Source organism: Castanea sativa, chromosome 6, assembly GCF_040712315.1.
Source record: "Castanea sativa cultivar Marrone di Chiusa Pesio chromosome 6, ASM4071231v1".
Lineage (NCBI taxonomy): Eukaryota > Viridiplantae > Streptophyta > Magnoliopsida > Fagales > Fagaceae > Castanea > Castanea sativa.
The window spans coordinates 15,868,414-15,940,502 of record NC_134018.1 but is presented as its reverse complement, the minus strand read 5'-3'; the positions used below and the strand labels follow the sequence as shown (position 1 = coordinate 15,940,502).

The window sequence follows — 72,089 nt, the reverse complement described above, 5'->3', positions numbered from 1 at the left end:
TCAGCCTTGCCTCTCCAACCCTCTTTGATCTTCCCTCCCCACGCACCCCTTAGTATTCATTCTCTGTCAGGAAAACCTATTACGGATTTAAGATCCCAATCTGATCTCACTCAAGTGAGTTGTTATGGAACATTTTTTGCTTTTGAAAATTCATTATATATAGAGAGAAGTGCTACATCCACAATGTTTTCACAACAAATCTTAGATGTTAAGTTGTTATTAGTTTTAATTTAAATCCATAACTTGAATTACTTTTTTGTTTACCCGTAACAGCCAATAGCAATCTTCCACTTAAGATTTGTTGAAAAAATGTTGTGAACAACTAGTCTTAAGTAACTAAAGAAGTGAATAGTTCAACAGTGGCAAACTAAATAGATCTGATAACTGCACTAATGGCTGCCAATAGCATCCAAACTCCCATGTAAGAGAACTAATTCTCGATCAATTACTAGTACTCTACACTACAACAACAAATATATTGACAAAACATGCAGATCATTAGTTCAAATTTTCTTTGGCCGAAACAAGTAAAATGGAACATCAAAATGTTTTAAAAAATAATCCAGTATATCCTCGAATACACAGCTCTAGGCCACCTACAAACAAGAACATGCTTTGCTGTTTGCTAAGATTGAGATCACATGGTACCTATGTTATGCTGATTTGGTGTTTCCTATCCTTCCTCTGTCTCTTAACTGTTAAGCCTTTCAAAGAAATATAAATATCCCATGTCTTTGGGAGGATTAACGGAAGCCCCGACCTTGTCATCATTGAAAATAACCCATCTACCATCTTTAAAGATGTGAGCAACATAGTGACCACATTGAGTCGAGGTTCCAATGTGGCTTACTATTCCTATCAGTCTGTATCCTGCAAAAGGCAAGTCACAACAAATTAATCAATACACGTTGCAGAAGTACAAGAATAGTCATATTTATGAATCATTGTTTTAACAGTTGCCAGGCCAAAAGGAAAAAGGGAAAAAAAGGAAAGATAAGTCTTAACAGTCACTAACAAATAACAAACAGTCCTATAATTAATTGGAATCTGTACTGCAATCAAGAAAAATGTCTGGTTACTGACGATCAACCACAATAACAGCTGTAATTTTAATCAAGTCTACTTACATGTTGCTTTTATTTGGATATGTTTTGAAATAATTTATCAAAACCAAACCTATGAGCAAACATGCAGCAAATACAATTAAATCTAAGCAAATTGAAAAGCAATAATCATAAGCATTATTATATAGTACATAACAGCCTAGACCCTATGGTGAGCAGATACATATCAAGACAGAAACCAAGATAAACCATATAAGCTGATTATTTTAATTAAAACGCACTACTACACTACTTATTCAGATTAAGTTCACACTATGCTGTACGCCTGTACCACATTAAACTTTGAAAAAGGAAGCAGCCAATAGGAATGCAACAATAGTTTACAGTTAGAAGAAAAATCTCTCATAGCAGGGAAGTAAAAGCAACCACAAAAACATGCTGCAGTTGTACCACAGGAAAAGTCCAATGAGCCAGTAATGGAAAGCACAAATACGGATACAGGAACAAGATACTTGTACAGCACTATATAGACAGTGATACATCAATTCTTGAGAATTTAAGATAAGATATAAAGGCATACTTTAATTAAAATATAATTAAGAACATATAAGGTTAATATTTAATTCAAAAGATAAACGACAAATGCTAGAAGGCATAAAATATGCTAAGTAATAAAACCGAATAAAAAGCAATTACTTTGATAGAGAGAAAGTGAGTAAGAGTGCAAGACAAAAGTTAGAAAATTTAAAAAGCATCCAGCTGAGTAACCATATCGGATCCATGTCCAATAATGACACAGCTGCTAGTTTGAAGTATCCATGCCTTCTAGGCTGTAACAACTTTTAGAAACAATAAACTTATGAAGTATTAGGAACTCACTTCCTCCTCCATCAGGAAGCCCAGCATCGATAGGAGTAGGTGTAGTGTTTGATGTGGTAGCATCCATATCAGATGAAACAGAAGCTTCAGGATTGTTAAAAATCCAATCTGTTGCTTTCTCAATGTCACCACCCTAAAAAAAGTTTGGATGCAACCCCAAAATCAGATACAAAAGTTCAGTATTTGAAACCTAGTAGTTAAATGGACTCAGCCTTTTCCCTGAGAGAGAGAAAACTACAAAATACTCACCGAGGCCTTCAATGCTTTCCTAGCAATTTCTTCTTGAAAACCAAATGAAATTAAAGTATCAACTTTTGATTGGTCAACACTTGACAAAGTGTCAGCACCTTGTGCCTCTTGGGAAATTGGAACATCAATATCTGGAAAAGTTAAAAAGCACTTCAATATCATTTACTGCAGTATAATATGACTAAAACAACTAATGTCACAATTCTCCAAAGCTGGATCATGTGAAATAGCAGTGCATGTTTCCCTAGCCTTCTTTTTAAGAGTGACATTTGAAATACCTGGATCTTCCATGTGTGAAAGTAACCAATTCATTGCCTCTTCCACGCCAGCATTTGAGGTCCTTATTGCAGCTTTCTCACAATGATGATGGTTGAATCCCATTGAGACAAGCTGGGAAACAATATCTTCATTTGGCAAGGGCTTATTTGATTCTACCTCATCCCCAGGAACTGTTAATTCATTATAAATAAATAATTAAAAATAAAAGCCAAGAATAATACTTAATACAAATTGTCAGTGCAAGCAAGTCAAAGCACACCCAAAAAAAAGCCCCAAATGGAATACAAATCTCTAACACTGATGCAAGAGCAAAACCAAAATTATTTTATATTTTATATTTTCAGATTTTTGTAATTATCTTATAGGAAATTGGATAATTGTAGACTTTTATTTTGATAGGGATTAGATTTGAGATTAGATAGGGATTAGTATTTGAGCTCAATTAGGATTAGTTTTTCTTAGTTGTTATCTTTTATCTCTTTATTTCCTGGAAGATCTAGCTTTATATAAGCTCTTGGTTTATTTGTATTTTAGAATAGATGATTGATTAATAAAGAAATTCAGATTGGGGATTTTCCAATAGTTGGGTGTTGATTCTGAACACCTTAGGTGCTGATGCCTAAGTTTTGCTTGGTGCTGATTCCAAGCAACCCTAAGTGCTAATTCTTAGGTTTGTCTTTTAATTTTCTAGTTTCTTTTATTTTCTCTTGATTGTCCTGCACCAAGCACTCATCCATTTCCCTCAAAATCAAGGATTGGTCAATAATGAGTAAAGGAGCAAAGCAAATTCATGACCAATAGGTGTCAGGTTTGTATTATATTCTATATATTAAGACAATGTGATATGAATGACAAATGACAGATAAAATGGAGAAGAGCTATCTGGTTGGAAACGTTTATATTTGTCAAAAGGGGGAAGATTAACTTTACTGAAAAGTACCCTTTCAAGCCTTGCAACCTGTTTCTTATACTTGTTTACTATGCCTCAAACTGTGGCAGATAGATAAGAAAGGATCCAAAGAAATTTCCTGTGGGGGAGTTCTGAGGAAGCTTTCAAATATCTGCTAGCTGCTTGGAATAAGGTGTGTTGGCCGGTAAAGGCAGGTGGTTTGGGAATTCAAAGGATTGGGTTGTTTAACTAAGACCTGCTTGGAAAATGTTTATGACGTTTCAGGAGTGAAACCACATTTATGGGGTCAGGTTATAACTACCAAGTATGGAGAAACTAGCGGGGGCTGGTGCACTAGAGTTGGTAGAGGGTCTCATGGGTGTGGAATGTGGAAAAATATTAGGAAAGGTGTAGAGAGTTTCTTTGGACATGTGGTGTATGTGGCGGGAGAGTTTTCGTATTTGATTCTGGTATGATCTTTGGAGTGGGCACATTCCCTTAAAGGATCTTTACCCTGATCTTTTCTCTTGTGCTATGGATAAAGAAGCCCAGATTTCTGAGTTGGTTACTATTGCACCTGAAGGTGGTAGTAGGAGCTGGAATATACAAATTCCACCTGCTTTTCATGATTTGGAGTTGGAAAGAGTGTTTACTTTTTTCGAGCATATTTATTCCAAAATGCTAAGGGATGAGGGGGTTGATAAATTGCTTTGGAGGTTAACCCCGAATGGTGTTTTTGATGTGTGCTCTTTCTATAACTCCTTATCTAACCCTCCTACGATTCCTTTCCCTTGGAAGTGTATTTGGAGTGTCAAGGTACCTAAAAGAGTGTCTTTCTTTTTATGGATAGCAGCTCGGGATAGTATTCTCTTCTTTTTTTTTTGATAGGTAATCAAAGAAGTAATATTAATAGAAAAAGTAGTACAGGATGTTCATGATGATGAGCAGAAAGATACAAAGAAAGAAAAACTAAGGGAAGGAAACTCTAAGGGAAAACATAAACTCTGAAAGAGACGAAGAATCAGTAAAACCCCAACAACGAGACCACTCAAAGAGGCTACGCTGACATAACACCTTTAACTCATCCAATGTTTTCTCCATGTTCTCAAAGGAGCGACGATTCCGTTCCAACCAAACAATCCACACCCTGGAATCAAATTCCAAATATTCCAGTTATGTTTCCCTAACCACTGATGCCAACAAGATAACAACCCCGTCATTGATCTAGGCATAACCCAGTGGATACCAAAAGCCTGAAGCATAAGAGACCATAAGGTATGAGAAACAGTACAATGAAGAAGAAGGTGGTCAACTGACTCCCCATCACAACAACACATACAACACCGATTTGCCAAAGGGCGACGACCCCTAATCATGAGATTATCCAAAGTGAGAATCCGACCGTGAGCGGCTGTCCACAAGAAGAAAGCTACTCGCTTAGGAACCTTTGGTTTCCAAACACCCTTCCAAAGAAACAAAAAATTCGAGGAACCCCGAATTTCTTGGTAATAAGAGTGGATGTCAAACATACCATTGCCTTTGAGCCGCCAACAAAGAATATCCCTCCTATCCCCCCGAGGGATATGAGGTTGGATAAAATGAAGAAGAGAAAAAGAAGCAGCAAGCTCCCAATCTTCAAAGGCTCTAAAGAACCTTGAATTCCACACTCTAGTAGAACCTCCTTCCGGAAGCCACAAAACTTCAGAAATGCAAGCATCCTTGGCAACTGAACACACATAGAGCTCAGGGTAGAGATCTTTTAGGATATAATCCCCAATCCACCTATCATGCCAGAAGCGGATGCAAGTGCCTTCACCCACTACAAAAGAGAGGTGCTTAGAAAACCTTGTAAAAAGGAATCAGCCCCTGGTTAATAGGTGCAGCCTGTGCCGTTGCTATGGAGAAATAGTGGATCATCTTTTGCTGCATTGTAAGTTCTCTCATGCCCTATGGAGTGAAGTATTTGGAATTCAATGGGTGATGCCAAGGACGGTTGCTTCTCTTCTTTTTGCATGGAGGAATCATTTGGGGGTACACTCTTCTACTACTTGGAATACGGTACCAGCCTGTTTGATGTGGCTAATTTGGAGGGAACGAAATACCCGCACTTTTGAGGATGTTGAGAGATCTGTTGATCTTTTGAAGTCGCTAATTGGGACTTTATTTGAGTGGTCTCATATTTGGGGTTTTACGCAATGTGTTTCCATTTTTTTAATAAAACTTTCTATTACCTATCAAAAAAGTAAGATAGTCAGCCTCTGCAAATTGACATGAAGATCTAGCAGCCATGCTTGACACATGGTATGCTATTCATGACCATCAGTTTTTGGGCAATAAACCAATGCCCTGGAATTATGCAAAAGTCAAAGGGAGGGAAGAGAGTGTGTGAACTATGCAATATACAAATCAACACTAAGTTATGGCAGCCATTCAGAACTATGCATTTCTGGCCTGATTGCAGACTTTTTTTTAAAATATAAACTAAAGATATTTTTTTATGTAAATTTTTAAAACATATATTTCCTTCCCCAAAACAGAGAGCCATTGAAAAAAGCATATAAAAACAATTGGATGAAAGACAAAAGTGAACATAACAAAGGAAAATAACTTATCATATATTCATATGGGACCGACTTATAGTACATATCTTTTTTTTTTTATAAGTAATAAAGAAATTTATTGAAAAAAAGAGAGAGTCACCCAAGTACACAGGAAGTATACAAGGGAGAACAAATCAAAGACGAACATTACAAAAATCAAGAAAATCCAAAATAGAAAGAAAAGGAAGGCTTCTCCACACAGAGAACCAATCTAGTAAGGTTCGGAAAAAAAGAGACTTAAGATCAGGCATGGAACTCTCGATGTCTTCAAAACATCTACTATTTCTCTCCTTCCAAATACACCACAACAAGCAATGAGGAACGGCCTTCCAAATATCTCCATTACGATGGAAGTATCAATCAGGGAGGAATCATAACTTAGAGAATAGTAAAGGATACAGTAACATAAAGGGGAAAAGTTTTTTTTTTTGCTAATAATAAAGGGAGAAAATATTATCTAGAAGTAGCATAGAGACATAAATTACAAAAATACCAAAGCTGTTTTTCTCTCTCATTTATCAGATTATGTTTTGATAAAAGCAGTAAGAATTATGCATCTAGAAAATAGGGTATGAAACTTGTAATTATCTCTCTCATTGGCAAGTGTTACTTCATATGATTTGCTCCAGTGTAAAACAATAATATAAATGCTTGTTCCACAAAAATACATCAATATGTAAAGAGACCATGACATTGTGTGAGTGTGAGTGTGAGTGTGAGTGTGAGTGTGAGTGTTAGTGTGTGTGTCTGTCTGTGTGCCAGAACAAACATAAGTATGATGTGAGAGGATACATATGAACAAATTTAAACATGTAGGTATAATTTAAATAAATAAATAATTTTAGTGAAAAATTTAAAAGAAACTTGGAAATGCCAGAAAGATCTCATACCACCCTCTGGTAATAGCTCCTCCCCAGGTTGAAGACCATTGCTGCGCATGTGACTAATATCTATGATGTCAGGAACATCTATGTAGACATCTGAATGGACGGATTGCATTAACGATAATATTAGTTTAGAAAGATTTAAGAAAAACAAAAAACTTGCGTAAGAAAAGTGAGGAACAGAAAGATACCAAGCTTTTTTGGTACCCAGCCCGCTTCCATGACAAATTTACGCATGTGCAACACCAGGTAATCAGGGAACGAAGTTAGGCCTGTAGTCCTGCAGGATAAAAATGAGGGGAATGAACAGCAATAACCAGATATAAATAAAACTCTGAGCAATCTTATGGCATCAACCAGCTTTTAATACTCAGGATATGGTTATTATTAACAACACTTCCTTAACACCATGAAAAATCAGGAGTGGCTACTATTTCCTAAAAAGACTGTGACATAGATAACAAGTCACCTTCCAACTTGCCCATGTGAGCAAGCAAGAAATCCTAGCCCACTTGACTTTTTTTTATAATACACACTTTCTACAGTGAGTAGCAACACTTATGAGCCTCATTCTCCCCTCATCTCCTCAAAATTATATTAAGAAAGGTGAGAGAGAATGGCACCCAAAAATAACATACTTTCAGAATAAGAAAAATTGAAACCAGCAAAAGATAACAAAGCTCACTTGATTGCTGTTGTCTTAGCCTTCAAAGCAGTGCTGTAAAAGTCATGTATCTCCTCTGGAGCTGAAAAGTTTGCAAGGCATGCTTCTAATGGCACCCGTGGACGTACAATTTCATCACTGGATCTGCAGGAACTAGATATTCTAAGCAAGAAGTCTAAAGGGGCAAAAACAGGATGCTGAACGCATGTGCACTTACACTTCCTTCCCTTCTGAAATTTTTTCTGCTTTGAATTTGTGAAATTCTTCTAGTTCTTCTGAATTCTCAAACATTAAAATCATTAGGATATAATTTTCAGAAAGAGTGATCGAAAAGAGTAATGATTAAAGGAATTTACGTTTATTAGTTGCCTCATGCAGCGGGATATTTAAAGAAAGAATGTAGTCAAGCCTACTATTGTAAGTAACTTTTCCAGACGAACATAAGATTCGATCTTCAACACCAAACTTGAAACTCTTTGCAGGATCCAATTCAGGTTTGCCCGCATTAGCTCGTTCAACTTGGTCAAGAAAATGTAGGAAGAATTCCAGGGCATCCTAGACATAATGTAACAAGTATTCAGATAAAATATTAACTACTACAATAACAATAACATTGTAAGGGGTAAACTAATGTCTCTCAGTAAAGAGAGTTGACATCGGTTAGGCAAACAACCTGTTACCTAGTACTAAGCCTGAGGCAGGTACCAGAAGATAGGCAATCAACTAACTAACTAATACTGCCAACATTGGGTCATGGATAGGTAATGCACAAGACCACAACAGCAAAAAAATAAGCAGTCACCTAGTTGCCACATTGAAACTTAGCACTCAGACATATTGCACACTGAATAACCGAAAGCAGTATAGCATCATAACAAAAGGCAAGGTTGCGTAATATACTTAACTCATAAACCTGTTCTTGGAGACATTTCTCCAATTGAGTTTGAGCTCATAAAGAATGCACTATAATCAGATTAGTTTGCAACATCTACTTCGTTTGCCATATGGAATAATTAACAATTCAGACCATCTGAAAATTAGTTAATTGAAGGAATTAAATCTACTCTTTAACTGTTAAGGCCTAAAATTTCCAAAACTGCCAACTGCAAAGCTCTGAACTACTCTCCTTCAGATTCTTTCAAGGGGGAAAAGAAGCTTCATATGTACTTTTGATAGCACAACCATAGCATGGTTAAAGAGAACAGAAAAACAAAACAATTAGCGTTGTTTTTTATACTAGGTTGTTGGTATTTTATTTTATGTTTTATTTGATTATCCTTGAGTCAAGGGTATTTTTTGTAATATTGTAATTGTTGGTTGTGGGCCTTGTGTTTTATTTCATTAACGTTATCTTATTTATGGGTATTTATGGGTATTTATGTGTTGGCTTTGGTTCAATTCAATTAGGGTTCGGTTTACAAGTTAAAGTAGGAGTTCTAGTTCTATTTGGAACCATTAAGATATAGGATTGATATAAATGCATTACTGTACTCAAACAAGGGAGTTGATTAATAAAAATGTGTGGCCTTTAAGTGTTCTTTTTTTTTTTAATACGTCATGTGGCCTTCAACTGTTCATTTCTCCGTTTCTCCTCTCTTTCATTTCTCTTTGGGAAAATTACAATTTACCCCCGGCCCCACCCCCACCCCCACCCCCAAAACTATACCCCCTTTTACACTTACCCCCTAAACTAGAAGAATGCATGATCACCCCCCCCCCTCCCAATCTAATGCCTGTGTAAGGCTTTACACCCTACCATCTGTTTGGCAATGGGATGGAAAAAGTCAGTGAGTCGCACATGACTTGTTTTTCCATCCAACTTAACTACCAAATAGATGGTAGGGTGCAAAGTTTTACATGGGTATTAATTTGGGCAAAGTGTAATTCCCCTTTCGATGTTTTTTATTTTTTCACCATTTCAAGTGAAACACTTTAACTCACACAATTGACTAAAATAAAATTTTAGTTTTATTTTAATATTAACCTTTTTTTTTTTTTTTGATAGGTAAGAAACTTGTATATTCAAAAAACTGCTAAATGCAAAGAAGCACTAGCATATTAACCATATCATTGTTGAAATAATAATTCAAAATTAAATTCATGCCAATGAGGTCTAGATTGACTGGGATTAGGATCCTCTAAAGTTTTTAGTTAACTCCACTATGAAGTTCTTAAAATGTTATTTATCCATTTTGCAATATGTAGATTGTACTTGTTCATATCATCAAAACTTTAAATAGAAACCAAAACAATGATAGTCAAAGTTTTTTTTAAAAAATTAATGTAGTGGTAAAATCTAATCTTTTCATTTCAAAATAAATGGATAATTGAGTGTAACTTACAATAAATAAAATTTAAAAATATAAAGAAATTACACTCTACCCCTAAATTATACTCTCATTTACACTTACCTCGAATGCAGGATCACCCCCTAAACTAACACTTGTGTAATACTTTGCACCCTACCGTCTATTTGGCAATTAAGTTGGACAAAAAATGTCACCTGCGTCACGTGACTTGATCTTCCATCCAACTTAACTACCAAATAGACGGTATGGTGCAAAGTGTTATACGGACATTAGTTTAAGGGGGTAATCGTGCATTCTTGTAGTTGAATGGGGTAAGTGTAAACGGGGGTTTAGTTTAGGAAGGTAAAGTATAACTTCCCCTTCTCTTTTTGTGCTATTATTCACAAGTTTTTTTTTTTGTGCTGTTATTCACAAGTGTGTTCATATAACCCCTGAAAACTATAAAATTCTATTTTCCTTCTTTCTTACAAGGTACAACCCCAAATCAAGTACTTCCTCTTACCTATTGCAACCCTAAAACCAAACTTACTTTCTCTATCAAATAGCCATAACAAACTCATCAAACCCTAGCCAATTTTGAACCCTAACTGCACTTTCTAAAAGCTCTAAACCCTAAATCCACAAATTTTCCTAAACCTTAACCCAGCACAAGCACACATAGAGAAACTCTCAAATTTTTCCTACACTACATCAACTTTTCTTTGGTACCATGGCTCAATTTCATTTTCCCATGGCAGGTAAAAGAAAGTTAAAGATGCAATACAAGCACTCCATTGCATAAATTAAATTGATCTGTCAGCTTCATACTCCGGCAAGGGTAAGTAGATTTGTATTGTAAAAGATTTTGCAAGGAAACATGAACATACTCGTCTCCCGGGATATCTTAAAACATGTGCCATTTATCATTTTAAGGACATTCAAGTGTCTGTTTGGTGTGGCTTAAATTTTGTGGCAATTTTGTGGCTTATTTAAAGCAGGGTCTGTTTTAATAAGTGAGGTTTGAACAAGCTGTAGCTATAAGGAGGAAAAAAATGTGCTCTTTAAAAAGCTGTACCTAATATGCCAGCTTTAAGCTTAAACAAACAGCCACTTAGGGTACATTTGGTATACTGTTACGGCAATTACAAGGGCATAAGAATCACTATTACAAGTAATATGAGAAGCTGGAATGAAATAAGTATTACTGTTCATTTGTTTGGTGATAACATAGGAACAGAAAATGATAAGACAGTGGAATCAAATCATATTTAAATCAAAAAATTTAAAATGCCCTTATTTATAAAATTATATTTACATGTTAATTAACATCTTATGATATACAAATCAAACAATTTTATAATAAATATTTATGCCCTTATTCAAAAGTAATAACTCTATAAATAAAATCAGATATAATAAAAAATACATATATAGCCAAAAGAGTCATGAAACATAGATATAATCCTCATCTTTTTTGCTTATCTCAAAGCAAAGAAAGCGGTCAAAAAAGAAATAGACCATGTATTTATATGCTTTCATGTTATTGTCCGAATCATCTCAAAGCTTGGCCTTCAAAACCATATTACATGGATCACACCATCCATGGATCTAAGGGGAAGACACAGATGAGAATGCTTGTAGATTTGAGAGAGAGAGAGAGAGAGACTCCAAATCACTAATATGGTACTTAATTACACCAAATCACTAATATGGAACCATCCACTCAATCATTAAATATGGTACTCTACTTTCTACTTTACAGCCACCAAATTACTAAAATGGTACCATCCACTCTGACGCCTATACTCAATCTTCCTATATGTCTAAACTCCAAATGTTTGTTAATGACCATCTTCCACATTACAAGGCCATGTGATTATGAAAAATACAACGATTGGTATGCAAGAAAGCATAAATCCAAATTTCATTTGATTGACCTTTCAATTCTTAAATGTCTTTATGCTAATCAACATAATTCTCTTTTGTCTGAGCTAGAGCTAGAAAATTATTTTCGATGTACCAAAAAGTCAAAACAAAAATGTAAACAAAAGAACAGTTCAAATATATTAAGGATGAAAATAGCAACCTTACATCTCTCCTACATACTATATTCTTATGCTAATTAAGAAAAAAGAAAGAAAATATACCTGTTGTCTCATTGTAGAGAACTCAGGATGGCTGGCGGCAATAACTGCTTTGAACATACGAGGGGGTATCCCTTCCTGTTTCTAATATTTATAGAAGAAGGCGAAAGGAAACAGATGTAGTACAGATCAAAGCACAATCTATAAAAGAAATTAAATAAAATAAAATAAGTGAAACCATAACATAAAATAAATTTTTAAAAAAAAATCAAAAAAAGAGTATTGCTATATGAAGACAAGTCTCATTAAAACGGAAAAAGAGTGGAGAACTAAACAATACAGCACGAAAAAAAACAAGAAGGTTGAAAAAAATCAATAAAATTTGTAAATATGGGCATCAAAGTTTGAGAAAGAACAAACAACACATTGATAAGTTCTTAAATATTCAAAGCCTGTTTAAAAAATTTCAAGGTTAAGGAATTTCATCATACTATCCAACAATAATACCATTGTATAATTTAACCATTTCCAAGCACAAAACAGAGACTCGGAATGCAGGCAAAATGAGCCAGAAAGCTTACAGCTCTTGTAGTTGAGGTAGCATTTGCATTATCATCTTTCTGGATAACAAATAAGAAAATGTAAACCAAAGAGTAGCTAGAAACTATAGTCTAAAGGAGCTCATTCTGTTAGAGTTAACAAACCTCCAGATCAGGAATAGAGTATTTTCCAGATAGCAAACCATGGGCCAACTTAGTCCTGCCATTGAACAAGAAAGCATTAGAAAATATACAAATCTGCAACATAAAAGGAGGGGGACGAACAGAATAACTGCCCACAGAAGTATAACACAGAAAACAATGTGTAAAACTTAGGTATAGCACCTTATGCAGTACATTAGGTTCTCCAATTGAATTCAATGCAGCTATGTGTTTGAATTTAATTGGAGAAAAGGTACTGTACCTAAAATTTTCCCAAAACATATTTATAGACATGTTTGAATGATAAACACATAAAAAATGAATGTGTTCCATGCACACACAAAAATGGAGATCCAATTATCACCAGGATGACAGCTATAATGACCTGTGAAGCACGGGTGCGGCGTTTGGGCCGCCGCACCCGCGTCGGACGCGGCCGGACGCGGCGACGCGCAGGCGACGCCGCTGCCTGCGCGTCCGTGCCGCGTCCGGCAATAAAAAAACATTTTTTTCGGCGCGATTCGCGCCGATTCGCGCCGATACGGCGCCGATTCGGGCCGACGCGCGCGAAATCGCGCCGATTCGGCCCGAATCGGTCGGTATCGGTGAAATCGGGCCGGCCGAAATCGGCCGATACCGGCCGATACAGGCGAAATCGGCAGATATCGGCCGAAATATGCCGATACCGGCCGAAATCTGCCGATACCGGCCGAAATCTGCCGATATCGGCCGAAATCGGCCGATACCGGCCGAAATTCAAAAAAAAAAAATAACAACAACAACAACAGGTGCGTATGGCTGGAAAAAAAAAAAAAAAAAAAGGTGCAAACGCACCGTTTCGAAAAAAACCAAGACCCAACCCTCTCCCTCTTCATTTTTCTTGAGCCTCTCTCCCACTCTCTACCTTCACTCTTCAGCTAGGCTCTCTCCTATTCTCTGTATTCTAGTTATTATTTACCATTGCTCTTAAATTTGGTATATATTTATATAATGTAAAAAAAGTATGTTTAGCAATATATTAAAAATATAAATAAAAATATTTTTAATAATTTTTTAATCGCCGCACCCCGCCGCACCCGCACCCTACTTTTTCAAAAATTGCCGAGTCCCGCACCCGCTCCCGCACCCGCACCCGAATCCCGAAACGCACCCGTGCTTCATAGATAATGACTTATGATTAGCAACATGATGGAAATAAATCAGATAACAGATTGCACAAAAAGAACTAACAACACTGATGTACTAGTTACTTACAACTGCATATTGAGGTCTACAGTTGGATCAGCAGGAGCCATCTCAAAAGCCACTTTCAAACTTTGGTTTGTATGGTATCTGATAATATAATTGCACCAAAAATAAAGAAATAAGTGTAATCAACTTCAGAAATTTTAGAGGGTGATTAATATTCATGCCCCAGGGAGTGTAATCAACATTGATAAGTTCTTAATTTTAGAGGGGGTGTAAGAGAAAAATTATACTCACCGTGAATAGAAGGAATGTGTTGAAAACACAACTTGCATGGTTGCTGCCAAATAGCAGCTGCAAGAGTGAAATAAGAAAATATCAAATGAGAAACAAATTCCCAAGCAGCCCTGAATGAGGATCAACATTACCTGTTTCCAAGATTAACAAGTCCAGTATAACCTGGTCCACAAATTGGTTCCACATCCTGTCCACTTTCTTGGATACGGTTCCAATCAAAGTTTGTATTCTGGTCAAGTTCTCTCTCAGCAGTTGTCATTTCAGTCTGATATAAGAAAGTGAAATATCAAACTTTAAATTAATGTAATAATACAAAATATACTGGAGGTAAATATCCCAACCCCATTTATAGAAAAATGATTCAATGACTAAAACCTGCATAGTTGAAGTAAGTCGATTGAAGTCTGGCTATACTATAAATATAAATAATTTAATAAACATATTAAAAGAATCCTCTAGATAATATAAGAGGGATGAGATCCAAGTAAATTTGAATTATCAAAGGCACAAGATGGAACTAATCTTGCCCAAGACTAATCAACCAAAACCCCAACCCAATTATTACACCACATTATATTACTGAACACTATATCTGACATATGTTGAGATCAGAAATGCTGTGTTATTGGATACTAAGCCATAGAAATTTTCTTTGAAAAAAAAAAAGAACCTTCTGTAATGAAGAAAAAATCAACCAAAACCCCAACCCAATTATTACACCACATTATATTACTGAACACTAAATCTGACATATGTTGAGATCAGAAATGCTGTGTTATTGGATACTAAGCCATATAAATTTTCTTTGAAAAAAAAAAAGAACCTTCTGTAATGAAGAAAAATCAATGCCAAAATGTGCCAGATGCTGAGCTAATAGCGGGTCCAGAACACTTTCATCCTCCGGATAAGAGAAAACATCTGAGCTGCCACAATACGTGTTACACATCATTAGCACCCAATACATTTAAGAATGAATCCTCAGAGAAATACTAAATATCACATTGACGATTATACTGCCATGGCAGGTTTGCCTGGATCAGTTCAGGTTGTGAAAGAACTTTTCAAAGCCAATCAGAACATTTTTTAACCCATGAAAATGCAGGTTAGTAACATTTGATAGCATATTTTGTGATGTAAAGAACAGAAACGAACTTACATAGAAAAGGTCAACAAACAATATTCATAAAAATTCAAAAGAATCCCCACATATAAAAGGATAACAGCTCAACCGGAAACTAATATTCTTGCAACAATATTATTCAGCATTTCATATTCTTTTGCCTCCACTCTGCTTAAAACTCAGACCCAACTCTCAGAGGGTACAGCTTTCATGAACATCAAGCCACGGAAGCAAATCCTTTGATTCTCTAGTAGCTAAACACCGCATCAAATAAAGACAATGTCCAATCTGAAATCAACAATGTCTAAATTAATTATAGCCTGCATCCACTAAAAAGATTATCGAGCACCAAAATCTTACCTGGAGCCCTCTAACAAGTCACTAAATCCACTGGAGTCTACATAACAGTGAAGTCTTCAACTACTACTTGGCCACAGATGAACCAAAAAACTACAACAATACCTCATCCAAACAGAAAATCCCTAAACCATCATACTACCTCAACCCAAATATTATGCAGAAGCTCAGAAAGGGAGAATTCCAATTTACTTCAAAGTCTTAAGATCAATACAGCATATACAATGCTATAGAACATCAAATCATGTCTTCCCAATAGCTTATGCACCAAAAACCTTCCATCACTCCTGCTCCCGTACTAATCAAATACTTGGGCGAAATTAATGCATCCCTACTCCTATCAAAGTGGTGACTCATAACTACACCAAGTGTAATCCAAAATCTTCCCTACCTTTGCAACTGTATCAAACCCCACTCCCGACCCCCTGTTATGCCCAATCAAACTATTCTTCCAAATACAATACAGTTGTCTATATATTGCCGCAGAAGTTTGATTTGACATCCCAAATAGATGTACTCCTTTTTTAGCCAAGCACAGGTATGCTATCATGAAAATCATCTTTTGCTTCCCTAAATTTACACCAGCGCTGACTTAACACTAAATGCGATTAATGCAATCGCCTAAGGCCCCAAGTATAAAAAAGGCCCCAAATTTTAATTTAATTAAGCCCAAATATTAGCCATTGAATAAAATAATATTTTTTATCAAATGAAAAATAAGAAGAAAAAAAAAAGATAAAAATGCTATTTTCACAAAAAATTTCACAACACTTCTACAACAAATCCTAAGTAGCAGGTTGTTACAGGCTGTTATTGATAGCAAAAAAATAATTTCTCTGATTGGTTCTATTGTGAATGTAGTACTTCTCAGAAAAAAATAAATAAATAAAAAGATTCACAACATTTTTCACAATAGTTAAGTTGGCAAATTTTTACTAGTTCTCACCTAAGTCCACCACTAACATCACTCTTTTACTTACCACTATCATTCTATCACATCAATAGGTGTGAAAAACTTAGTCAAATTTTGTGTATCTATAGACTTTCTATAAAAAAATAAAAAAATAATAAAAATTACATGGTTCATCTTAATTAGGTTGTTGTGTTTGGCAACATGTAAATTATTTTCCGAGTGTAAAATATTTTCAGGTGAAAATATTTTTGGGAAAGGAAAATATTTTCTAGTGTTTGGTTGCATTCCAAAAAATGCTTTAGAAAATATTTTCTAGTGTTTGATTGTATTCTTGAAAATGCTCTAGAAAACACATTTTTATCAGGTTTCTCACATTTTTCCAAGATCCAAACAAATATTATTCTAGAAAATCTCAATATATAAACACAAAGAAACAAAAAAAAAAAAAATTTCCCTTCCTCATATGGAACACCAGTCATTAGAGAGGTGGAGAGAGATGGGTAATTGCAGTGGCAAGATCGCGAGAAACAGTATCGAGCTTGGGGCTTTGGTCGACGAGATCAGTGGTTCAATCTAGAGGCAGCAGCGACGGCGGGGGTGGGTGGTAGGTTGTAGATCGGTGACATGATTGAAGATTCAGCCTTGGTTGGTCAAAGGAAAAGAGAGAGAACAAGGGAGGAAGAGAAAAGGGACGATGGATGCAACTTGCACGGTGGACGGCGGATGGTGGACGGAGCTTGCACAACGACCAAAGCTTGCACGGCGGTCCGATTCCTCTGGTGCTCTCTCTCTCTCTCTCTTCGGGTTGTTGAGTTCTAAGTGAGGCTGGAAATTCATTGAAGGTAAAATAACTATGTAGTTGGTTTTACAGAGTTAGGGACTATTTTACGGTCAACTGAAATTTATTTTCAATTTGACCATATTTTCTTTTTTTTTTATAGATAATCAGGAAATTTTTATAAAAGGTAGAAAAAAAAGGAATACAAAAAATTCATGATGATGAACAGCAAGCTGAAAAAGGAACAAACAGTACAACAAACATAGAGAAATCAGGAAACTAAGCTAAGGGAGGACAAGAACTCAAAGAGAGAAGAGCGATCAGTGAAACCCCAACACTGAGACCACTCAAAAAGACTACGATGGCATAAAACCTTTAACTCATCCAACGTCTTTCCTTTGTCCTCAAAGGATCGACGATTTTGTTTCAACCACACAATCCACATTAAGCACCCCGGAACCAAGTTCCAAATGTCTGAGTTGTGTTTCCCAATCCACTGATGCCAGCAAGATAACAAACCCGCCACCAAACCTAACATCACCCTCAAGGGTGTAAAATATTTTCCCTATTTCAAACGCAACCTTAGTAATAATTTTGCATCTAAATAATATTTAATTATTTAAATAATTAAATAATAGAGTTTAAATAGAGTTTAAATAATATTTAATTTTTTTAAGTCATATTTAAATATATAAAAGGATTCAATTTCGTTTTTTGCCTTAGGCCCCCAAAATCAAATGTATCAAGCCACCCCTGATTTACACCACCACAAAATCCACACAAGCATCTTTAATTATGGAGAAAGATCAAAGTTCCACGTCTCCTCAACCTTATTCCCACATAAGCAATCCTAGAGAACTCAGCATATTCATAATTCCCACATTTCATTCAGTCCCATAGAAAGTCTTCAGAGACTGGACAAAGCCACGCTCTCTGACTCTTGCCTTAATTTCATCAGTTCTATAAGTATATAACCTTCAATATTCTGAAATTGGCACTCTCTTTCTCCCTTTTCTGATGAGTTAAATAAAACTGCCATATACATCATATAAAGAAACTTTAAATGACTTGGAGTGTGTAACCTGTATACAAGAAGTTAATTGTTGTTTCTTGCATTAGATTTCTGCTTCTCAAAGATCAAGTTTTGCGGAAGGGAAAAAAGGAGGGGGAGGTTGAATAGAAATAAAAGAGGAAGAAAGAAACAAAAGAACTTGCATAAATTTAAATGCAACCAAACCCTTTTGGATGATCAGACATTTATTAGAATATCTACACTTCACAATGAGAAGTTAAGAACAACATTGACTGATTTAAAAACATAAGCATATGGCATTTGACTTGTCAGAAATAAATGAATAATAATAATAATAATCAAATGGCATTTGCTTAAATATCTCTAGAATAATTTTAAGAGCCCATGAAGGAGCATCTATGGTAGTCACATATCATTAGTAATCACAAGTACTTGAGAAAACCATCGGCATTGTATAAGATGAATGAACTTTTCTGAAGAAAATATATAATAGTTTTTTTTTTCCAATCAATAGCTTCAAACTAAGTTCTTTCTTTTCTTTCTTTTTTCCATTTTAACTTTTCAGCCAACTAAATTGCCAACCCTGCTGTTCTGAACCTTGATTGGATGAGGTGGCTTTAGGGTGGAGATGAGAGTAAGGATAATTAGGATAGGTATTCAATTTGAATTTAGCCCCTTTTTTGGTAAGCAAATTTAATCTTTCCAGCCAAAAGACAAAAGAGGAAAAAAGAAAACAAATACATATTCAGCATCATGGTCAAAAAAAATCATTAATGAGAAATCAACTCATTACATTCAAGAAAAGTAATCGTGCCCTGAAAAAATCAAATTGACAATACCATCTAGCACACTTGACTACCTTTGCCACTAATGATGACCACATGGACAGCACCTCAGAACTAACAACTTACCCGGAACAAAGAATGAATATTTTCTCTGTCCTTAGCCTGAGAGAGAGAGAGCGAACCCTTTCACATATGACATTGAGTACGTAAATGCAAAACGCATGAGATTCTTAAGATCATAAGTATACAGAATCACATATTATGTTCATTTCGCCATACCACTATCTGCTGCTCCTATATCAGTTAAAACAGTAATAAAAATCTGACTGAACAAATCTTCTTTTGATAAGTGAGTTTTGGCCCCAAGGGGAAGGTGAAGGGAGATTCAAACTACTGACATTTTGCTTCATGAGAGAAAATTACAGAAAGGAAAAAAAAATTTAAAAACCATTCCCATTAATGATGCCAGGGGGACATTACCTGCTGCTTCCAGATCAGCTGTAATGGTCCCAAGCTTTACAGCAAGAGGGTAGTGTGTCTCATTATAGTGATCAATAGCATGGTTGTTGCCACCAGTTCCATCCCAATTTTTCCTCCCACAAAGGATCATGCCATCAGTAAGATTTAGCCAAAGATTGTCCGTTTTATCACACTTAATACATTTCCACCCAGATGGAGGGACAATAACACCATTGTCAATCTGTTGCAAATTCATTGCATATGCACTTGTTTGTTTCTTATCGGCTATCCAAGCTGCAACTTGCTCTTTCCGCTCAGCACCCTCAGCCATCAAGATAGCATCGACGGCCAACCTGACCTGCAGTATTTTACAGTACTGGTAAATAAATCAAACGCTGTTTAAAATGGAAATCTTTTTACCAAATAATTAGGGGGTTTGGGGAGTAACAGGCACCTTCTCCGGCAACTCCACCGAAGGAAATGGAAGAGTAACATGGTCAGGCAATATAACTATAGTGTAAGTTTCTTCATATTCAAGTTCACTGTTGTCAAATCCCCCATCAATACCTGCAAATGAAATCATATACCATAAATATTAATAAAACATATCTCCACTATGGCACAGAAAATTATTAGTACTTGTTATAATAAGATTCAGCATTTGTATGAGAAGAGCCAAGAACATCCCTCCATAAACTACAATAACAAATTTTCAGCTAAAAGGGACCAATAAAAAGTTTCTATTCTGTGGCTAGCAGAGAGATCAACTGATTATTGAAAGTACATTCATTCTAAATTGTTTTCCCTTAATCTCACTTTTCTTTTTTTCTTTTTATTTGGGGGGGGTGGGGGGTTCAACAGGTGTGGGGTTGCAGGGGAAGGAGAGGAGGGTTATCACGAATCAAGTACCTATACCCAAAAGTGTTGGTTTCTTCAAAGGCCTATCTTCAGCAACCACTTTTTTTGTTTGCTTTATATGCAAGTAAACTTTGTTCCCAGTCTTCTCATAGTTCCAAGCCACGCAGTCCTTTCCAAAAGCTAGAAATGTATTCATGTCGATAAATAACCCACCTTCTGATCTCTGACATCAAAACAACACCACAATGCATGGATGAATGTCAAAATTAATAAAGCTAATATTAGGACTAACTTTAACATCCACTTTATTTGCAACAAAACAGGAGAAAAGAAACCAAAAAAAAAAAATTCCCCGAAACTTAGATTTTCTAAATTACACATGCTCCTCAATATAATTGAAATTAGTACAATTATCAAATACGCCATTAAAACATAAAACCTCCAAAATCAGATTTTTAAAATGTATATGAACTCTTATCAGTTTCTGACCCAAAAAAAAAAACAAACAAACACAGAGAGCATAGTATTGATAATGAACACCATTTCTTCAAAGCAAGTTGGACAGGAGAGAATGCACAGTTTGTTTGGTAAAAAAACAAAAAGTATTCCGAATTTTAATTTGTATATTTCCTCAAAATCAGAAAAAGGTAATCCAAGAAAATTCAAAGAAGAAATTTGAATGGTGCAAAAAGATAAGCTTTCTTTTCCGACTACGCTTTCATTTTCTCAGCAACAAACGGAAATGAAAAGAGAAAAATCATCGAAGGGACATTTCAACAAACACATGAGCTTCAGTGCAGTAAAACTTAAGAAAACGAAAACAAGAACAGAAATGAAACAAAACTATAACATAAAGCCAGAAAGATAAGCTTTCTTTCTCGGACTACACTTTCCTCTTTGTTTGTTTGTTTGTTTTTTCTCGGGAACCAAACGGAAAACTGTGGGAAGAGAAGAGATTACCGGAGTGTCGAAAGAGAGGCAGCATTCTTGCTTGTAGATGCGATTGGTGGGCTCCGGGATCCGAACCCGGGAGAGATTGGATCGGAGCAAGTCCATCGGGTCTGACATGTTTGTCTGCAAAGAAAATCAAATGGGTTTTGAACAGAGAGAGAAAAAAGATATAAAGGGGTTTTAGAGAGCGAGAGAGAGAGAGGAGAGAATATGTGCTTTGCCGTAAGGCACTGCAATTGTCTTTTGTAAAAGGGACTGGAGTTGGCACGTTTTCTTGCGTTGTCTTTTTAAGTAAAATTGAAAGCAAAATAGCTACCAAAAATGCTAACAAAATTAATTGGTTCTTAAATTAATATGTTTTCGTAGTCTTTTTTTGTGCGGATAATGTGTTATAATTCGATTTGTCTTTTTTTTTTTTATAAATTTGATAGTGAGATAGAATTAATTAAAGATAATAATGGGAATGGACAAGCCTACGCGAAAAAGACACCATCACCAAAAGAGATGGGCATCAACACGCTCATAGACATGATACACCACAAATTATGTCATTACAGCTGAGTCGTTGAACTACCATTTAATCTCGCTTTCTTATTAATTATTTTCTTTTTTTAACTTAATCAATTATCTTATTTCTAAGGTGTAAAAAGTTTTAAAAACTTATGAATTACTCTTTATTTTCTTTATGGAAATCATATATACATGGTGTGTGTGAGAGATAACTTTGATTTTTATTCATACAAGACAAGAGTTTGTTTCAAATTATGCGTAATTTGAATGATTTGTATAGTTCTCTTCAATGACAAGGTATTTTTTTCCCCTTAAAAATATTTTTTTTTTTTTACTAAATGGAAATATTTCATTAAAATAAAAAGCCAGAACATCTCTCGACCAAGCCTCTTTCACAGGAGGGAGAGAAGAACTATTACAATAAAAGGAAAATTTTTGGTGAGCAACAAACTTGGCTAGAGCATGGGCCACCAAGTTTGCTTCCTTTTTGTCCCAAACTAACAAAACAATTATCAAAATAGTGACTAAGCAATTTTCTTCGTTACAAAGGGCGTTTATATTCCACAGCTCATTATCTGGATTCTTATTTAAAGCATTCACACAGATTTTTACATCCCCTTCTACTAGAATCCTCTACAATATTTCCATCTTAGTCAAATCTAGGGCCCAAAGAAAGGTAGCAGTTTACGCGTTCCCTAATTGGGGTTTCTTTGTCCAAGCCTTCAAGTTCAAGATCTTCCCCTTATCATCACAAGGCACAATAGCTAAAAAGGTCAAGTCTTTCAACAAGGCAGCATCAACATTTAACTTCACAACCTCATTATAAGGCTTCGTCCATATGACTTTCTCTTTGTCCTTAGGGACTTTGTTTGTGTTTAATAAAAGAATATGTTTTGATATTCTTTGTGACAGAGCTTTAATAAAGTTTAATGGTTGCTATTACATTTACTTGTGCTTCCTCATGTTCCATTCGTTTCCACAAATACCATATACATTTGAGTGTGAGAGTTACTTGTATTGTGCTCTACTCTTTAATTTATTTCAGGGTAATAGTGAACCATTTTCAAAACGTGAAAATCAATGGAAAATAATAAAATTAATGGAAAAGAAAACAATAAAATAATGTGAGTTGTAGCACGTGTGTGGCAATGAAGGTGGAGGGCAATGTTTTAAATACTGAATCAATCGGTTCAACCATGAATCAAGTCCGGTTAAATTTGAGAAAATTGGTCAAAATTGGAAAAATCCGAGAACTAGTCTCTTTTTCAGTTCTTAACCATTCCTATTTTTAAAACCATGGTGAAAAAATAAATGGAAATGAGAAGAACATTACTATTACATTATAATTATTATTTCAGTGTACCAAATGTGTCATAAGGAAATAATACTTTAATAGTTTTGAGAAAATAAAATTGAATGTCTATTGTATTTAAAGGTGAGTAGGGTAGATTGAAAAAAGAAGAAGTAACTTTGCTTGTTAAAACTTATAAGAAGACTAAAAAGTTGGCTATGCTAGTTAGATTTAGCAAAATTAGAATCGGACTTGATAACTCAACCCAACCCAAGATGTACCTAAAGTAAACAAATGGGTTGACTTGTATGAAACTCCAGACCAGGTCAAGTCAACTTATACCCTATTCAAACTCAACCCATTTTTAAGTGGTCTTTTTTTTTTTTTTTTTCACATATCAGATTCATATGGGAAATCACAATATATTTATTCATCATAGTTTCACATGTGCATTTAGTATTTATGGTGATGATATACTATCCTGAAACAAAATGAAGGTCCATAACACTTAGTATTATTTTTTTTTTATAATGATGTGATATCATTGATGAACCATGGACGTAATGACTTGAGGCATTTAGGCAAAGGACGGTGGTTAAGTTGCCATAGGCAGTAGGTGATGGTGGTGATGAGAAGTACGGTAGGTTGTGATTTGGGTGGAAGACGGTGGGTTGCTATTTAGGTGACCTCTCTCTTTGAAATAACTGAAAGGTCCAAAAATCAAGGTCATATCTGTTGGATTTTGATGGTTGATCAACCTCACCACAATTAGGTGGTTGGCTTTGATGTTGGATATAATTGGGTTGTTTTGGTTTTAATGTGGCTATGTTGGGTGTTTATGGATCTCTAGTAGTGGTGAATTGGTGGTTAGAGGGAAAATGTGAAACTCGAGAAGAATGGGGTGAAAAAAGAAAAAGATTTTTGGGAAGAGATAAAATAATATTTGAAATAAATAGTGATAGAGTACCTCATATAATTATTTGTGAATAGTAGTGAGTTTTTAAAAAATAAATAAATTTGGCTAAAAATACATGAGCTTTGTCTCCTGCACCCCCTACCCAACACCCCCAACCCAAATTAGCCACCAACACCCGATGATGATAATCGGCCATCCATAACTAGTGATGCCTAATGGGCAACAACATCCAATGATGGATCACTTCATTGACTCATGAAGGTGAAAGAGAGACGTCAAGAGAATAGAGATAAAGTGTAAGAGAAACTAATTAGAGAGTATTCTTTTCTTTTTTTTGAAAAGGTCATCAGAGAGTATTATGGGGGTTTTAAAATAAAATCTGAAGGGGGAGCGGGATCTTGAGCACAGTAACTTTGTACAATTTTTTTTTTAGCAATAATGCAGATTAGGGTGTGGAATCTTTTCTTTTTAGTGATTCCTAAATACAATGCTTTCTGTTTTTGAAACCCCTAATACAATGCTAAATAATTTTTAATTTTTAATTTTTTAGAAGAAAGACTATATGAGTATTATTAAGGTAGGTTATGTAAATCAGCCTGAAGTGTAGGAACATGATCTGGGGAACATCTTTCATCTAATGCTAAACAATTTGATTATATAAACATCACTTTTTTTTTTTAAGTGCTTGAATCCTGAAAACCGAAACTGATAACTCTTATATCCCAAACCCTCTTAAAAGTTAACAGCTTTATTGACTGACTGTTTAACTATCAAATTTTAGTGACCCGAATTATTTGCCAAATCTTACCATTTTCAAATTACCCCGACCTTGTTCTCGGTTTCACATTGCAAAGTGCCATAATCAAAGTCAAATTTATGGTTTAAAGTAGCAAAATGTCATGATTGACTATGGTGCAGTTTATTGTCTTTTCATCATACAATGATTATTTTTTCGAGAAGCTTGACCCTAATTTGAATTTTTTTGACCACGGAAGACCATAAATAAACTTTGAAGTTCTCTTTTTTCAATTAACCATTTTGAATTTGAAAATTTATAGCTTTATAGGAAAGTATATATATTCTCATCCACATTTTCCAAGAAATTGATGGGTGAGTTTGCGCTTTAACCTCTACCTTTTTAAAAAAAAAAAAAATCTTTTCCGGCTTTAGAATCTCCTTCATTTTAAAGGAGAATTGTTAGCTTTAAAGAAATCTCATGAAAATTAGTTGTTCGTTCAATAAACTTATAAAGAATTACTTTTCCTATACAATATCAGTCTTATAAGTAGTGAAAATTTTAGTTCCCACTTCTTCTTTTTTTTTTTTTTAATAGAAAATATCAATTATTGTCTATAATGTAAAATTGGTTTTCTATAAAAGAAAGCAAGTAATATTATTGAGTTACAAAGCTCTTAATTTGTACAAAATTATTATTAGCCTAAAATACAACTTACATCATCTGACTAAATTTCATTTAAGTTCTTTAACCTTTAACTTTACTTTTAATTGAGTAATCTAAGTTTCAAATTTATTCAATTTAGATTTTTTTTTCTCCGATTCTATTAAATATTTGACATTTAGTATGCAATTAACAAATGAAAATTTTTATTTTTGGAAAAAAAAAATCATGTGAGAAAAATAATTTTTAATAGAATTTTTTAAACAAATTTGGACGAAAAGTCTAAATTAAATAAATTTGAAATTTAGAGCACTCTAATGAACTAAAGTATAATTAGAGGACTTAAATGAATTTCAATCAAATTTAGATGGTACAATTTTCATTTTATCATTATTATTATTATTATTATTATTATTATTATTATTATTATTATTATTATGTTGGAAAGAAGTACAATATTATCTTAAACATCATGTTTTATATATTAAATATATTATTATCTAAAATATGATATTAAGTATCTCCCAATAACAAAAATGTCAATTCTTGTTACTTTTTACTCTTAAGATCAAGTGGGTACCAATTAATTTCAGTTAGCTCAACTAGTAAAATATTTTATTGTTGAATAAGAAATATAAGATTCGAATCTTATCTACATCAAAAATCAATTAACCAGGTCATATATAAAAGATCGAAGCAGTTTAATTTTTAGTTGAACTTAGATAATATTGTGTCACATAAATTTTTGAGGCATCACAATGTTTCATGTCATTATTTTAATTTAATATAGTTTTAATTAAATTTAAAATATTTTCTCTATTAAACCCTTAATTAGAATTTTTGCATAATATTTTTTCTTTAAATGGGATAATATATTGTTACATATACAAAAACAATCACATTTCCAATCAGTTAAACTGGTAAAATCACTTATTGTTGAATAAGAAATTAGAATTTGGACCCTATCTACACAAAAAATTAATCAATATTCAAGTCTGATAATAAGCGTAATTATTATAGAGTGAATGTCTAATTGGTTGAAATTCTAACCCATCTATAAAATAAAATAAAACACATACACACATTTATAATAAATGCTTAATATTATAATATAAAGTAAAAAATGATCAAATTTCATATTTTGACAATAAAAAAAATATATTATATTAAACTTTCCCGCGCTTTATTACATAATTAATCGATTAGTTAAGTTTACACAAGGTCTAAGTGTAATATACAACACTTTTAAAATACTGTGAGCCATGAATCAAAGTAAATTTCCTAAGATGATAGTATAATATTTCTTAATGATATATTATAACTACAATACAAAAATATAATTATTTCAACTTCTTGTTTTTCATGGTTTATCAAAACATCATGCATCGTCAATTAATATTATTTATTTTCATCAAACAAACATCTAGATTCCCAAACATCATATCTATAAGTATCTAAATTCCATTGAATTTGGCAATTCGCAACCAAATATAAGAATGTTTAAGAATACATATTATCTTGAGCCAAACTATTAATAAAGATTGAAAAATCGTTTAACATTGTCCATGAGCATTTCTTCCAACTGAGTTAGGAACTATAGCAAAACTGAAATAAGAAAAAGATCTTCAATTTGACCTCATAGCCATGACTTAAGTACACTAAAACAACATTTTTTTTGTGAACAATTTATTCTTTTAAAAATTTATAATAATAAAAAAAAACTTTACAATTCCATATTTATAATAGCGGTTCTTAAGGTCTTATGGCAACCAACAAGAAGAATGTTGAATCTAATCAAATTTTTAAGAGAAGTGACATGTATACAATATTTTCATAAAACTTTCACAACAAATTATAAGTGATAAATTGTTATTAGTTTCAATTTAAATTTATTACCAAAATTATTTTTTTGTCTATCAAGAATAATTAGTCACTTGAAATTTTATTGTAAAAAAGGATAAAAAATATCATGTAAACAACATTTCTCACTTTTTAATAAAACTTCGTGTAAATGAAGGTAGGTCAGTCATTAGGAAAAAAAAAAAAAACCTAAAGTTAGTCGGTGAACTTACGATCCCTAGAAACCGGACAGGTCCAGCTGTTCGGGGCTGAAAGTCTGAAACCTCCTTATAAAAGCCCTACGCAGAATAATGTTATCTAGTAAAGACCATGCCTTTATAAAAGCCCCTTTATTTGGGTCTTATAATTTGCTAAGATAGAAATTGCAGAGTATAATAGTTGAAGGGACACGCCAACATGTTGGTTGGTGCAATGGTAAGGAGTTCGTGGCCCTGCTTGTCAGGCTTGGGTTCGAATCACCTCCATAGCTAATTGTTGGTGGGCATCCTTAGTGGGGTTAACCCCTACACGGTCTGGCTAGAACAGCCAGAGCCTATGTTAACCAGCGCCTGCCCGAGGTGTAATATAGCCATAAAGGCCTTTATTTTTGCTTACCAAAAAAAAAAATAGTTGAAGGGACACAAAAATCTGCATTGATGCTTTATATGGGGACCTAGATGAATAAATGATGTGCTGTGAAACACACTTACACACCCTTTGTAATTATTTAAAATTGATTACTCACTATTTTGCTAATTATTTTCTAGTTAAAATGCATAACTCACTTTTTATGTTTCACTAGAATCTATTTCAGTTCTTTAGGTTTCAAGATTATTCAATTAAGTCATCTCCGTTGACTTTTGTTTAATGTTACTGTGGGGAGTAAAAAGACCTTGATAGGAATATGGGCCGTTGGGTCATGCTGAGGAAGGCCGACCTGCTCTTGGGTTTAGGACTTGTTAGTACTACGGGTCGGCCCATACGCCGAGGGTCCGAGGGTCCAGCCGAGGATGATTTTTCCCTTCGGACTGACACCGAAGAACCCGGGACTTCATGGTAAAGGTTAGTAAAGGACACGGACAAGACCAATGGTTAAAGGAGGTGAACCCTTGAATGTCCTAGAAGCACCGATGTTGGAAAAATGTCAAAGATAAAGGCTGCTACCTCCATATTAAAGACCCTGCACCTACCACCCTGGCCGCATTAATGGGGAAGTGACACTTAAACAGTGGAAGGGAAACTTCTAGTTAAGGTTCAAAGGCACTAAGAAAGGAAATATCTAGGCTAAGGGAGGAGTTGGGGCAACACGTGTACAAAGTATTAAAAAGAGGAGTATTTAAGGAGGAACCTGGGATAGAAACAGGGACGGACTTTTTGTAACCTAAAAAAGAAAAAAGACAAGGAGAAAGATATAATATAAGAACAGCTCTCGGCTTACGTCCGAGGAGGCCGATTTACAATATCCCTTATTGTTTCCAAGTATTTGCAATCTTTAGTTTGTCATTTAATCCCCACACACTTCTAACCTGGGTTTCAAGCCCACACTCTACAAATTCATATTGTTCAAGGCTCATTGGGCCTGGGCCCATAACTGTGCTTGGGGCCAGGTGCACTTGTGCACTTACAATTGGCGCCGTCTATGGGAATCTAGTCTAGAAGAGGTAGGGATATTATGGCAGGCTTAGGCTCTCACCATGCAGAGTCACAAGGATCACAACCGGAAGATCATTTCGAACGTCTTGAACATCGTAGGGATCGTGAGGGAAGCGTCCATACAGAATACCCAGGCGCTAGCCATACTCATGGAGGGGGTAGCACTACCCATGATGAGGGTTCTAAATCCATGCAGAAGGAAATCAATCGTTTGAAGAGGAAGCTACGCCGTGCTAAACGTAAGGTTTCCCCGTCCTCATCTAGTTCTTCCTCAGAGAAGTATAGGGGACTTGGCTACAGTTCAAGGTCATGTTCCCCCACCAGCGCAACATCCTCCGGTGAGGAGGACGACCAGCCAACCCGCAGACGTAAGAAGCTTCGTTCTAGGGGCTTAGGCAACGATACCATGAGTAGGCGTTGCACCGCTCTCTAAATCTCCGTTTTCACTGAGGATTGAGAGGGGAGGCTTCCCAGGTTCACCCAACCCACCTTTACCATATATAATGGCCGACCGATCCGTGGAGCACGTGAGTCACTTCAACCAAAGGATGGCAGTGCACTCTCACAACGAGACTTTGATGTGTAAAGTCTTCCCTCCAAAGCTTGGGACCCGTGGCTATGAGATGGTTTAACGGTCTCAAATCGGGACTGTAGGCTCATTTGGGAGCTAACTAGGGCATTTGCTTCGCGGTTCATTACGTGTAGCAGAGTCCCCGCCATTGGACTCGTTGCTATCCATGGCCATGAAGGAAGGGGAGACACGAAAGCATACTCCGACCGATACCGGGAGATGTTTAATGAAATAGATGGCGACTTTGATGAGGTGGCGCTTAATACCTTTAAGGTGGGTCTCCCTACCGATCACGACCCTAAGAAAGTCTTTGACGAAAAAGCCCGTCCGCAGCGTACGCCGTCTTATGGATCGTATTGATGAATACAAAAGGGTAGAGGAAGACCAAAGAACAGGGAAAAGGAAAGGAGAAGGTTATCCCACGAGAGAAGGGATTTTGTGTCGGGACAGATATCACAACAACAAGCCGAGGAGGGATTACTTCTGACAATCAAGCTGGCAAGACTTCAGGTAGAATATCGTGTTCCGAGAACCAAGATGGCATTCTTATTAGAAAAGTTCGTAAAGAGCCCTTCTTCGGATGGCCCGCAAGATGGCAAAGGGACCCCGCGAGAAGAAATCAAAACCTTTCTCGTCGCATCATCAGATGTGGGTCACACTACCGAGAACCGGCTCGTACTTCGTGAACCATCTGTAGCAACTCGTCGGTGAGGGAAAGTTAAAGCAAAGACTTGTGTCACCCCATCAAGGTCAACTAAGTTGGTTCAAACAACCAGAGGAACAGTTCATCTCGGCCAAAGATTGGGAACAATTAATGTTATCTTCGTCGCACTGGTAGGACCGGCTGTGTCCCACTAGGGTGATGGCGGTCTCCCATCCGCAGCCGAGGACGTGGGTAAGCAGGCCGAAGAGATTAAAGGGCACTTACCCGTCTTTGGGTTTCTCCGAGTGAGGATAAAGTAGGGACTATCCAGCCCCATGACGATGCTCTTGTGGTTACCCTCAGATAGGGAACTATGATGTGAGAAGGGTGATGATAGATCGTGCGGTGCAAATGTATATCATATACCCCGATCTATTTAAAGGGCTAAGATTGGAGTTGGAAGATCTAACCCCTTACGACTCCCCACTTATAAGCTTCGAAGGAAGGGCCGTTGTCAAGGGACAGATCCGTTTACCCGTTCAATCCGGCACGTAAAACGGTTGAGGTAGATTTCATTGTGGTTGACGCGTACTCTCCATATACAGCCATCCTCGCCAAAGCCATGGCCTGCACGCTTGGGAGCCGTCTCCTCTACCTTACATGTTAAGGTGAAATTCCCCTCGGGAGCATGTTGAGGAAATCCTCGGCGGACCATGTGTAGTGGCTAGGCAATGCATATCGGCTGCGGTGCTTCGCCGGGCCGAAATCGGGTCATCAACCTTGCCCATCCAGAGTCATAGCAATTAACGAGCCTCCGGAGGCATCCGGAGCGATGACAGGAGACGAGGTCGTTTGTGAGGAGTTAGAGAAGTTTGTAATAACAGATGATCCAAGAGAGGTTCTTCCAAGTTGGCATACTTTTGCCACACCAAGAGAAGATGGAGTTGTTGAAATTTTGAAGGATAATTTAGATGTCTTTGCGTGGGACCCCTATGAGGCTCCGGTGCGTAGATCCGAACTTTATTTGTCATCGTTTAAACGTCAATCCTCCGTTGTTCCGAGGAGGCGCCCACCTCGGCGATCTTCCCGAGAACATTCGAGGCCGTGAAGGAAGAGGTTCTTAAACTCAAAAGGGCGGGGCTATCAAAGAAGTATTCTATCCTCGAATGGTTGGCTCATATCGTTGTTGTTAAAAAGAAGAACGGCAAGCTGGAGAGTATGTGTGGAATTTACCTGGTCTTAACAAGGCCTATCCTAAAGATTCGTTCCAATGCCACGGATTGATCAACCTGGTAGATGCCTACTGTTGGACATCCCCTGATGAGTTTCTTGGACGCCTTCTGTGGTTACCACCAAATTCCCTTGGCATTAGAGGATCGTATAAGACCGCTTTCATTACTCCAACCGGGAATTATCATTATAAGGTCATGTCATTTGGATTAAAAAATGCCTGGGCTACTTATCAAAGAATGATGACCCGAATGTTTGAACAAGAATCGGGGAAAACCATCGAAGTATACGTGGATGATATGGTGGTGAAGAGTAAAAGAGCGCACCTTCACACATGACAGATTCCTGGCCGACACCTTCCAAGTATGCTAAGGAAGTATAAGTTGCGCCTTAACGCCTCCAAGTGTTCTTTTGGCGTGGGATCTCGGAAAGTTCTTGGGATATATGATTACTCATAGGGGCATAGAGGTAAACCCAGATCAGGTTAAGGCTATTCAGAATTTGGTACCGCCTAGGAACCCAAAAGAAATTCGAAATTCGACCGGAATGATTGGCCGCGTTGAATAGATTTATTTCTGGCCACTCGACCGGTGCCGTTCTTTCTTTCGCTTGTTGCACAAGTGGAAAGGGTTTCAATGGACCGAGGACCGCGAGTTAGCTTTCCAAGCGCTTAAGCAATATCTTTCTCGGCCACCTATTTTATCTCGCCCGAGGTGGACGAGGTTTTATTCGCTTATCTGGCCGTGGCTATTCACGCGGTGAGCTTAGTCCTTATAAGGAATGAAAGCGGAGTACGTAGACCGATCTACTACGTTAGTAAGTCCTTGAATGAGGCCGAGGTGCGCTATCCGCCCTTGGAAAAAGCACTTCAGGCCGTAGTCCACGCCACGCGCAAACTTCCTCATTATTTCCAATCTCATACCGTGGTTGTTTTGACCCGCTTGCTCTTTAAGGCCGTGGTTACAGAAGGCCGATTATTCTCGCAGGGTGGCAAAATGGGGAACCATTTTGGGAGCCTTTGATGTTAAATACAAGCCTCGCACTTTCGGTAAAGGGACAGGTCCTCGCTGATTTGGTATGGAGTTTCCTCGAACCATTGTTAGAAGAAACTTCAAAAGAAGCACACATGGGTGAAAAATCAATTTGGTGTGATCACGTACGTATCGCCCTCGTTTGGAGAGTTTATGTGGATGGGCCGCTAATCAAAAAGGGTCTCGGTGTTGGACTTGTTCTAATGTCCCCTTTGAAGGGATTGTCTTCGAAAAATCTTTGAGATTGGCCTTCTCGGCTACTAATAATGAGGCCGATGAAGCGAGCATTGGTAGGCATGCAAATGGTACATAAGATGGGTGGCAAGGAAATCCATGTGTTCTCGGACTCTCGCTAGTGGTCGGCCAAGTCATGGGAACCATGGAGGCTGAGACCCCCGAATGCAGGAATATTTGGCCCGCCAAGCGTCGGCAGGGCCGAATTCGACTCCTTTGCCTTAGCTCACGTCTCTAGGAGTGGAAACACTCATGCAGATTCTTTGGCTACGTTGGCAACATCCTCGGCTCAAGGTCTACGAAGGGTTATTCTCGTTGTGGATCCGGTAGAACCTTCTCTGTAACTGCTAACGCACCTCGCATCCATCTAATAAGGCCGGTCCTAGTTGGATGGATTCGATCATATCTTTTCTTAAAAGTGACATTCTTCCCGAAGACAAATGGTTGAAGCTTAAAAAGGTACGTCGAAAGGCGCCGCGTTTCGGTTGTCCGAGGACCAGAATATATACAAATGATCCTTTTCAGGACAGTATTTGTTGTGTGTGCACCCTCGAATCAATGAAAACATTAATGGGAGGAACCGCATGAGGGAATTTGTGGGAGCCACACCGTGGGAAGATCCTTAGCCCATGCAGCCCGACTGTGGTTATTGGTGGCCTAATATGCGAGGGAGGCTCAGGATTATGCCAAAAAATGTGATCAATGTCGAGGTTCGCCCCTAATATCCACCAACCTCGAGGGGTTCTTAACCCTCTCTCCAGCTGGCCTTTCGCACAAGTGGGGCTTGGACATTGTAGGGCCATTTCCTAGGGCCGTCGGCAACAAAAGATGGCTGCTCGTGGGAACAGACTACTTCACTAAATGGGTTGAAGCTGAGCCCTTAGCCAATATCCGAGATGTTGATTCAAAGAAATTTATATGGAAAAATATTGTTACTAGATTTGGTATACCGCATACACTTATCTCAGACAATGGCGTTCAATTTGACAAAGAACGCCTTTAGGCAATATTGTGGTGACATGGGTATCATAAATAGATATTCTACCCCAGCTTATCCTCGAGGAAATGGGCAAGCCGAGGCCGTTAACAAGGTCATAGTCAACGGGCTCAAGAAGAGGTTGGATGATGCGAAAGGTAAATGGGTAAAAGAGCTCCCTCATGTCCTGTGGACGTATCGGACCACACCGCGCAGATCCACTGGAGAAACGCCATTCTCTATGACTTATGGAGCCGAGGCGGTGATACCATTGGAATCTGGTTTTCCTACTCTAAAGACAAGTTCTTTTAGCCCAGAGAATAACAAGGGACTTCTAGAGAAAGATCTTGATTTACTTCGAGGAACGGCGAGGCGCCTATGGTCCAAATGGCCTATTATCAGCAGAAGCTAAAACGAGGATATGATGCCCACGTGAAGCTAAGGCCGCTTGCGCCTGGTGATCTTGTATTAAGGAAAGTTGTAGGCACTTCTAAGAACCCAGCTTGGGGTAAGCTCGGACCTAACTGGGAAGGCCCCTATCGCATTGTTTCAATAGCAGGCATAGGGTCGTATAGGCTAGCTGACCTAGACGAACGAATTGTACCACATCCATGGAATGTAAATAATCTTAGAAGGTATTATTATTAATGAAAATGAGCTTTTGTCAATATATTTCAAAGTTATGAGTAGCTCTGACTCTTGAAGTTATAATTTTTAAGAATCAAACAGAAACTTGGTTGAGTGCAGTCCTCGGACCACAAACCTTGTGGAAATTGATGTCTTGTCATTTGTTAAACAGAACCTTAGTTATGCCGGGTCTTCGGACGTCCTACTTTGGGAAAATTAACATTTGAAGTTATCATTTTTAAGAATCAAACAGAAACTTGGTTAAGTGCAGTCCTCGGACCACAAACCTTGTGGAAATTGATGTCTTGTCATTTGTTAAATAGAACCTTAGTTATGCCGGGTCTTCGGACCTCCTACTTTGGGAAAATTAACATTTGAAGTTATCATTTTTAAGAATCAAACAGAAACTTGGTTAAGTGTAGTCCTCGGACCATAAACCTTGTGAAAATTGATGTCTTGTCATTTGTTAAACAAAACCTTAGTTATGCCGGGTCTTCGGACCTCCTACTTTGGGAAAATTAACATTTGAAGTTATCATTTTTAAGAATCAAACAGAAACTTGGTTGAGTGCAGTCCTCGGACCACAAACCTTGTGGAAATTGATGTCTTGTCATTTGTTAAATAGAACCTTAGTTATGCCGGGTCTTCGGACCTCCTACTTTGGGAAAATTAACATTTGAAGTTATCATTTTTAAGAATCAAACAGAAACTTGGTTAAGTGCAGTCCTCGGACCATAAACCTTGTGGAAATTGATGTCTTGTCATTTGTTAAACAGAACCTTAGTTATGTCGGGTCCTTGGATCTCCTACTTTGGGAAAATTAACATTTGAAGTTATAATTTTTAAGAATCAAACGGAAAATTGTTTAAGTCTCATCTTCGGACCACAACTTTGATCAAGGTTGTCTCCTTATTATGACTGGATGTTAATGCGTTACTGTTTATTAAATTCGGATCTTAAGTTTCATATCTTTGGTTGTTAAGCAATTTTGTGTAAGGAACGGTCCTCGGATCTTACATCCTACTAGAAACAGTGTTATGCATTATAAGGGTTTAATCGTAATATGAAGTCCTCTCTTCTTTTTAATCAAGGCATTGTTTAAATATATTAACCATGTCACCTTTTATTAAATCTTTAATAATATGAGTGTGATTATATGAAAGTTATGATTGTGCAATCCTTGGTGTTAGAGTTGTTTACTCTGAGAAACTTCTGTAATAAGAACAAAAAGTACAAAGTAAAAACAGATACAACCCAAGTGAAAAGCAAAATGAAATTGTTCTTCATTAATTAGTCAAATATACATTACATATATAATTCAAACATGGAAAAAGAGAAGTCCTAAAGATAAGTCCTAAGCCTTTAGAGGGGAATCTTGCTGAGAGGTACTGGTGCCCTCGGTCTTTCTCAACTCCAGCTCAAAAGGAGTCAAAACTTGCTTTCCTTTATCTGCTGTCTTCGTTAGAAGGACGTTGGGTTCCACTATCTGGCTCAAGTCCTTCTCGGCATCCCCTTCTCCTTCCTTCTCTTTGTTGGAACCAAAGGGTTCTGTAGGATCAGGAACTTGCTGTGGGACCACTGGAGGTAGAGCAGGAAGTGTTGTCTCGGGGGTAGGAGTAGCAGCAGGAGCCTCTTCAATCTCTTGTATTTCTAGGGGAAGCCAAACGTTCTCGGACTTCCTCAGATCCGAAGATTGGGGAACTCCTGCTACGTTTAAAGCTTCCTCCCATACTTTTTGACAGTATTCGTAGCATAAAGCTGCGAACTCCTCTGTCAGCTGCTCCTCTGTGGTTGCTACCCCTTCATCAAAACTTGCCTGCTTGGTAGCGTGGAGAGAGAGTTGGAAGGAGCTGGCTTCTTTTTTCATCAACTCCAGTTCCTTCTTCAGATCCGAGCACTCCCTTTGAGCTTGGGAGAGCTCTTCATCTCTTTCGCGAAGGAGCTTGCGCTGTCCTTCTATCTGGGTCTTCATAGTCTTCAAGTTTGACTCAACCCTATTTTTCTCTCTCCTCAGATCCGCCACCTCAGAGGTCAGCTTCTCATTCTCGGCAAGGGCTGTACCTAAGGACTTCTCAGTCTCCAGCCTGATTTCGAGCTCAGTTCTGGCTATTTTCCGAGTGTCTTCAATAAACTTCTCAGCTACAAAAACCTCCTGAATAGCCTGTAACAAAGTATGATGGAGTTAGGAACAGTAAAAAACAAACTTACTTATAAATATTGTTAAAAGTGGAATCTTCCAAAAACAAAAGAGTAACACTTACCAGCGCTAAGTCTCTTTTTAGGGAGAGGAACAGTTGTGGCTGGCCCATTTTTTCCAAGGTCTCCATGTCCTTGGGCAGTAGGAGAGGGCGTTCCAAGACCTCGGCCAAGTGGTGGGCATGGCCTTGTTGAACCGCCCTTATACTAGACTGGCAGGAGATGGGTGCGCCGTCCAGTCTTAGATCGGGGGACCAGGTGGTCGGGGCGCGGCGCACTTGGGCCTCGTCCCCGAATTCCCCGATTTCAACCGAGCGGGCCCTACCCTTGCCCTTGTCCACCTTCTCGCCGGGGCCGGTGGGAGTTGTTGTCGTGGTTTCTTGGGGTCTTTATTAATCGTCCCCTCGTTATCCCCCTTCCTCTTCTTCTTTGGATCCTCGGCTGGAAGTTTTGGCTCAGCTGGAGGAGGGGGAGGTGGTAAGGATGGGGGAACTTGAGACGTCCCCCTCTTTTTCTCTACAACCTTAGCAGCCCTATTGGTGAGGAGACCCTCCATTCTTCCCATGTCTTCTTCAAATTCGTCCTCGGGAAGGGCAACCACTAACCCTGCAATTTCAGAGGCCTCGGTGGCTTCTTCCTCCTCGTCGGAAAGTACCACAAACAGGTTCCTGCGAGGTCTCCCGGTGTCTTCGAGATGGAATTGATCTATCTCGTCGTCAAGTGTGTGTGAAGAAGACACCTGCTCTTCTGGAACGACAGTTGCTTGTGAGTGCACAGCAAGGGGAATTGCTGCTATAGGCTGGTTGTATAAAAAGGTGTTAGGAGCGTCCGGGAGGTCGCGGTCGTCCAGAAAGTGGGGCCGAGCTACGTTTATCCTCCTTCGTCTTCGGTCGCCCGCAATTATGGCGTTCTCTATCTCCTGGAAGTCCGAGGAAAGGGGATTGTATCCTAGAATGAGGTGAGCAGCCCGGAGTTGTAAGTCTTCGCTAACGAACACCTCGGAGCGAAGTACTCGGTTTAGATCTGCGATGTTACAGTGACTCAGACGAGGACGCACGTGCTGCTTATCTACAACAAAGACGTCAAAACAAACAAACCTGGTCAGATTCACACAGATATTTAACAAATTTAAGTAAGTACGAATACGCATTTCTGTGTGTGTTAGAAGAAGTTGTGTTGTGGGGAGATTAATCCTACGGCATCGCACCTGGATCCCCCCACTCAACTGGGCAGTGGAGGCCGTCGTGCCAGTTCCCAGACACGATCAAGTAGTCGTCTTTCATGCCTTTGTTTGATTTGGGCAGACAGGAGATTAGCCTAACGGTGCTGGACCGAGATTTAATATAATAACCTACCTTAGAAAGTTTATGGGACTCATATAGGAACACGACATCATGCCATGTGAGGTTTAAACCCATCTGCTCGTTTAGAGCATCTACACTACCTAGAACTCTAAAAACGTTTGGGAGGCATTGATCGGGACACAACCGGTGGTTGCGAAGGTACTCCCTAGTTACAGGTTTCATTGGAAGGGTCATCCCACCCTCTATAAAGGCTATCATAGGGATGATAACCTCTCCCTCTTTCCTAGAACCGGCCACGGCTTCTGCCGGGCAATATTTTAGTCCTACATCGCTGGGAATACGGTATTTGGCCCTAAAGCCTTCCATCCCAGCGGCGGTATCAACTAGACACTTAAACTTACCCATTAGAAAAGAACGAAAGGTTAAACTCTAAAGGGGAGAATGTTTATGAAGACAGCCGAGGACTGTATCCGAGGAGAAAGGGTTAAGAATAGAGAGAGCAAGAACTTACAAAGTTGAAGGTACGGGTTTCCACGGTTTTCTGCTGGTAAAGAATGATTGTTGGTGTTTTGATGGGATTGATCCCTGATGAATTAAATGAAGGCGCAGGTTCCCGAAGCGTCACGACGTGCGAAAAGGCGGCCTCGAAATTACATTTGTCCAGCCTAAAATTTCGTGGAGTAACGAGGACCGTTGGATGCCCATCTCACCGTTGAACATGGGAGACAAAGAGTAACTTACAGTAATAAATGCGCGCGTTTTTGAAAATAAAACCGCCAAGTGGCATCTTCTGGGACGCGAAACGATCTCCACACGTGCCATCACTCATAAAGTGTGTGGAGTGGATCTCCGTTAAATCAAAACCCTATTTTTCTCCTCGGATGTCGAAAATTAGAGTTTTGAGGGGCTATTGTGGGGAGTAAAAAGACCTTGATAGGAATATGGGCCGTTGGGTCATGCTGAGGAAGGCCGACCTGCTCTTGGGTTTGGGACTTGTTAGTGTTACGGGTCGGCCCATACGCCGAGGGTCTGAGGGTCCAGCCGAGGATGATTTTTCCCTTCGGACTGACACCGAAGAACCCGGGATTTCATGGTAAATGTTAGTAAAGGACACGGACAAGACCAATGGTTAAAGGAGGTGAACCCTTGAATGTCCTAGAAGCACCGATGTTGAAAATATGTCAAAGATAAAGGCTGCTACCTCCATATTAAAGACCCTGCACCTACCACCCTGGCCGCATTAATGGGAAAGTGACACTTAAACAGTGGAAGGGAAACTTCTAGTTACTGTTCAAAGGCACTAAGAAAGGAAATATCTAGGCTAAGGGAGGAGTTGGGGCAACACGTGTACAAAGTATTAAAAAGAGGAGTATTTAAGGAGGAACCTGGGATAGAAACAGGGACGGACTTTTTGTAACCTAAAAAAGAAAAAAGACAAGGAGAAAGATATAATATAAGAACAGCTCTCGGCTTACGTCCGAGGAGGCCGATTTACAATATCCCTTGTTGTTTCCAAGTATTTGCAATCTTTAGTTTGTCATTTAATCCCCACACACTTCTAACCTGGGTTTCAAGCCCACACTCTACAAATTCATATTGTTTAAGGCTCATTGGGCCTGGGCCCATAACTGTGCTTGGGGCCAGGTGCACTTGTGCACTTACAGTTACAATTAATTGTCCAATTTTTTAAATTTTTCTTCAAAAATTTTAAATTAAAAAAATCCAACTAAGCACCGCACACACTTGATGTGATAGTCACTCCATAAGTATAAATGCTTATTGGGTGTGGGGGTAAGAGTCGGGGTTCAAGTCTCCAGGAGGAAGCTTTACACATATATACACTTAGATTAAGTTAAAATAAAATTCTATATTGTATAAAAAAATCCAACTAATGATTGAAAAGTATTTTTTAGAATTTTTTTTTTTAAAAAAAAAGATGCGAATGGAAGTTGACGAAAAGGTCTTAATTGAATAAACTTGAAATTTAGAGGACTAAGGGTCTGTTTGAGATTCGCTTATTTTGCTGAAACTGAATTTTTTTTGCTAAAAATACTGTTGATAAAAGTAAAAGTTAGCTAAAATAGCATAGTGAGACCAATAAATAGTACCAAAAAGTGTATTGGGCCCATGAATAGTAGCAAAAATAAGTTTAATAGTAAAATAAGCTAACTTTTTAATTTTTGTCAAACACACACTGAAATGAATGAAAGTAAAGTTAAATAATTGAAATTAATTTTGATGAAACTTCAGGGATGAATTTTAAATTTTATCATTATTCTTTTTGTTCGAATAAAAAAAGAAAGAAAAAAAAAAGGAAGAAAACTCAATTGTCCATTCTCTAGCCAAGTTTGTTGCTCATCAAGTTGTAAGAGTACTTTTCCCATCCTATCAAAGAGTCCTAGGATGTGTTTGGTAGAGTAGATTTTAGGTGGGATGGAAAAGATGAGAGAAAATGAGGAGGGAAAACTTTTTAAAGAGTGTTTAGTTGGGAGGGGAAGAGGGAGAGGGAAAAATGATGGTGGGGCCCAGGCGTTTTATCCTCGAGCCCACCAAAGAGTTTTATCCTCAAAATGGGGAGAAAAACTGGACAGTGGAAAATTTGACGGGTAAATGATGAAAATTCCTACATGCACTTGCACATAGGTTTCATCCAATACGTTGCTGCTTTTTTTTTATTGCTTTCCTCGATGTTGCCTCTTCCTTTTTCATTTGATTTCCTCAAGCCGTGGGCATGACAATACTTTTTTTTTTTTTTTTTTGGACATGATTATTATTTTTAATAAATTTGAGTGATTTTTTTTTTGGTGTTCGTCACTTTTTTATTTTAATTGGGTATCATTTTTTAATAAGAGTATATAAGTAAATTTATACAAACTCACTTTTTTTTTATCTCTCTACTTTTTCACTTTCAACTAAACAAAATGAAGGGAAATTAAAGTCTTTTTTATCCTCCTTCTTTTTCATCTCTCAAACCAAACAAACCTTAATTGAGAGTTTTCTTTTATATATATATATATATATATATATATAAAACCTTATGGTCCCTAATAATTGGGGGAAAGGAAGTTCTCGTACACAAGTGTAGTCCGTTGACTAACTTGACTTCATCGTTGGAGTAGTCAAGCCTTTTTGTCTTTGAACCTGTTTAGCCTGAAATATAGTTTTTTTTTTTTTTTTCAGGAAAATAGCATTGAGAAGAACTATTGCTAGGCCATTTTCTGGATCTTAATAGTTAATAATACTTTACCCTATTCATTTAGGAACATTCACAAAAGGATCAAAACCGGACAGGTGGAGGGGCTGAAGTATTTGTCACAGCATGCGCGTTTTGACTTTAAATTGGGGATCAATTGTTTGGCTGCATCCAAAGTGTGCTAAACATTGCTTATTAATTCCTTACAGCAATTGTCTAAAAAAAAAAAAAAAAATATATTCCTTACCGCAAATTATGAACCGACTTCGAACCCATCCAATTGCTAACTCTACAGCCTCTACCATATCAAGTGTGTCGATTGGTAAGCCCGTTATGTTAGCCGGCCCAAGCTTTAATAGATCACCAATGTTATAAAGGAAAGCACAAAAAGCCGAAATGACTCAACAATGTTAGAGAGACCATCCTCGCAATCTTCTTATCTTTTCTTTGGATAAACACTCCATTTATTATTATTATTTTTTTTTTTTTAAGTTTTCGAGATGCCTTTGATGCCAAAGTTCTTAACATTTTATATATTTATTTTGAAATGAGCGATTAATCATTTTTTTCAACACAAAAAATAATAGTTAATATTTATTTAAATGTTAATGATTAAAATGGATGAATAATCCATTTCTTTCTCTTTTTCTCCCCTAATATGTGGGTATTAGAACTTTTCAAATGCTAATTATTTATTCCTCATGTGTGTGCAGTCAATTGTCCCACGCATATTTTCATCTCTAAATGATATTGAAGTAGCTTCTCCAAAAAAAAAAAAAAAAAAAAAGGATATTGAGGCAACTCACGGTTCACTATAGTATAGAAAAAGAATCCCAACTCCCAAGTCACTACTAGAATAAAGGTCAAGGTAGTCGGTGAACAAAATATAATAAATTGCCTATAATATTTTGCAAAAATAAAATAAAATAAAAAATTGCAATTTCTATGTATCAAGTTACACATTCTTCTTCCTAAAAAAAAAGAAAAAGAAAAAGTTACCCATGGTGCAATTCTTTGTGAGTGGTGTGTAACATTAACAAGATTTGTGGCTATTATAAAATACATTTCTAATTGACATAATTTGATATATTTTTGTAAAGTGTTATTGCATAAGTGATGGTATAATATATTATAAATTGAATATGTCATAAATTTGAAAAAATATTTTCTATATTTATAAATTTTATAAAGTGAATATTTAGTATACAATACATAAAAACAAAAATAAATTTACGATATGATTTAGCTTTTGAAAAATATGTTTCTGTGAATATTTAGGACGTTTATTCTCATTTTAAATGTAATTTGTTGACATTATTTGACTTTAATGATTGTGAATTATTATGTTATTGTTATGATAAGCTACCTACTAATTGGGATAGTTGTTATTTTTACTAATTTTGTATTAATTAATTAAATTTATTTATTTTAATGTTTATGACAAAAAATAGAGGACATGTGGGTTGACCCAAACTAGTAGCAACATGTCCCAACTCTAAATTTAATGACCCATTTAGTTTGGGATATTGACTTCTAATCAATGAGTCAAATCTAAACCCGACCAAAATTCACTAAACATCTATTCATACCCATCTTAATTATCAATAGGGTTGTTCTTGGGTCGGGTTTGTGCCTAACCCGGACTCAACCCGAATGCATCGGGTGGGGAAAACTTTAACCCGTAACTGACCCGAATAGAGTTTTGGGTCTGCCAGTTCGGGTTGTACTGGTTTTGGGTCCATATTGGTTAGTTTCGGGTTTGCCGAAATGCAAGGAAATCTGGCCGGATTCTGGCAAAAATATTGCTGGATCTCGTCAGATCTAATTGAATCTAACGAGATCTGACTGATTTTTCCCTATATCTATAAAGATCGAGCCGAGATCTTGATTGATTTGGCCGAAATTTCCCTATATCGTTGGACTTTAAAATTTGGACTTATCGGTTTTTGGCCGAAACTCATGATTTTTGACGAGGGAAGAACAGCTCATCGGGTGGGTCGGGTTCGTCGGTTTCTCAGACAGCCAACCCGTAACTCGAATCGATGGTCTTGGGTCCTTACGCCAGTGAATTGCATCCAACCAAAACCAAGCTTTGATCGGGTGGTTTCAGGTCAAGATGATCGGGTTCCAGGCGGTTTTTCGAGTCCGGGCGGGTCATGGACAACCCTAATTATCAATTTTCATCAAGTTATAATATAACATATAGTTACATAATTTATTGAAAAAAATTAAATAAAATTCGATCAACTAATTCCATGCTTGTCCTAAATATTAAGAGCAATTAGGGTCTTAGTGTCATGGTATGGAGAAATCAATACGTGTATAATATTTTTATCCAAAAATAGTAAGAAAAGGAGTGAAAAAAAATCAATTTTGTTAAAAACAGAGACATAGAATGCTAGAATCACTTTTGATTTCCCTTCTATTTTTTCATATATGCCTATATGTATAAGAGTTATAAGATAGTTATAATCAAATTAGAGAAAATTTTAGGGACATAACAAAATCTCATAGCATCCATAACACTCTTGTTTTGAGTTGTAGTGGTTCTTGGTGTAATTTATTTTTCATTTTATTTTATTTTGTTTTGACCTATGGTTGTTTGACACCTCAGCTTGTTATGAAAATATTGTGAGATTTTATTGTAACAGAAGAAGAACTCATCAAATCGAAATATAACATATGTTGATACTCTTTTTTTTTAAAAAATGGCCCAACAGTAAACAAAGCCCAATAGCAAGCAAAAAATGAAGAAGAAAAGGTAAAACCAAAGCAAAATAGAAACAAATGGGCCATAAAAGCCCAAAGAAGAAAGAAAAAAAGAAATGAAGCCCAATGGGCTAGCAGTGGGCTAACATTGCAAGAAATGGTAGCAAACAGACCCACTAGCACAATCAGAGGTAAAAACAAAGCAAAATAAAAACAAATGGGCCATAAAAGCCCAAAGATGAAAGAAAAAAAGAAGAAGCAATAAAGCCCAGTGGGCTAGCATGGTAGAAAATGACAGCAAATAGGTCCATAAACACAATAAGAGGTAAAAACAAAGCAAGATGGAAGTAAATGGGCCATAAAAACCCGAGGAAGAAAGAAAGAAAGGAATGAAAGCCCAATGGGCGATCTGGCCAAAAATCATGCCAAGCAAACACACAAGCCCAAGAAGGGACAAAAGAAAACAAGGTAAGCCCAAAGAGAAAAGCCCACATCATTCTATATAAAGGATAAGCACAGGTAGAGGGGACACACAGCAGGACGAAACAAAACTAACCTGCAGTGACAAAAATGGCATGAGAATAGAAAACAAAAACAAAGGGTAGTAGAGCAAACACACAGCATCCGGAGCACCACTAACTTGTACCCAACTAACATAAGAAAAGTGGACTCACAATCAATGGATTCAGAGAGTGCGGTTGGGTGGAGGGGGGAAAATAGCCCATTTTTTATTTTTAGTCAAGGCCTCTTTTGGGAAAATGCTTTTGCTGGGATGACATTTTGCCTAAAAAGGTTGGTAGACAGCTGGGACCCCACTTGATGCATGCCAGAGAGGTAGGTAATAAGAAACCCCAAAGCCTTATCCGTTCAAACAAAAGGGAAAGACTTATAGCAAGATCAAATAAATGGAATTTTGTCATGGAATGGGTAATGGAAGAAAGAGAATGCACTAGGCATGTCCAGTAGTGGTAGGGGAAGGACAACCAATGGGTTGGTAGGAAGCCCTAAAAGGGTGTCCACTATAGACTAGAAACAGTTGGTAAAGCCCTATGAGTAAAAGAGAGAAATCTCATAAAATCAACCCATTATAAATAGGGGCAATTGCCATAGATAGGAAGGGGAAGTGACCCAAGGTAAGAAAGTAGAAAAAACTGAGAGAGAAGTAACATAGAGAAAGGAAAAGGAAAAGTGATAAGAAAAGAGAGAACACATGGTAGAAAGGCATGCATCTATAGACAACATTTTCCCTCCCTCTTCGGTGAACCCACTTTTTGAAATTCCAGAAGCAGCAACAAATAGTTATTTAGGCCAATTCTTCATAATGCACAACTTTAATGGCATAGTCCAATAGTAAGGTTTTTCAAGTTAGGGTTCAAGTTATTTTGGTTCACTTCTTGTGGGAAGATTTAACATCTCACTTTCATCACAAATGCTTGCATACATAGCTTTACCTACTGGAAACTTATCATATTTGTTGTATCAGTTGCATTGCCAAAGCATCTTTATTATATTTGCTATATTAGTTATACTACTAACAGAATTTCTCTACTGTAACTAACCCATTTGCCACAACTAACTTTCTGTTGTAAGGCATTTACTTACTTTTAAGTCCATAAAACATGTGCTAATACATGCAAATTAATATGTATATGTATTTGTTTATCTTTGTTGTCTCTATTCTTGGATGCTAGGCTTGTGCACAGACTGACCTATAGCATGGTCCTGCTAAAATATTGAGCCAGACCTAACTTTCTGACCCACAGTAGAATGGACTGGGGCATAGCAAAACATACTTCAACCCGTTAACACAACAAGCACCCACAACATATAGATACTAAAAATTTAGATTGAAAAAAAAAAATCACAATAAAAGTCAATTCAACTTATTTTATATTTATGCTTTCTAATTAGCTCAATTGGTAAGGCATTGGGTTTAAAACCCACATCTATCGTATCTAATAAAAAAACTAATTTCATGCTTGTTCTAACTTTTTTTTGGATATGTGCAATGCAATATTAACCTATGGCATTCATTCTATGATGATTGTTTTTTATTCTCAGACTAAAATATTAATTAATTTTTGGTGTAAGCATGGTTTATATTCCTTTTTTTTTTTTAGAAACATGATTTAAATTTCTATTTTTTTTAGAGAGAGTTTCAATCTATGACATCTATTTTCAATTATAACTCTTTATTATTAGACTAAGACACTAATCAATTTTTGGTTGAGGCGGGAATTGGATCTAATGTTTCTTATTCAACCATTAGAAACTTTACTAGTTGAGCTAACTGTAACTTACTTTAAATTCCAAAATCTAATCCTCTTATTCGAGGACACATTTTTTTACCAATTAAGTTAATTGAATCCACCCATAAAAAGAAGAAGAAGAAGAAGTTAATTGAACCCACACTTGTCCTAAATTTGAGTAAGAGAAAAAGAGGGAAAAGTGGAAAACAAATAACTTTTGATTCCCCTTTCTTATTTTTCATATGACCGGATAAGTTGACATGTGACATAGCTAACCAACCCAAATTACAAAGTTCACTTTTTTTTTTTCCCAATTGGATAACAATAAATATTCAGGAAAAAAAAATCGGATAACAATAAATATCTACTAGTATCTCTCAAAAAAAAAAAAATCCACTAGTAAAACATGAGCAACCTTAATTATTTCCCTCATGTATATTCCTTTATCTGGCCTTTCTATATTCATTTCCACTCTTTTTTAAGCTGTACTTTAGGTTTCAACGGAGAAAAGTTGAAAACGAAGCGCGACATTGCCGGCTCATAAATGAGAAATCCAAACGCCGCCCCTATTATTAATCACAAATAAAAACCACACAAACACAACAAAAACAACCTTTTCTCTTTCCCTTGTTTTCTCAGCAATTTCTTTCCCCAACTTTCTCGCTCTGTCGACAAGTCCTTAATCTGCTCCAACCGTACAACCTTTAATATCACAATCACCCCCAGTTTGATTCCACACAGTCCTCCATGGATTCCCTTAAGGGCAGAGTCATAATAAACGAAAGCAAAAGCAAGAAAAAGAACGACAACAACAACAACAAATATAGCAACATGAACAACGACATCAACACCACCACCACCACCACCAAGAAGAAGAAGAAGTTCTTGCTGTGCTTTAAACCTATGACTATGGATGGTCTTGAGGATGATCCTGTTTTCAAGTATTTTACTGTGGAAGAGAAGGAGGGTATGTTGTTCCCCGTGATATCAAAGCCATCTATGGCACCGGATAAAAAAGAAGCACAAGAAGAGGAAGAAAAAGGCGGTGGCCGGAGAAAGAAAGGCAGGAATAATGTTAAGCTTTCGAAGTTTTTGAAAGCGGTTTTTACTGGGACTTTTTTGGTTAGTACTTTTTAACTTTCAATCTTTCTTCTTTTTAATTAAAAAGAAATTAATTTTGGGTTCTTCGATGGTGATCATGATGTATATTATGCATATTCTGTTTGATACTCTGTTTCTTGAATTTTGTTTCTCCTTTCTTGATTTTGTTGTTTTCAAACTTTGCCAATTGCCATAATCCATAAGTGGATCATCTCATCTATCTATGTTCTTTGGATTGTATTTTCCGTTGTTTTTAGTTAGAAAGTGATTGATCAAAATCCATTAATTTCAAATTTTAATTCAAGTTTACGGTAATTAGTTAGTATCTCTTTTAGTTTTATCCATAACATAATGTCAGTTTGACTGGACCAATTGATTTATTTATTTTTTTTCTTTGTTTGGATAAAGTTAATTGGTCAAGACAACTGGGTCTTTACTTTAAAAAAAATAAAAAAAAATAAAAAGACTGGGTCTTTAATTGAGACATTTAAATTAAAAAAGGACCGAGTCGTTTAATTTTCTACCCAATACGCGTCTTTATTTATGTGTTGTGGTTGGTACCAAATGCTTGACTAATGAGTAATTGCTAATACCATTTAATTTCTTTTATTTCCTTCTATATTGTTATGAAACTGATAATTTTTATACTTTTGTCTTTGTCAGGCAAAGAAACTTAATGAAAGAAAGCTCGGGGAAAGTTCATTTCGATCAGAAACCATTATTGCGGAAAAGGGTGTTAAAACCATAAACTCGGTGAATAAAGATTCATTGAAACAAGATGATGACAACCTTAGAGTAAATTCAAATATTTTCTCTTCTTCACGTCGTTCTTCTGCGTTTACTGCAACCACCGTGTGTTCTTCATCATCATCATCAAGTACTTCCAATTCGAGGTCTATGTCTCAACGCCGCAACTCGTTTGAATCAACTTTAACTGGGTCGAATAGTCAGAATGAGCAAGACAATAATGGGTCTAAGCAGAGGCAGGACAAGAATAATAATGTCCAAAAACATGAAAAAAGGAGTAGTGGTTTTTACATTGGTTTTTGTTTGCCTCTTATTTGTCTATTGGTTATGGTATTTTGGGGTAAGATTTTCGCAATTTTGTGTACTTCAATGGGGTTTTTCATGGTTTGTTGGAGCAGGAGATGTGCTTTGCCTGAAGATTCAAAGTCTTCCAAATTTGACTCAGATGAACATAAGAAAAAGGTCATCATGGAAGGACTGTTGACAAGGGATCGTGCTCACTAATTATAGACTTTTTGATAAAAGGACATGTCTCATGGCTGAATATTTTATTTTATTTTTTTTGTGAGCTGCATAAGTGTGCAAAAAAAAGTGTTTTGTATTTGAGTTTTCCGTTGTATACTTGTTTTTAGGATGCGTAAACTTTGCATACCGGACTGGTTAAGATCGTGACACATAATCAAAAGGAGTACTAGACTCAAGTTAAGTCCCTTTAAGATTATGTTATATGGTTGTGTAAATTTAGGCATTAGTGTTTTTGTTCTTTTTTCCCATTTTATCAATGGGTAGTATATTTTTTCCCCTTTTAAATGTGTAATACCACTTTAAGAAATAATAAAAAAAAGTGTATAAGTATGTTTCTATAGAGAAATTTGATATTTTCATTTCGTTTTTTTTTTTAAATTCTTTTGTATATGAATTAGTTGGTTAGCTTTTACAAATTATGTATTTTGAGTTTCACTTGGTAAATTCTTTGGAAGCATCAAGTTTGATAAGAGATTGGTAGCCAAATGCCTAAATTGTATTGCTAAATTTAAATCCTCTCCCTTATTCATCGCAATGGGGAAAAAAAAATTCGAAGAGATTCAAAAAACTTGCTCAGTAGTTGGTGCCCTGGTGGTTTCTCAAGCACTTACTGTTTTTTGGAGCTTGCCAAGGCTTGTTTAGAGCAATGGGGTATGTACTTTTTTAATACTGGTAGAATGTTACCCAATAATAAAAATGTTTTTTTTTTTCTTTTCGATAATAATAAAAATGTTATATTCATGTTACCTAGGGGTGTCCAACAGCAACCGACACCCGATTCACCCGGCCAGCCCGTCCGACCCGGCCCGAAAACCGTCCGACCCGACGCCGGTGACGGTCGGCGGCGGGTCTTCTCCACGAAAAACCGATCTATGCGGGTCGGATGACGGGTTTTCTTCTCCAAAACCCGATGAACCCGATCCGACCGACGAGATGTACGTTTTCTCTTAAATCTGGGCTTGAGGTGGTGTTTTTTGCTTCGATCTCATGGTTGTCACACAAATCCGGCGAAGACAGTGATGATTCGACGAAGATCCGGCGAAGACAGTGATGATTCGACGAAGATCCGGCGATGAGATGGCAATTATCGTTCAAATCTGGGCTTGTGTTGGTCTTTCTTGCTTCAATCCCGTTGTTGTCGCACAGATTGGGCGAAGATTTGGCGAGATCCAGCGAAGAGTCAGTGAAGATTGGGCAAGATCCGGCGAAGATTTAGCGATTTCCGACGAAGATTCAGCGATTTCCGACGAAGATTCGGCGAAGATTGGAGGTTGAAACTCACTCCGACTTCGACCGATCCGACCGTTGTCCACCGAAGTCCGATCCGACTCAACCCGAAGTTGCCGGCGGTCGGCTGCGGGTCGTTCAACCTGACTAGATGTAATTTAATATACTCATTTTTTAATGACAGCTAAGAATGAAAGACACTTGAATTAGAGATTAGAACAAAACTATGAATTATATTATAAGCTGATAATGCACGAGTACACAGATTTGTACACCTGTCAGCTTATATAATATATGAGAGAAATCTTAAAGCTAAAAACTTGCATGAAGAGTGATTATTGATATGTAAAATAATGCTGCAATCACTAGTGGCGGCTCTACATTCAAATCAAGGTGCTCATAGGACTATTTGCGTGATGAGTGATTATTGATAAGTAACATAATGCTGCAATCACTAGTGGCGGCTCTACATGCAAGTCACAGGATTACCCTAACTTGCAAAAAAAAAGGTATTTACATTTGTTAAAAAAATATTATATGCTAAATTAACCTATTGTGACTATCTTAATAAAAATTTTGAACATTTTGACTTGAGAATTACAAAAATATGATTTCAACAAAAATTGTAGTCTACTATATTCACAATATTTTTACAATAAACTAATGTGGTAAGCTTTTATTGATTTTAATTTGGGCCAAATACTTGTGGGGAGTAAAAGGACCCAAATGGGCATATGGGCCTTTAGATTGTAGCATGGAGGGCCGACCTGCTCCAGAATCAAACTCTACGAATTGGCCCATACGCCGAGGATTCGAGGGTACAGCCGAGGGCGAGCTTCTCCTCGAACAGATCTAAGAGAACTCAAGACTTCATTATAAAGGTCAAGGCACAACTCTGGAAAGACTAATGGTTAAAGGGGGAACCTTGAACCTTCTAGATGCACCAGTGTTAAAGAAAATATCAAGGGCAAAGGCTGCCACCTCCGCATTAAAGGCTCTGCACCTACCTCCCTGGCCGCATTGATGGGGAAGTGACCCCTAAACAGTAGGGCTGAAACTTCTAGTCACTGTCCAAAAGGTATCAGGGGAGGAAGTATTTAAGGGGGGTGGAGGCCAGAGAGAAAAGGGATCAGCAAAAAAAGAAAGAAACGAAGAATTGTAACTTTTAAGTAAGAAATAGAAATAATACAGAAGTAGTCCTCGGTTTACGTCCGAGGAGGCCTATTTACAATTATCTTTTGTTATTTACATGTGTTTGTAACTCTCAGTCCGTTATCAAGTTCTCAGCACTTCTAATCTAGGTTTCAAGCCCACGCTCTACAAATAATATTGTCTAAGGCTCATTGGGCCTGAGCCCGTAGTTGTCTTTGGGTCCAGGTGCAATTGTGCACTTACAATACTAATATTATTTTTTTGCACACTAATAACAGCTTTTTGCATAAGATTTATTATAAAAATGTTATGGAGGTAGCATTATTCCAAAATTAATTATGCCCCCAAACATAATTCTTAATCTTTTTTTTTTAACTTAAATAATTACAATAAATATTAGCCCAAATAACAACAAACACAAACCAAACAAAAACAATACAAGACCAAACAATATCAAGTGAAAAAATTATTCAACAAAAAATCTATTATAAAACAAAAGGATAAAATTTGTAAGTCATTCAACCTATTCAATAAATATAATTTCTAATTTTATTTTTCCTTTTAAAATGGTATCAAGAAAAAGATTGTGTAAATTTAATTTTTTAGTGACCACCCTAAATAAAATTCCTAGAGCCGTCATTGACAATCACAAATTATTTTATAAAAATTTTACAAACTATTAATGTGGATAATTCTTACTGGTTTTCATCTGAGCTCATAACTATTATCATTTTTTCACTTATCAATAACTGTTTACTGCATCCTCAGTTTGTAAAAAAATGGTGTAAAATTTGTAACTTTAGTATTTTTCTAATTAAAGAGAAGTGATGGTAGCTGTGGGTTTAAATAAAAACCAGTAAAAATTTCTAATATAGTTTGTGGTTGTAGTAATCCCAATTGCATTCGCCACATGTTATGAGTTATGATGGAGCGAAGAACCAAGATTGTGAAATGTCTAGCTAAGTAGATGTTTATGTTATTATGTAGACCTTTATTTCACTGCAAAGAGGCTGGCTAGGTGAGGAATGTTTAGTGTTAGAAATACTGAATGATTGTATTGTATATTTCAATTAAAGAATATACATGTGTGCCTTTATATAGGAGGCATATAAGTGCAGTACAAGTAAATGTATAGTACAAGAATGTGTGTTATTCAAGTAATCTAGTTGGGCTTAAAGCCCATAACACTATACACGTTAATAGCCCCCCTCAAACTCAAGGTGGATGTGAGACCAACTTGAGGTTGTCAACCAAAGTACGAAGGTGTCCCTTAGGATGTGACTTGGTGAAGATATCTGCAAGTTGATCTGTAGAAGAGATTGAGATTAGCTTGAGAGCACCATGGACAAGATGATAACATGTAAAATGACAATCGATCTCGATGTGTTTAGTTTGTTCATGGAAGACATCATTGTGAGCAATATAAATGACACTCTTGTTGTCACAATAAAGAGGAGTAGCAGAAGATGTAGACACACCTAAGTTTTTGAGAAGCCATTGTAGCTAAAAAAGCTCAGATGTGGTATCAGCAAAGGCACGATATTCTGCTTCAGTACTGGAGCGGGCCATATGAGTTTGTTTCTTGTTTCGCCAAGAAATCAGAGAAGAACCAAGAAGAAAGCAATAACTAGTGGTGAACCTGCGATCAGTGGAATTTCTTGCTCAATCAGCATTAGAAAATGTACGGAGAATAAAAGAAGACTGAGCAGAGTAGAAAAGACCATGGAAAAGAATGCCCTTTAGGTACCAAAGAATGCCCAGAACAACAGCATAGTGAGTCGATCGTGGAGCAGACAGACACTAGCTCACCTGGTGAACAGCATAAGAAATATCTGGACGAATAACAGTGAGATAAACTAGACTACCAACTAAGGGTCTGTAAAGAGAGGGATTAGACAATGGTTTCCCCCCTGAGGGAGTTAGATGCGCATTAAGCTCAACTGGAGTGTCAACAGTCTTGCTATCAGTGAGTCCAGCTCGAGACAAGAGTTCAGAGGCATACTTGGCTTGAGTAATGTAAAGTCCATCTGTATAATGAGTGATTTCATGACCCAAGAAGTAGTTGAAATGTCCAAGATCTTTCATCTCAAACTGCTGACTGAGAAAATCCTTGAGTTCTTGAATGCTATTGAGGTTATCACCATACAGGAGAAATAAAATAGTGCCTTTGTCAGTACGACGAAGAAATAAGGCAGAATCATAATGACTGACCATGTAACCCAAGCGAGAGATGGTAGAGTTGAATTTGGCAAACCAAGCTCGTGGAGCTTGTTTAAGGCCATAAAGTGCACATCGAAAGTGACAAACCTTGTTTGATTTAACAGAGAGACTAGGAGGAGGTTGCATATAAACTTCTTCACTTAAATCCCCATTAAGGAATGCATTTTTGAAATTCATCTGGAAAAATGTCCCATTTACTGGCAACCGCAACAGCTAAGAGGGCACGAACAGATGAGATACGAGCAACCGAAGTAAAGGTCTCTTTATAATCAATCTCATACTCCTGTGTAAAATCTTTTGCAACAAGACGAGTTTTGTAGCGCTCAATGGACCCATCAGAGCGAGTCTTAATATTGTAGATCCACTTACAACCAACCATAGATTTCCTAGGGAGAGAGTGACCAAGTCCCAAGTATGGTTTTTAGATAATGTATCAAGTTTCTCTTTCATTGCAATTTGCCAATAAAGGGTCAGTGGAAGCCTCACGATAGATGTGAGGCTCGTGCAGTGTAGCAACGGCAGTGTAACAATGATAGTCAATTAAATGTGTGGGAATGAATCTTACCCGAGTTAAGTGACAAGGTGGAATGTCTTGTGTAAGATCTTTAGGCGGAGCAAGAGTAGGGCACCCAAGCTTAGGGTTGGGTAGCTCGTCTTTGACCTGTTCATCTTTGACCTGTTCATTAAAGGGTGAGCTAGGAAAGGGATCAAGGATATCTGGTGGTTGGACAAAGAAGTTTACAGGAGGATCAGGAGCAGCTATAGGAGGATCAGGAATAGCTACAGGAGGGTCAAGAGTAGCTACAAGAGGAATATGTGCCTCATCTGAAAATAAATCTAAGACAGAGTAGGAAGATAGAGAAGCATGGAAGTGAGAGAGCTCGATAAAGAGGCGATGTTCCCAAAAGACAACATTGCGGGAGATACGAAGACGATGAGAAATAGGATCATAACACCGATACCCTTTTTGAGTTTAGCCATTGCCAAGAAAACAACAAAGCCTTGACCTAGTTGAAAAAGAACAAAACAAGCAGAATTGAATGAGCGAAGGTGGTGAAAGTCTGGAGGTGACCCAAAAAGGTGCTCATATGGAGTTTGATTTTGGATGATAGGACTAGGAATGCGATTAATAGCATGAATAGCATGAAAAACAGCTTCGTCCCAAAAAGGAGCAGGAACTTTGGCAGAAAGAATGAGAGCACAAACAGTGTCAAGAATATGACGAAATTTTCGTTCGGCTTTACCATTTTGTTGAGAGGTACCTGGATAAGTTAGTTGATGAACAGTGCTATAGGAATGCAAAACAGCTTGGAAAGCATATTGAGTATACTCAAGAGCATTATCAGATTGAAATTTTTAATATGTTTGAAAAATTGAGTTTCAACCATTTTTGCAAAATTAGAATATACTTGCAATAATTCAGAACGATATTTCATATTAAAAATCTAGCTATAGCGAGAGTAATCATCAACAAAGACAACAAAATATCGAGATCTACCAATACTAGAGACAGAGGAAGGCCCCTAAACATCAGAATGAATAAGGTCAAAGATATCAGTGGATATTGATTTACTAGTATTGAAAGGCAAAGCTGGTTGTTTTCCTAACTGACATGAAACACAATCAAAGTTTTCTGTAGACACTGAGCCTAACAAACCTCTAGAAGCTAATTGGTGTACCCGAGAAGAAGATGCGTGACCAAGTCGAGCATGTCAAAATGCAAGGGAAGGAATAGAAGAAACTGCAGCAGCTGTGGCAACAGAAACAGGAGCAATAAGTGGAAGACGAAGGTTGTCTACGGGAAACATACGTCCAACTCTGGGACTAGTCCCAAGCTCCTGTCCCATCCTTGGATCCTATACAATACACCCATAATAATCAAATATAATGCGATAACTTAACTCAGCAAATTGTCCCACAGAAAACAAATTGTAAGAAAGGTCAGGAACATTAAAGACCCTAGGAACTGAGATGTTGGAGGTCAAAACGGAACCTATATTATGACCAAACATTGTGGAATCATTTGCAGTGCAAATATTAAGAGGGTTGGTGCAGGTTTAAGTTCAGAAAATAAGGACCAGTGAGGTGTCATGTGATTGCAACAAGCAGAATCCATAAACCAAGAGGAAGACATACCAGATAAAGCTAAGAGAGAAGAGGATTAAGATGCATTACCAACCATACGAATGACATTGGCGATGATGTTTTTAAGGTCATCTGTGGACATGGTGAAAGTGTGACATGAAGACTTAAACTGTGCAGAGACGGAAGCCATTGGTTGGACATTCTCAGTGTTAGCAACAGTAGCAGCAGAAATTGAAACAGCTAATTTTTGCGATGATAGCAAGTCTCAGTATTGTGGCCAAAACGTTTACAAAAATTGCAAAAACGTTTGTTGGATTGTCGGCGACGATTATTGCAACAATAAGAAGACCTGTCCTTATTCTTCATTTAGAAGCAAAATATGCAAAAATAGACTGCAAAAATGAAATCTACATGAAAAACTGGGCAAGAAGCATCTGGACTACAAAAAGTCAACCCTAGAGAAAAGTCAACGGTCAAAGTCAACCTTCAGTCAAAGTCAACATTCTGGTCAACGATGATGTGGTAGGTGACGTCAGCAGGCGAATTGACGATGATGTCAGTTGATGACGTGGTAGTGATGACGTCACCTAGGGTTGATGTCAGCAGGTACAGATCTGGCACGTGTTGGCGCGTGAGGAAGACTATCGGCACGTGGCAGCGCATGGGGTGCGTGAGCTTCAACGCAGAATCTTTGGGTGGCACGTGAGGGCATGTGCAGGCTCCGATGACTATGAGGTTTCCATGATTAAGTAGATCGGGGTGAGACGATCATTGTGGTACCTGAAAAATACTTATCGGAGCAAGATGCACGGAGAAGACAGTAAGTGTAATGGTTTGTGTGGTGCAGGACTCCTCAACGACTGCGGTTGCAGGTCCGAAACCCAAGGACAACGACTGGAAGATGTCGGAGGTTTTGCGGCGAAAAACTGCGGCAGCTGCTGTGATGGCGGAAGCGATGTTGAGAATGAAGTAACACCAATAAAGACAAGACTGCTAAGAAAAGGTCAGAGCAGTGGCTCTAATACCATGTTAGAAATACTGAATGATTGTATTGTATTTCTCAATTAAAGAATATACATGTGTGCCTTTATATAGGAGGCATAGGAGTGCAGTACAAATAAAGGTGTAGTACAAGAATGTGTGTTATACAAGTAATTTAGTTGGGCCTAAAGCCCATAATACCATACACGTTAACATTTAGATCATGGGAAAACTTGGTCAAGTTTAATTGTTATAGTGATTATTTTAAGGCTGGATGAATGTTTTAAAAGTAGACCATTGAAGAAAAAAAAAGAGAGAGGTACAAATTCAAGATTTTGAGATCGGATTGGAGTTGAATTAGAGGTCACAGTGTCACATAGGATTTCTTTAGTGTAATTAAAGAAATTAAACCAATATTCAAATGTAATTACACAACTTTTATAAGGCAACCAAAAAAATGACAAAGCATACACAAACAAACTAAGATTATAAGTATAATTAATCTTCCAAATACAAAGCATAATTGCATAAACAAACAAGCTAGAGATAAATTCAACAAAGCAAATAATTAAACCACATTAAGCAAATCTTATGTGGCATTAATTAAGGAAGAGCAAAGTTTCCCTCCAAACTAGTTTAGAGAAAAACCCTACAAACTCCTTATATATCTTTATCTTGAGTGTGAATTTTGAATATCTGACTATTGAATTGCACGTTCTTATTATATCCTTCATGCTTATAAAATTTCAAGAAAATCAAAAATTAATTACTATGTCATCAAACAAATGTTAAAATTTCAAATTAAGGAACTTAGATCAGAATCACATGCAAAAGAACAAACCCAAATCACAAATAAATTAATCAAATAACACACAAAAGGTCACCTTTTATAATAAGACCCACACTTTTATAACATATCCATTACAAGACACAGATGCAGGCGCACGTGCATGTGCACACACTTTTATAAGATATCCATTACAAATTAATGACACCTGTAAAAAATATGCCTAATGCTTTTACCTTGATTTCTTGTTATAGGTTTTTTTTTTGGGTTAAAAGGTAGCATAATATTATCAAGATAAGAAAACAGGTATTTAAAAGGCAGCATAGTACAGCTTGTAGGTGACCAGCTGAGTAGATAATATCAATTTAATTATTTATTTATTATTATTAGCATAAATCCTGGTGATAGGCATGAAGTGATGGTCTAATGCATAGATTTTATAATTCAATAGTTAAAAAGAAGAGGACAGGATCATAAAAAAAGAAAAAAAAGAAAGAAATGAATCTTGGATATTTTTGTTGAAAAAAAAAAAGAGTAAACTAATTAAGTTACAATATTTTTTGCAATGATCCTAATAAAAATGAGGAGTTAGTAGCAAAATTGTAGTACTATTATTATTATTATTATTATTATTATTATTATTTGGTGATAGAGGGAATATAATAGATTAAGTGCAAATCATACTGATTCAAAATAGCTAAGTTTTATCAAACGCTTGCAGGGGAACACCATAGGCAATAGGCAATAGGTTATCAAAAATTAAAAGGTCTATATAGGTTGTTTAGTGCCCAGTTAGGCCAGGGCATCGAAATTCTGATTCCCTTCCTGGTATATATGATTAATCATGGATCGGAGGAAGGTCATCAATAGGTTCTTGGAGGTGGTATTTGGATGGCAATATTTAGATTTGGATTTAGATTTGGATTTGGATTTGAAATTTATTGATTTGAAATGCATTGATTTAAAAATTTCTTATTTGGGTCTTTTTAAACAATGAAGGATTTGAAATTCATCATTTGAAATTCTACTGTTTGGATACCTAAATTTAAATTTGAATTTGGATTTAGATTTAAGGTCAATAAAATATATTTTTTAATTATTATTTTTCTAAATCCTTTTACATTTTAATTTTAGTAACAATTTTAATAAATACATGAGGTAATGAAAAAGCCATTGATAAATCAATTAAATACATGAGGTAATGAAAAATCCATTAATAATCCAACTGTCAAGATGAAATGCCTTGCCAACTATTGACAACTAAAATGTTCTATATCAACATAGAGAGAACCCAAATGCATTGGTTATTTCACAGCATTCAAAATATCCAACTAAAAAATTATTCTAAAGTTCTTAACAATTAAAAGTGAGGAACAATACTCTTTAAGAGTGGAACCAATATTTGCATCAACTTCAACTAGTGGATCTTTCCTACTCCTTTTTTCTTTGACGAGGACCAGCTGTAGAATTTGTTGATAACGAATATTGACATGGTTGTTGTGCAATGGGAGAATTCATCTCATTTTCTCCTTCCTCGGCCGTAACTTCAACTGCATCGTCCATATGTTCTACACCAATGCCAGTAGCTCTATCCCTCCCACTCAAGATCTCAATGTCTTTCCAATTGTCAATAGCTATGTTTTTATATGCACTCGCTTTTGCATTTTTCTAAAGACTAGTGTTGGCTACATGTGCAAGGCACGTGCTGCCCCAGTAGTGAGAAAATTAATACAGATTTTGTGTGTGAAACCGTGAATTTAAGCTCACCCAATTTGACTATATTAAAAAAGAATTCTAAGGATACAACAAAATATCACAATATTTTCACAATATTTTCATTTTTAGGATCCAAATAGATATATATTTTTTTTATTTGAGAGAAATGCTACATTCATAACATTTTTAGAACAAATTCTAAATGACAAGTTATTATTGGTTTTAAACTGATAATATTGTTATTGTTATTCTCAAAACATTTATTTTTAGTTGTGGTTGGTCATAGTCTCATATTTTATTATTTTATTTCGACTTGTAAGAAATTGATACTTCAATATTTGTAAAAATATTATGAAATTTGTTGTGTCAGTATAACAATATATATGCCAGCTTACATAAATATTTAAAAAAAAAAAAACACAAATCGATTACTGGGAAAAAAAAACTTTAGGCACAGTAGAAATTAATGTTAAAATGTTGTGGACTTAGCATTTTTTTATTCGATCTATAAGAAACTAAGATCTCAACAATTGTGAAAATATTGTGATAATAATAAGTGTTGTAACATTTTCTCAAAACATTTATTTTCAGTTGTGGTTAGTCACAGTCTCATATTTTATTATTTTATTTTGACTTGTAAGAAATTGACACATCAATAATTGTGAAAATATTGTGAAATTTGTTATGTCAGTATAACAATATATATGCCAGCTTACATAAATATTCCAAAGAAAAAAAAAACACAAACCGATTACTAAAGAAAAAAAAAAACTTTAGGCACTGTAGCTGAATAAACCAAAAGCAATGTAGCTTCAGTGCTATCCATCAATAATAGCTTACCTATAATTTGTTGTGAAATTAATGTTAAAATGTTATGGATTTAGCATTTTTTATTTGATATATAAGAAACTGAAATATCAACAATTGTGAAAATATTGTGATAACAATAAGTGTTGTAACATTTTCTCAAAACATTTATTTTCAATTGTGGTCACAGTCTCATATTTTATTTTTTTATTTCGACTTGTAAGAAATTGATACCTTAATAATTGTGAAAATATTGTGAAATTTGTTGTGTTAGTATAACAATATATATGCCAGTTTATATAAATATTTAAAAGAAAAAAAAAACACAAACTGATTATTGGGAAAAAAAAAATTTAGGGACGGTAGAAATTAATGTTAAAATGTTGTGGACTTTGCATTTTTTTTATTTGATTTATAGGAAATTGAGATCTCAACAATTGTGAAAATATTGTGATAACAATAAGTGTTGTAACATTTTTTTAAAACATTTATTTTCAGTTGTGGTTGGCTATAATCTCATATTTTATTATTTTATTTCAACTTGTAAGAAATTGACATGTCAAAAATTGTGAAAATATTGTGAAATTTGTTGTGTCAGTATAATAATATAAATGTCAGTTTACATCAATATTTAAAAGAAAAAAAAAACACAAACCGATTACTGAAAGAAAAAACAAAGACTAACTAAACCAAAGCACTGTTGTAGCTATAGTGCTACAATGTATTGCGATAACAATAAGTGTTGTAACATTTTTTTTAAACATTTATTTTCAGTTTTGGTTGGCTACAGTCTCATATTTTATCATTTTATTTCGACTTGTAAAAAATTGACACATCAATAATTGTGAAAATATTGTGAAATTTGTTGTGTTAGTATAATAATATAAATGTTAGCTTACATCAATATTTAAAAGAAAAAAAAATACAAACCAATTATTGAAGAAAAAAAACCAATCTCATATTTTATTTTATTATTTTATTTCGACTTGTAAGAAATTGACACGTCAATAATTGTGAAAACTAAACCAAAACACTGTTGTAGCTACAGTACTACAGTGTATTGCGATAACAATAAGTGTTGTAATATTTAAAAAAAAATTTATTTTCAGTTGTGGTTGGCTACAGTCTCATATTTTATTATTTTATTTTGACTGGTAAGAAATTGACACGTCAATAATTGTGAAATTTGTTGTGTCAGTATAACAATATAAATGTCAGCTTACATCAATATTTAAAAGAAAAAAAAAACACAAACCGATTACTGGAAAAAAAAAACCAATCTCATATTTTATTTTATTATTTTATTTCGACTTGTAAGAAATTGACACGTCAATAATTGTGAAAATATTGTGAAATTTGTTATGTCAGTATAACAATATAAATGTTAGCTTATATCAATATTTAAAAGATAAAAAAACATAAACCGATTACTGAAAAAAAAAAAGAATAAACAAAAGGGTTGAATAAACGGAAGGAAAAAAAAAAAAAAAACTCACTAAACCAAAACACTGTTACAGCTACAGTGCTACACAGTGTTTTGCCCTGGATGCACAGTGCCAAATCACTGTAGCGGCATTGCTGCTTTTATATATAAGAAAAAGAAAAAAAGAAGAAGAAGACAAGCAGTGAGTTAACATTATTAAACAAAACTATTGAAATCTACTCATTTATAATAACAAATTCCAAAACTAGAAAATTAATCCCAAATAGTCAGTAAAACCTAGCCAAGAGCTCACTTAAAACCCCACTGCAAACCTAGCTCTAAACACCGCCAAAAACCAGCAAAACATTCTTGCAAGTTACCCAAAACACTACTGAAAAACCTCACAAAGACCCTCAAATTATCTCCTGTAAATCATACCAGAAAAATATCCAGAAACAGCCCCAAAAACCCACTGAAAAACCTAAAAAACAAGCTCAGAAGAATCTCCAACTTGTAAATAGATGATACAAAACCATTAAGCTGTCCTAAGATGTCCAAAAAAAAATGAACCCACAAATGATATCAAGCCATGTTAAAGGTTGAACTCCCAGTTGCACTTGCATGATGCATGGTTAATGTAGTTGCTCTTTTAAGCATGTAGAGTGTAGAATCTATAAATTCCTTAGTCCTACATGAACTCATCATCTTTTAATATTATGGTATGTAAAATTTTGAAAATTAAAAATTGATAAACTTGTGTCTGTAGTGAAGAGATGAAGTGGACAACAATTGCTGCCTTACTACACTCGACTTTTTCTGCAGTCAAATTCAAATGCTCAAGCCTACAAATAGGTTTATTTTTTGGTATAATAAGCCACAGCTGCTGAATTTTAACTCCAAAGTTTCAAAAAGCAATGCTAGGATTAAGATAGAGAAAGGCAGGCCATGAAAGTCATCTAGGCCTATACCAAAGTGACGTAGGACAACCACAGTATTCCAATTGAACAGACCAATAATAAGATAAACCCTAGGAGTCAGCACCTAAGGGTTGCTTGGAGTCAACACCAAGCAAACTGGAGTCGGCACCAGTGTAAAAGAAAACACACGTTTTTTTTAATAATTCTCAAAAAATGTCTTACAATAATCTGAAAAAGTATTTAAATAGCTAACAACAAAATGCATCAAGAAACCCTAATTATTAAATGTTTGGGCTTGCTTAATCTCAAACCTAATAACTAACAGGCTCCATCCATAAGGCCACAGGTTGGGTCGTCTTCTTTTTGCTCTTCCTCCCATACATGCATATAATTGGGGGCTTGTATCTTGTGTCCGCACCAACTCCCCCCGGGTGAGAAGAACTCGACCCCGTCGAGTGGAAATTTGAAGAGCTCTGATAGTACTCTAACAAGTCAGGATACAGTCACTGTAGCTCATCTCTAGTAATCCATGTGCAATCAGAATCTGGTCGCTCGCGCCATCGAACTAGGAAACGGTGAACTCTTCCATTCCTGGTAGAAACAATCTGCTCATCTAAAATAACATCAATAGATTGTTTATGTGCATAGGGCAGATTTAAGGGTATAGGGGTTGGAATAGGGGTATCAATAGGATCAAGCAAATTCTCATTAAAAGGAGTATCAGGATTAGCTGTAGGGCTTTTATAAGCAACTAGATCCTCAATATTAAAGGAGGAGCTAATATCATAATCATGAGGAAGGTCAATGACATATGCATTTGGGCCCATTTGTTTCAATACCTTAAACGGACCGGCACTACGAGCCTGCAATTTCTTAACGGTCCCAGAGGGAAACCGTTTAGGTCGGATCCGAATCATGACATAATCCCCTACTTGAAACTTTGCATGACGCCGATGAGTGTCAGCATGAATTTTATATTGAGAATTACTTACTTGAATTTTTTTGCGAATCTCAGTATGCAAATCATGAACATGTCGTGCAAATGTCTCAGCAGATTCAGAAATCCTAACATGTGGGGACATGGGCAAAAGATCTAAGGGCTTCCTAGGTGTATATCCATGCACAACCTCAAAAGGACTAACTCCTATAGATCTATTGACAGAGCTATTATATGCAAGTTGGGCTATAGGAAGAATTGAATCCCAATTCCGATTGGCTTCACCCACTAGACACCGAAGGAGGTTGCCTAGACTACCGACCATCAGTTTGAGGATGAAATGCCGTGGAAAATTTCAAATTGGTGCCTACTAAATGCCACAAGGTCTTCCAAAAATAACTCATGAAACGAACATCCCTATCAGACACTATGGTTTTGGGAAGACCATAAAGCTTGACAATCTCATCAAAGTAGAGCTTCGCAATCTTAGAAGCATCAGAAGTCTTAGAACATGGTAGGAAATGAGCCATTTTAGAGAAGCGATCAACAACTACTAGGATAGAATCATGCTTCTTAAAGGTGCGGGGCAAACCTAGCACGAAGTCCATACTCACATCCTGCCACGGGCGATCTGGCACAGGTAGAGGCGTGTACAGGCCAGTGTTTTGCTTGCGATGTTTGGCTAGTTGACATGTACGACACTGACCAACTATCTTGATGACGCCCCTCTTCTTAAGACTAGGCCAATAGAATTGACGTTCCACTTCCTCAATTGTTTTGTCCTGGCCAAAATGACCTGCAAGATCTCCCCCATGTATTTGCCAAATTAGGAAATCTCTCACTGACGACCGAGGGATACATATCTTGTTGGTTTTGAACAACTAACCATCTTGAAGGGTATAATCATCCAGGACTGGCCGTGAGGCATTACTTAGGCTAGTGTAGAGCTCCCCAAAATCTGGGCATGACTCATAGTCATCCTTGAGTCGTTCAAACCCAGTAACCTTAACACTCATGACTGATAGCAAAGACACCCTTCGACTTAGTGCATCAACAGCCTTATTCTCAACTCCCGCCCTATGTTTCACCACAAAGTAGTAGCGTTGCAGAAATTCAACCCAACTATCGTGCCTAAAATTCAGCTTCTTTTGGGAATGGAGATAGCGCAAAGCTTTATGATCAGAGTAGATAATAAACTTTCGAGACAACAGGTAATGGCGCCAATACCAAAGAGCTCGCACAATGGCATAAAATTCTTTGTCATATGTGGAGTACTTTTGCTTAGCATCATTCAACTTTTCACTAAAATAAGCAATTGGGTGGCGCTCCTGACTAAGTACTCCCCCTATGCCAATACCTGAGGCATCACATTCCACTTCAAAAGGCTTGGTGAAATCAGGGAGATGCATGACAGGTGCCTCAGTCATCTTTTGTTTCACCTCATTGAAGGCCTTAGTAGTAGCTTTTGTCCAAATAAACTCCCCTTGTTTCATGCAGTCAGTGATGGGGGACATAATGGTACTAAACCCTTTGATGAATTGGAAATAAAAGGAAGCGAGCCCATGAAAGCTTCAAATTTCATGTATATTTTTGGGCTCGGGCCAATCCAAAATCGCTTGAACCTTCTGGGAGCCGGCAGAAACTCCTTTAGAGGACACTATGAAACCTAGGAAGACAACTTTATCGGTAAAGAAAGAGCACTTCTTAAGGTTACCATATAAACTCTCCTTCCTAAGGGTTGTACAAACTTGAGTTAGGTGGTCTAAGTGTTGCTCCCTAGACTTACTATAGATGAGGATGTCATCAAAGTACACAACCAGGAATTTTCCCATAAAAGGCTTGAGCACTTGAGTCATCACTCTCATAAAGGTACTAGGAGCATTGGACAATCCAAAAGGCATCACCATCCACTCATATAAACCATCTTTCGTCTTGAATGCAGTTTTCCACTCATCACCAGGACGAACCCTAATTTGATGATAGCCACTTTTCAAGTCTATCTCGGAGAAGATCGTTGCTCTAGCCATCATATCTAACATGTCATCCAACCGAGGGATAGGAAAATGATACTGCACAATGATCTTGTTGATGGCACGACTATCAACACACATCCTCCAAGTCCCATCTTTCTTTGGAGTTAAGAGTGCAGGGACTGCACAAGGGCTCATGCTTTCACAAACAAAATCCTTCCTAAGTAGTTCTTCTACTTGCCTTTGCAACTCGGCATGTTCTGCAGGGCTCATCCTATAGTAAGGCAAGTTAGGTAAGGTCGCTCCGGGCACAAAATCTATGGCGTGTTGTATGTCATGCATGGGCGGTAAATGATCGGGGAGTTCCTTAGGAAAAACATCGTTAAATTCCTAGAGCACAGACCTCACTTCTTCAGGTTGCTCCTCACGGGTCTCTCCATGAAGTTCCTTAGCAACTAAGACAAACACAATGGATTCTTGAACTGCTACCCTCTCAAATGCCTTTGGGCTTATGATGTTCAAGCCTTTCGCCTTTGGTGCTTTTGGCTTTTTGCTCATGTCGATTGGCTTGGGTTTTAGAGGATTGAGCACAATCTTCTTACCTTCAAACATAAATGAGCAAGAATTGGATCGCCCATGAAGGGTGACATCCAAATCATAAAGCCAAGGTCTACCTAAGATAATGTGCCCTACATCCATGGGAATTACGTCACACCATATTTCAGCCTTGTAAGTGAGGAATTGAAGTGGGACAACACATCTTTCTTTTATGGCTATGGAGGAAGTATCCACCCAAGAAACTTTATATGGGTTAGGGTGTGGGATCAATTTCAAGCCTAGGCGGGAAACAACGTTAGAGGACACTGCATTAATGCAACTCCCACTATCTATAATAACCTTGCAAGTTTTGTTTCCACACTTAGTGTAAGTTTGGAAGATGACACTTCTTCGCCAATCATCAGTGTCTCTTTGTTCTATCAAAGTACATCTTACCACATTCACTCTAGGGACACCAAAAACAACCTTAGAATCATCAACCTGGGGAGAGATGGCTCTAATGCAAGCGAGGTAGCTAGGATCATCTTCCCATCCGGCCTCAACATCTTGGACTTCTTTAGCATTTGGGTCATACACTAGCTCTTCAACATTTTCTACCTTTTCATCATCCTATTGAATAACAAGGGTCCTAGAGCGACATCTAGCTGCGACATGTCCAATCCCATTGCATTTGAAGCATTGGAGGCGAGAGCCTAATCTTGAGGGCTCATTGATCACACCTTTTCCCTTGTCCTCTTTTTCTATCGGGATACTATTGGTGTTAACCTTAGGGGGTAAGACAAGTCTAGATTTGCTACCAAAAGGTTAAGGGTTGGTAGGAACACTCCGGAGCTCAGAACGTTGCCAAAAGATAGATTTGGATGCTAACTCACAATTCCTGGCAAGGTCACAGGCTTCTCCTGAGGTAGTGACTCCTCGGGTGATAATCTCGCCTAGTAGATTAGCATTTAAATCTTTTTTGAACCTATTGAGTGTGACAACCTCTTCCTCAACTATTTGAATTCGCCTCTTGAATTCCTTGAATTTCTCTATGTATTCGGTCACAGGAGCAGTGCCTTGTTTTAGGCGATCCCATTCCTCAAGGAGGGAGCTCCTATAAGTTGGAGGAAGATAATTCCTCGAGAATGCATCCTTCATCTCAATCCAATCAATAATGGGGGGCTCACGTCGTCGCCTAAGGGTTTCCTCAAGGTCCTCCCAAAAAAGATCAGCTCTCCCAATTAACTTCATCTTGGCATACCTTGCTTTCTTATTCTCAGCCCAATGGTAATAGTCAATGAATTTCTCCATTTGACGTAACCAATCAGTGAAAACCCATGGGTCTAGGTAGCCATCAAAGGTGGGTGCTTCTATCTTTTCCTTAGACATCTATCATCATAATCCCTAGGGCCATAGTGATTATAGTGATCATGTTCAAAGTGTGGAGCCCTATTAAAGTGACCATGGTTATTTTGCCTAAGCATGTTATCTCCTTCATGGTTAATGGTCTCTCTTTGAGATGTTTCAATTCGCTCTACCTTATCCAGCAAATCATGGACACTCTTTGCTAGGTTTCCTATGGTTTGCTCTAAAGAGGGTCTAGATTCGGAAGTGGATTGATGTTCAGGATTTGACATGATGCGACCACTACGTAGATGCATGCAACACAATATTTATGAATGCAGTTGAGATTCCCAAAAATTCAAGTAATCAATTCTCAATGTAAAATTAAAGGTCAAGCAAGAGTGCATGTAGAGACTAGATCAATGAATCAAAGGAATAAATTGCAGTAAAATAGTGACAGTGTTCACAATATTAAAAGATAGCTCAAATAAAAGTCAAATTCCAATAAGCTCCACAATTAATAATGAGAATAAGATATTTCAAAGAAATTTTTTTTTTTTTTTTTTGGAATTTTAAAGTAGGTACTGAAAGAAAACACAAATAGTAAAACAACTAATTTGAGCACAAAATGGATAGGCCAATGGAGTATGGTGGGATATGCACATAAAAAACATAAAGATAATATTTTTTAATGAGACAAAATTGAATCCACCAAAAAAAATAGAGTAAGAATTGTACCCTAGTCAGTGGCCAACTTATTGCACTAGATAGCCACGGTCTGCTCCTCAAGTGAGTGAATTGACTTGGGCTGAGTGGACCTGTGAAAACAATTCAAGTCCAATACAAGCAATGGGCCGTCACAGCAACAATTTTTTTTTTTTGTGAAATACAATAAAAGAACTATAAAACAAAAGTCTACTAATACAAAAGTTTGTTAAACAGCGAAGTTAAAGGAACTACTAGAAACAAAGGAACTAAAAGGGAAAAAGAAACGACGAAGTCATCGGCTGGAGCCATTGGCAAAGGTAGCGGCTGGAGTTGCCGGAGTCATCGGCGGAATTGGTGGCTGCTCGTCTTGGCCTTGGCATCGGTGGTGGTTGACGTCCTCATCGGCGGTGGTCGAGGGTGAGGTGTTGGGTTTTGTAGCGGCTGGTGGCTGTTGGGGTTCGCGGCGGCGGGTGTCGGCGGTTAGGTCCTTTGTGGGTCTCTGCTTCTTCTCCTTTTTTTTTTTGTGGGCTGTGGGTTCTGTGATCAGAGGCGGGCACAGATGGTGGTCACCGGCTTGGGAGGCGTCGCTAGCTTCTCTGTTGGTTTGGGGGTGAGAAACTCATGTAGGGCTTGGGGGTAGATACGGATTGCAGGGGTTGGTTTGGGCTCATTCAAGATCTCATGGGGCAAAAACTTGAAAGGTACTGTCATGGTTGGCTTGCTCTTTTGATGGTTTTGCTCTGAAGTGGTTGTCTACGGTGGTGTTGTATGGATCGGAAGTCTGCTCTGATACCAAAACTGATGTAGGATAACCATGGTATTCCAATAGAACAGACCAATAATAAGATAAACCCTAGGAGTCAGCACCTAAGGGTTGCTTGGAGTCAGCACTAAGCAAACTGGAGTCGGCACCAGTGTAAAATAAAACACACGTTTTTTTAATAATTCTAAAAAACTGTCTTACAATAATTAGAAAAAGTGTTTAAATAGCTAACAACAAAATGCATCAAGAAATCCTAATTATTAAATGCTCGGGCTTGCTTAATCTCAAGCCCAATAACTAACAGGCTCCATCCATAAGGCCACAGGTTGGGCTGTCTTCTTTTTGCTCTTCCTCCCATACATGCGTATAATTGGGGGCTTGTATCTTGTGTCCGTACCACAAAGCATATGCTTTTTTATAACTCTAATTTTAGAATTGTTTTCAAAGGAGGTCAGGTCAGTGCAACGAAAAGAGTGTCTGTTCAACATAATGTTTAGAGCAAACAGGTGTAACTCTATACCATCGGGTCCCTAGATTGCTCGTTTTTCCTCAATTTCTGCCCCCACTTAAATATCCCTCTTACAGTACTCTTGGAGCCAAATCTACCGAAATACAAACCCATAGCTCCCTCCACTAACTCAGGAGTAAATAAATTGTACACTTGCATTGCAGGCATAACCTAACCTCACATATTAATTAAATCAATGAGTTGTTACTTCACAACTCATAGATAGTTCATTGACGCATTTCATCAAACACATAATTTGCATTACAAACCCACAAACAAAAATAGAAATAGAAAATAAAGACAAACCCAAAACAAATCATTTAAAATACCATGAAACAAGATGCACAAACAAATCAAACAAAACCTACAAACAAATAAAATGAAGCCCAAACAAACCCACAAAAAAATCAAATAAAACCCACTGGAAAAATCTACAGCCTTTGTGGATTTAGATTTAGTAGAAAGAGAGAATTAGAGAAGTTAAAGAGGAAGATAAGAGTTAAGGGAAACAAACCTGAAGTTGTCGAGAGAGAAATGGAAGAAGAGCTTGTGAGTTGCAACTAGGAAGAAGACACAGCGAAGCTAGCTGAGAGAGAAATAGAGCACAATGTTTGAGAGATTTCGGGCTCGTTTGGTAGAGAAGTTTGAGTAATGTTGTTTGTATTTTTCTGATATACGTGTAGGTGAAAAAGTGTGTAGAAATACGTGTAATGTTGTTTATAAACTGAAAACATGTGTTTAAGATGCTCTTCCAAACGGGCCCTTCAAATACCAACGTGTGTTTATATTTGAAATCCATGAACTATCAAATTTTTGTTGGATTTGGGACCAAATCCAAATCCATTTCTTTTAACTTACCCAAATAAAGGATTTGAATTTGAGCCCCCTTAAATCCAAATCCAAATCCAAGGGATCTAAACAGACCAATAGTCAATTAGAAGAAGTTCATAATAAGATTAACTAGTAGAAGGATTTTTTTAACAAAAGTACAATGATTTCTAAGTCCAATTCTACTGCTAAAAAAGATATGTCAAGGTGTTTTGCTAAGAGATGCTCATCCCACAAGGCCCAAAGCTTGGCTAGGGAGCATGTGGCTTTGCCTAAGGATCTTGAAAAGCCCTTAATCTAGTCATCTATGCAATCTCTTAGAAGTCCTCCTCCCCTTGACAAGCCCAATTTCCCAAAACAGATCAATCCAATCAGCCAAAGGCTTGATCCATTTGACTTAGGCTATAAGGTTTGTCTTTAGTGTTAGGAACTATATCGAAGAATTCAATCCCTTTTTAGATGCATTGGGCATGCAAATTTCTTTCCATGTCTCTTTTATAAAATGAAATGAGTTACTGTTTAGCCAAAAGAGCTAGAGACCCATAGGAAAAATATTTTTCATGGAATTTGATGATGCTTGGAGGGGTAATTCGATTTACAATTAAATTCCAACCATTCTTCAAGGCAAAATGTGGTTGGTGGTGAAGGAGTGTGATGCTGTGAGAAAAATGGAAATTAACCTGTGAGAGAAATGAGAGGGAATTTGAGATATGTGATGCAAAACAATGAGCCATGGGCACAAAACAACATGGTAGATTTGAAGAAAATAGCACAAAATGAAGCCGTTTTGAGAGAGATGAATTGAACTAAGAGATCAAACTGATATGTAGACGATTTCTTGGATTGAATGGTTTCCATTTTTTTTTTTTTGGGTCCAATTTTTAAGATTGAGAACTTGCTTTTAGATGCCAATCCACATTTGCATCATCTAGTCTCAGTTTGAAAAATATTGTCCACGATACCATTAATACTTTGACAACTATAAAATCATTGTTATAATATTGTCTTCATAATATTATTACATTTAATATTCTATATGTGAATCACTGGAAAGAGCTTTACGCACATATATACTTAAATTAGACTAGAGTAGAAATTATATCTTATATAAAAAAAAAAAAATTTCTATATATGATACATTACATGCGGCATCCACCAACTAGATTTATTGTGGTAACTTATTCAACGCCCATGACATAGTGGCTGGATAATAATTTTAGTATCAATTTTTAGTTTTTTTTTCTTTGTTAGTTTGAATTTGATACCTGGTTTTGGATTATAAATCAAGGATTTGGAATGTTTTGATTCCAAGTTTATATATTTTAAAATCCATTATATACATTGGATATTATCATCTTTGTTACATTTGTTTTGGGTTTTATTTCTATGGAGCTACTATGTACTTTATTTTGTGACGCTTATCTTCCTTATATATAATGCTTGTATGTTTTAGTGTCAAAGTCGCAGATTGCCAATTTAATTTTCATCCTAATAGAGGGTGCTCTGGGATGATATATATATATAAAATCTCGTGACATCTAGAGGAGTAATATGTCTATCATTTCTGCCTCATCTTAACGGTCCTATGAAGGATAAGCCTTGCAATAAATTCTGGGAAGGAACTAATGAAATACAATATGCGTAAGTGGTTTTCCCTCATGCCATGGTTGATGTCCAAATAAATAATAATGTGACTCTAGAAAATTCATGATTTATGCAACACATTTGGTTGCAGATACGAAGATTGATAGGAAGAATGAAAGTACTATATATATATATATATATAGCATGTTAATTTGTCCTGCAAATATTGTCTTGAGTAGTCAAAAGCACATGAGATCAAATTTTAGAATGATCATTAAACTGAATATAAAGATAAAGGAAAAGCTTTTACAGTTTTACAGTTCTGCCATACCATTAGATATGTTTAGGGAGATATTATTAGCTTTGTGTTTGGTCTAACTGTTTGATTTAAGTAAGGACAAATAAATCATTTATTTTAATTTGTTAAAGAAAACTGTTAATATGTTAGTCTCTTTTATTTATTTTTGAGTGGAAGGTGTTAGACTCTTTTATTAACCACAAGGGAGATAAAGTGCTACAAAATAAAGCATAAGAGGTAACTCTAACTCCATGTTTTAAGAACATACCACATAGATCATTATTTAAAAAAAAAAGAAAAGAATATACCACACCACATATACAGTGTATGTAATTTGCCTTATTTTAAATTCAAAGATTTCAAATTTTAAAATTTTTAGTGAGTTTATTCCAAATCCAAATCATGACTTTACAAAAAAAATTATTTCATAGTTATAATCATGAGGTATCAATCGATTGAGCTACAATTCTTTTGGTAAATCACGACCTTTTTAAATTATCCAAACAAAATATTTCTATTCATGTACTCAAATCCAAATCTATTGGCTCCAAATCCTATTATTGAAACCAATGTTAAGAATTTTTTTTTTTGAGAAGGAAGAGAGGATGAAAGTCACAATTGAACTATCAAAGGCACCTTTATTATCAATTTACAATCATTATCATACATATAGTTACAAAATTAAAGTTTAGATAAAAAGAAAAAAAAAGTACAACAAAAGTCTCATTTAATGGCAATCTACTAGTCCTAATTTTTTTCCTCTTGAGATACTTGTCCTAATAATTAGTAAGAAAAAAACAGCAGAAACAGAATCATATATACTCCACAACCAAGAATATATATATATTTTTAAGAGAAGAGAAAAATAGAATCACTTGTGATTGCCCTTTTCTATTTTTCTTTTGACCGCATAATTGTCATGTGACTTCGAAAATAAAAACGTAAAAAATCCCCTTTTTTATTTTTTCAATTAACAACGGTCACTTTTCCAGTTTTCCTATATCCAATGAAACACCATTCTTTCTTTATTTGGACC

General features: G+C 36.6%; 2 protein-coding genes across 2 annotated transcripts; one reads left to right on the top strand and one right to left on the bottom strand.

Moving 5' to 3' along the window:
* Nucleotides 1-345: 345 nt before the first annotated feature.
* LOC142640364 (ubiquitin carboxyl-terminal hydrolase 14) lies at nucleotides 346-21,673 on the bottom strand. Its single transcript, XM_075814424.1, has 20 exons — nucleotides 21,327-21,673; nucleotides 20,418-20,589; nucleotides 19,963-20,075; nucleotides 19,530-19,866; nucleotides 14,887-14,981; nucleotides 14,195-14,328; nucleotides 14,064-14,120; nucleotides 13,836-13,913; nucleotides 12,585-12,639; nucleotides 12,462-12,500; nucleotides 11,944-12,024; nucleotides 7,865-8,063; nucleotides 7,726-7,783; nucleotides 7,530-7,652; nucleotides 7,036-7,124; nucleotides 6,851-6,940; nucleotides 2,471-2,641; nucleotides 2,193-2,323; nucleotides 1,944-2,076; nucleotides 346-870 (listed from the first exon to the last, which is right to left on the bottom strand). Exons 1-20 carry the CDS (start codon nucleotides 21,432-21,434, stop codon nucleotides 692-694), a joined length of 2,442 nt encoding a protein of 813 aa, XP_075670539.1. The 5' UTR covers nucleotides 21,435-21,673; the 3' UTR covers nucleotides 346-691.
* A 24,705-nt stretch (nucleotides 21,674-46,378) lies between these two features.
* Nucleotides 46,379-48,599, top strand: LOC142638896 (uncharacterized). The gene is made up of 2 exons (XM_075812965.1): nucleotides 46,379-47,010; nucleotides 47,653-48,599. Exons 1-2 carry the CDS (start codon nucleotides 46,636-46,638, stop codon nucleotides 48,238-48,240), a joined length of 963 nt encoding a protein of 320 aa, XP_075669080.1. The 5' UTR covers nucleotides 46,379-46,635; the 3' UTR covers nucleotides 48,241-48,599.
* The last annotated feature ends 23,490 nt before the right edge of the window (nucleotides 48,600-72,089 follow it).

What these genes read in the sequence shown, in the direction of transcription:
- LOC142640364 (XM_075814424.1), bottom strand. Translation starts at nt 21,434, where the DNA reads ATGTCAGACCCGATGGACTTGCTCCGATCCAATCTCTCCCGGGTTCGG. An exon ending in TCTCTACAATGAGACAACAG is followed by an intron (nt 8,064 to 11,943) that starts GTATATTTTCTT and finishes CATTATGTCTAG; the next exon opens with GATGCCCTGGAATTCTTCCT. An exon ending in GGAGCTATTACCAGAGGGTG is followed by an intron (nt 2,642 to 6,850) that starts GTATGAGATCTT and finishes ATGAATTAACAG; the next exon opens with TTCCTGGGGATGAGGTAGAA.
- LOC142638896 (XM_075812965.1), top strand. Translation starts at nt 46,636, where the DNA reads ATGGATTCCCTTAAGGGCAGAGTCATAATAAACGAAAGCAAAAGCAAG. An exon ending in TTTTTACTGGGACTTTTTTG is followed by an intron (nt 47,011 to 47,652) that starts GTTAGTACTTTT and finishes TGTCTTTGTCAG; the next exon opens with GCAAAGAAACTTAATGAAAG.